Source organism: Gastrolobium bilobum, unplaced genomic scaffold, assembly GCF_033153095.1.
Source record: "Gastrolobium bilobum isolate Gb01-03AN ecotype WA unplaced genomic scaffold, APGP_CSIRO_Gbil_v1 utg434, whole genome shotgun sequence".
Taxonomy (NCBI): Eukaryota; Viridiplantae; Streptophyta; class Magnoliopsida; order Fabales; family Fabaceae; genus Gastrolobium; species Gastrolobium bilobum.
The window spans coordinates 1-64,526 of NW_026898888.1; the positions used below are offsets into that span (position 1 = coordinate 1).

General features: G+C 35.7%; 3 protein-coding genes and 1 long non-coding RNA gene across 18 annotated transcripts; 2 read left to right on the plus strand and 2 right to left on the minus strand.

The window, feature by feature from the left end:
- The first annotated feature begins 10,797 nt into the window (after window positions 1–10,797).
- LOC133285092 (uncharacterized) lies at window positions 10,798–24,521 on the plus strand. 2 transcript variants are annotated; one of them, XM_061482264.1, is made up of 6 exons: window positions 10,798–11,351; window positions 12,380–12,478; window positions 15,606–15,783; window positions 22,499–22,596; window positions 23,027–23,088; window positions 24,064–24,521. In XM_061482264.1, the coding sequence occupies exons 1-6, from the start codon at window positions 10,887–10,889 to the stop codon at window positions 24,185–24,187; spliced, it is 1,026 nt and encodes a 341-aa protein (XP_061338248.1). In that variant the 5' UTR covers window positions 10,798–10,886; the 3' UTR covers window positions 24,188–24,521. The 2 variants fall into 2 exon arrangements, with proteins under 2 accessions (XP_061338248.1, XP_061338249.1); XM_061482265.1 differs by having other exon boundaries at window positions 15,702–15,783.
- A 5,587-nt stretch (window positions 24,522–30,108) lies between these two features.
- LOC133285091 (transcription elongation factor SPT4 homolog 1-like) lies at window positions 30,109–34,443 on the plus strand. Of its 11 annotated transcripts, none has more exons than XR_009747965.1 (7): window positions 30,109–30,234; window positions 31,380–31,484; window positions 31,567–31,658; window positions 31,760–31,819; window positions 33,568–33,629; window positions 33,989–34,091; window positions 34,183–34,443. XR_009747965.1 is itself a non-coding variant. In XM_061482262.1 (7 exons), the coding sequence occupies exons 1-6, from the start codon at window positions 30,199–30,201 to the stop codon at window positions 33,997–33,999; spliced, it is 366 nt and encodes a 121-aa protein (XP_061338246.1). In that variant the 5' UTR covers window positions 30,109–30,198; the 3' UTR covers window positions 34,000–34,044; window positions 34,183–34,443. The 11 variants fall into 11 exon arrangements, 7 of the variants coding, with proteins under 7 accessions (XP_061338246.1, XP_061338247.1, XP_061338240.1 ...); XR_009747966.1 differs by having other exon boundaries at window positions 33,989–34,083; XR_009747963.1 differs by having other exon boundaries at window positions 31,760–31,815; window positions 33,989–34,099.
- Window positions 34,444–37,875: 3,432 nt separating this feature from the next.
- LOC133285090 (uncharacterized) lies at window positions 37,876–54,346 on the minus strand. Of its 4 annotated transcripts, none has more exons than XM_061482251.1 (16): window positions 53,552–54,346; window positions 53,158–53,232; window positions 52,998–53,060; window positions 51,691–51,867; window positions 49,618–50,190; window positions 48,566–49,321; window positions 47,354–47,635; window positions 47,038–47,193; window positions 45,978–46,333; window positions 44,337–44,817; window positions 43,774–44,103; window positions 42,126–42,897; window positions 41,952–42,010; window positions 40,789–41,268; window positions 38,966–39,004; window positions 37,876–38,280 (listed from the first exon to the last, which is right to left on the minus strand). In XM_061482251.1, the coding sequence occupies exons 1-16, from the start codon at window positions 54,275–54,277 to the stop codon at window positions 38,095–38,097; spliced, it is 5,511 nt and encodes a 1,836-aa protein (XP_061338235.1). In that variant the 5' UTR covers window positions 54,278–54,346; the 3' UTR covers window positions 37,876–38,094. The 4 variants fall into 4 exon arrangements, with proteins under 4 accessions (XP_061338235.1, XP_061338236.1, XP_061338238.1 ...); XM_061482252.1 differs by having other exon boundaries at window positions 52,998–53,049; window positions 53,552–53,850; XM_061482253.1 differs by lacking the exons at window positions 37,876–38,280; window positions 38,966–39,004; window positions 41,952–42,010 and having other exon boundaries at window positions 41,119–41,268.
- Window positions 54,347–56,563: 2,217 nt separating this feature from the next.
- LOC133285093 (uncharacterized) lies at window positions 56,564–59,711 on the minus strand. The gene is made up of 4 exons (XR_009747967.1): window positions 59,159–59,711; window positions 59,000–59,073; window positions 57,300–57,384; window positions 56,564–56,816 (listed from the first exon to the last, which is right to left on the minus strand). It is a non-coding gene; the product is annotated as an uncharacterized LOC133285093 (long non-coding RNA).
- Between the last annotated feature and the right edge of the window lie 4,815 nt (window positions 59,712–64,526).

Below are 64,526 nucleotides of genomic sequence, written 5' to 3' on the forward strand. Positions count from 1 at the left end.
CTCATCCATACTTGATCTATGTCATTGAATATATTGGTGCGATGACCATGGAAGGTTTAGTTACGCTTGAAAGTGACAAAAGCCGCCATGATCTCATATTGATATAGGAGGTGGACCAGATTGTATCTAAGGAGGAATCTAAAGAAAAATAGCATACAGTTGCGCACTAAAGATATACGATATAATTATCTCAAGTTAATATGTGGCCCAAGTGGGAGATTGTTAGGAAATTATATTTTCTAATAATTATTGTGGGTCACATATTATATTAATAATTATATTGTGCTATTTATATATATTGGGTAAATTAAAGTGATCAGTTAAATATTCCCAAATAGATTCCTAAGTGAGTATGGGCTGAATGAGTGGATACCGGTGTTGGGCCAACTAGGTATAATGAGAGTTTATTGGCCCAACAATAAAGATAAAAACAATATATAAGGGTTATGGTCCCCAATACGTCAAATGAACAACCCTAGTTTCTCTTCCCCATCAAGAGAGAGACGACACACTAAGGAATAAGGTTTTAGGGTGATTTGACTGAGGAAGACTACAAACCTCAAGAAACAAGATCAAAGTTATTCCGCTGCAATGGAGACAGGTATGCCTCCAACTTTATGTTGTTCTTATTTTTCTTTATGATTTGGTATGATGGATCTTGGCTTGTAGGTGATAGTTATCACCATAAGGTTTAGAGGAATTAATTTTTTTTGATAATTGTCACATATTTATTACCACAGGTATGTTTGTTACTTGGCCAAATAATAACCTTCCTGTGGGCCGATCACTATTCGCATAAGCAATAAACACACACATGATCATACAACATATGTTATTTGGCCAAACAATAACCTTCCTGTGGGCCGATTAATATTTGTATAAATAAAATATATTTATATGACCAACCTATTTGAAATCAAACTAACCTTCTATAAATTTGGCCACTGTGGCGGCTAACAAATCTATCATATTTAATTTCAAATAGAAACCTTTAGGGATAATAAATTCATTTAAAACCAAAATAACGACAATAAAGAAAATTATTCTTTATCAATCATATACATACATACTTTATCATTATACCATTAACAATAAATACCTATTCATTATAAGGCTTAAAAATTGATGAACAAACAACGCACAAGTAAGCCTTTTCAAATGAAAGCTTGAAAATGATGCATAATATCCAAAAAAAAATAATTATATTTAGCTTTTAACAAAGAATATCAAATATAAGGAAAACCCCAAAACCAAAGACCTTAAACATTTGATTTCTTTCAAATCGTAAGTCCAAAATTTTCTAAGAGAAATCATTGTTTATTCAAAAAATTCAAACAACAAAACCTCATCGATTATAAAGCCAAATTTCTTCCAAACAATCCATCTATTCACAGATTCAAAATTTAAATAATAAACCCTTATTAAACTGTGAATCCTAGTTTTTTTCTAAAAAATGTAGCTTTTGTTCCAAAACCAAAAAATCACCGTCATAACACTACATAGCTAATACAAAATACATAAGATGGAACCCACGTTAAAAAAATAATAAACTTTATGCCAAAAGAAAATAAAGCAAAACTTTTCAGGATTAATCATATATAAAAATCACAAAACTTAATTCCCTCATAATTCAATATGATGATGGCTCTGATACCAATTGTTGGAATTTTTAATTCCTCTAAACCTTATGGTGATAACTATCACCTACAAGCCAAGATCCATCATACCAAATCATAAAGAAAAATAAGAACAACATAAAGGTGGAGGCATACCTGTCTCCATTGCAGCGGAATAACTTTGATCTTGTCTCTTGGGGTTTGTAGTCTTCCTCAGTCAAATCACCCTAAAACTGAATTCCTTAGTGTGTCGTCTCTCTCTTGATGGGGAAGAGAAACTAGGGTTTGTTCATTTGACGTATTGGGGACCATAACCCTTATATAGTGTTTTTATCTTTATTGTTGGGCCAATAAGCTCCCATTATACCTAGTTGGCCCAACACCGGTATCCACTCATTCAGCCCATACTCACTTAGGAGTCTATTTGGGAATATTTAACTGATCACTTTAATTTACCCAATATATATAAATAGCACAATATAATTATTAATATAATATGTGACCCACAATAATTATTAGAAAATATAATTTCCTAACAATCTCCCACTTGAGCCACATATTAACTTGAGATAATTATATCGTATATCTTTAGTGCGCAACTGTATGCTATTTTTCTTTAGATTCCTCCTTAGATACAATCTGGTCCACCTCCTATATCAATATGAGATCATGGCGGCTTTTGTCACTTTCAAGCGTAACTAAACCTTCCATGGTCATCACACCAATATATTCAATGACATAGATCAAGTATGGATGAGTGGCATGGAAATTACATGCAATGTGATCTTACCATACCTATTTTCAACTGGTCCTACTTTAATCTTTATGAGATCAATCCTAAATTTTCTGCATACACAAAGCAGAAACACAAGCACAAAATATAATACATTCAGAGGGAAAATATCATTGAATTCTTTATTCTGCAGAAAACAAACATAAGAATATTTCATTTATTTATTTACATAGAACACCAACATAAAGAACTCCCACTAAACCGTAGTGTCATCGAACAAAACAACACCCATATGAGCAGTATGCTCGTGAAAGACCTTAGGCACTAAGCCTTTAGTAAGCGGATCCGCAAGCATGAAGTTCGTCCCTATGTGTTCTATGGAAATCTGACCACTCTGAACTCTTTCTTTAACAACCAGAAACTTTATATCGATGTGCTTCGATTTTAAGAGCTTCTGTTGTTGTTGGAGTACAACACTGCTGACCTGTTGTCACAATAAATCTTTAGTGGCCTTTCAACACCACTTACTATATGCAGCCCTGTGACAAAGTTTCGCAGCCATACCCCATGGTTGGATGCCTCAAAACAAGCTACAAATTTTGCGGCCATAGTAGAGGAAGCTACGAATGTCTGTTTAACACTCTTCCAAGAAATAGCTCCTCCAGCCAACATGTAGACATAACCTGACGTGGATCTTTTACTATCTTGGCATCCAGCAAAATCAGAGTCAGTATATCCGACGATCTCTAATTCATCTGACCTCCGATATGTAAGCATATAATCTTTAGTTCTCTTTAAAAACCACATAACCCTCTTGGCTGCTTTCCAATGATCCATTCCTGGATTGCTCAAGTATCTTCCTAACACTCCTACTATAAATGCTATATCAGGGCGAGTACAAACCTGGGCATACATAAGGCTTCCTACTGCCGAAGCATAAGGTACCTTTGTCATTTCTATCATCTCAAGCTTACCTTTAGGGCATTGGGCGAGACTAAACTTGTCTCCCCTAGATATGGGCGTATCTCCTGACGTACAATCCTTCATGCCAAATCTATCCAAAATCTTTTCAATGTAGGCCTTTTGTGATAACCGTAGGATACCTTGAGCGCGATCTCGAAGTATCTGTATTCCTAAGACAAAAGATGCATCACCAAGGTCCTTCATCTCAAAATCTTTAGTGAGAAGTTTCTTGGTTTCATGCAATAAGCCTATATCGCTACTGGCAAGTAAGATATCATCAACATATAGTATCAGGAATATGAATTTACTCCCACTGAACTTGTGATACACACAATCTTCCACTAAGTTCACCTCAAAGCCATAGGAGATAATAACCTGATGGAATTTGTGGTACCATTGACGAGAAGCTTGCTTAAGGCCATAGATGGACTTTTTCAATTTGGAAACCATAGACTTTGAATCTCCCAATACAAAGTTTTCTGGTTGCACCATATAAATTGTCTCATCAATGTTGCCATTGAGAAACGTTGTCTTTACGTCCATCTAATGTAGCTCCAAATCCAAATGAGCCACAAGCGCCATTATTGTCCTAAAGGAGTCCTTCGTAGAAACCGGAGAGAAAGTCTCTTTATAGTCTATGCCTTCTTTCTGAGTGAAACCTCTAGCAACTAGACGTTCCTTATATCTTTCGATGTTGCCATTTGAATCCCTTTTGGTTTTAAATTTCCATTTACAACCAATGGGTTTCGCACCTTTAGGCAACTCAATAAGATCTCAAACGTCGTTGTCTTTCATAGATTGCATCTCATCTTTCATGGCATCAATCCATTTATGAGCATTAGAGCTTTCTAAGACTTGTTGGAAGTTGATTGGATCATCTTCCTTCAAGCTTAAAATATTTTCATGCTCTTGAAGAAACACAATATAATCATCCGGAATTGCATTTCTCCTTTCCCTAGTGGATCTCCTTAATGGCACTTCTTGAGTTTGTTGAGTTTGTTCTATAGGTGGCATAGGGGGTGATTCATTATTGTCTTGACCCAAAACAATGTCAGGGACCAAAGCCTGTTCCATAACAATGTCATGAACATGGACCTGATCATTAATTGCTTGTTCCGTAATTGCATCTTGACTGATGACAATAGTAGGAAGAGAAATATTATTTTCTTCCTCATCAAAGACAACATTCCTTATTTTATCTTCCCCCCAAACTCAACATCCTCAAGGAATCTGGCATTTCCCGTCTCCAAAAAGGATCTTGTAGTGGGATTATAAAACTTAAAGCCCCGAGAGCGTTCAACATATCCAACAAAATAGCAGCTGATTGTTCTTGAGTCCAACTTTCTTTCATTTGGCCTATAAGGCCTTGCTTCTGCTGGACAACCCCAAATTTGTAAATGCCTTATGCTAGGTTTCTTTCCATTCCATAGCTCATAAGGGGTTTTTGTCACTGCTTTGCTGGGAACCCTATTAAGGATATAAACTGCAGTCTTTAGTGCTTCTCCCCAAAGTGATTCTGGCAATGAAGAATGACTAAGCATACTCCTCACCATGTCTTTAAGAGTCCGGTTTCGCCTTTCCGCAACACCATTCATGCTAGGTTTTCCTGGCATTGTGTATTGCGAGACGATTCCACACTCCTTTAGGAAGATCGCAAAGGGCCCTGGACGTTGTTCACCTGATCCATCAGATCTACCATAGTATTCACCACCACGATCAGATCTAATGGCCTTAATTTTCTTGCCTAACTGAAGTTCAACTTCAGCTTTAAATTCTTTGAACACATCCAATGATTTTGACTTCTCTCTAATCAAATATAGGTATCCAAATCTTGAATAGTCGTCTATGAATGTGATAAAGTATTGTTGACCATTCCAAGAGGCTATAGGAAATGGTCCACAAATATCCGTATGAATCAATTCTAAGACGTCTGAAGCTCTGTTGGAACCTATTTTCCTTATGTTTGTCTGTTTCCCCTTTATGCATTCAATGCACACCTCAAAATCATCCAGATCAAGGGGTTCAAGAATTCCATCAGTCACAAGCCTCTGAATTCTTTGTTTAGAGATATGACCTAAACGCTTGTGCCACAGAACCAGTACCAACAAACTAAAGTGAGAGTCATACCCTTCTTTTCGCGCTATGCCTAGTATTTGGAACACTCTTTCTTCATGTGTCCAGATTTCTTACAAAAGAAGCAGGTGAATTCCTGGTCCTGCTTCTTTTGCTTCTTTGGCAAAACATCTGCATTATCCTTAGCTCTCTTTCTTTTCTTGTCTTGAGAGGTTGATGCCAAGTGAGCACTATCAGTCTTCTCTCGCTGTAACCTCTCTTCCTCTTGCACGCAGTGAAAAATGAGCTCATTAAGAGTCCATTTTTCCTTTTGAGTGTTATAACTCACCACAAATTGACCGTATTGTCAGGGAAGAGAGATAATAACTAAGTACATGAGCAACTCAGAGGGCAGCTCTAACTTTAATGCCTTTAGTTTTCCAGCAAGATTAGACATTTCCATAATGCACTCCCTTATGTTTCCCTTTCCTTTATACCTTATGTTTATGAGTTTGGACAAGGTTTGACCAATTTCAGCCTTTTTATTTCGAGCAAAGTATTGCTCGAGTTCCTTCATAAACAACTTGGCATCAGTAGTCTCAACAATCGAGCCCCTAAACGCCTCCGGAACGCAACGCCTCCGGAACGCAACGTTTCATGATCATCAGACACATGCGATTTGAGCTTTCCCACTTCTCAATTTTATCCGTGTTTGGATTTTCCTGAGTGGAAGTGGATTTCTCAGTCCTTAGCGCATTGTCGAGATCCATGCAGCCAAGAACAATTTCCACATTCTCTTTCCACAGCTTGAAATTTGCCCCATTAAGCATAGGAAGCATATTCATTTGAGCAACATAATTGGCAGCGGTAGCAGAAACTATACAGAGAACCAAAAAAGATAACATACTAATAACATGTCATATCATATATATTCATACACGATATAGACAAATAATCCGAAGTAAAATGAGTTTATTATAAGATACCTAGCACAACATTAATATTTAGTTTGTGGACAAAAATATCAACTTGTAAGTGGTACTCTTAATGTAGTAATCAAACATTGACAATAAGTCCTGTCAAATCATAGTCTTCCTGTGGGCCGACTATGAATTACATGGAGAATTCTTGATAATTGTCACATATTTATTACCACATGTATATTTGTTACTTGGCCAAATAATAACCTTCTTGTGGGCCGATCACTATCCGCATAAGCAATAAACACACACATGATCATACAACATATGTTATTTGGCCAAACAATAACCTTCCTGTGGGCCGATTATTATTTGCATAAATAAAATATATTTATATGACCAACCTATTTGAAATCAAATTAACCTTTATAAATTTGGCCACTTTGGCAGCTAACAAATCTATCATATTCAATTTCAAATAGAAACCTTTAGGGATAATAAACACATTTAAAAATAAAATAACAACAATAAAGAAAATTATTCTTTATCACTTTAGTTTTCATTTGATTGCAATAATTCATCACAACCAGTAACAATAATAACAACAATGAAAAATTATATAAGTGGAACGTACATATATAACGTTTAAACAATTTGAACGCCAATATGTTGTGCAACCAATTGAACCCGATCAACATATTCATTGCAACAATTTTAAGGCCAATAGAGACGGTGATTTGCAGCAATTCATTTTGTCTCCATTAACAATAAATACCTTTTCATTATAAGGCTTAAAAAATAATGCACAATCGACGCACATGCAAGCCTTTTCAAATGAAAGCTTGAAAATGATGCACAATACCCAAAATAATAATAATTATATTTAGCTTTTAACAAAGAATATCAAATATAAGGAAAACCCCAAAACAAAAGACCTTAAACATTTGATTTCTTTCAAACCGTAAGTCCAAAATTTTCTAAGAGAATTCATTGTTTATTTAAATTTGCAATTCAAACAACAAACCTTAATTATAAAGCCAAAATTTTTCCAAACATTCCATCTTTAAGAAGATTCAAAAGTTTAAATAATAAACCCTTATTAAACTGCGAATTCTAGATTTTCAAAAGATTGTAACTTTTGTTCCAAAACCAAAAATTACCGTCAGGGAACAAAAATAACACTATATAGCTAATACAAAATACATGAGATGAAACCCACATTCAAAAAACAGTAAACTTTATGCCAAAAGACAATAAAACAAAACTTTTCACGATTCATCATATATAAAAATCACAAAACTTAATTCCCTCATGATTCAATATGACGATGGCTCTGATACCAATTGTTGGAATTTTTAATTCCTCTAAACTTTATGGTGATAGCTATCACCTACAAGCCAAGATCCATCATACCAAATCATAAAGAAAAATAAGAACAACATAAAGGTGGAGGAATACCTGTCTCCATTGCAGCGGAATAACTTTGATCTTGTCTCTTGGGGTTTGTAGTCTTCCTCAGTCAAATCACCCTAAAACCGAATTCCTTAGTGTGTCGTCTCTCTCTTGATGGGGAAGAGAAACTAGGGATGGTATTTTTGACGTATTGGGGACCATAACCTTTTATAGTGTCTTTATCTTTATTGCTGGGCCAATAAGCTCCCATTATACCTAGTTGGCCCAACACCGGTATCCACTCATTCAGCCCATACTCACTTAGGAATCTATTTGGGAATATTTACCTGATCACTTTAATTTACTCAATATATATAAATAGCACAATATAATTATTAATATAATATGTGACCCACAATAATTATTAGAAAATATAATTTTCTAACAGAAGGCATTCGCCCAAAACCAATTTCAAAACCAGAAACACAATATATACATTTCGTAATGCAAAACAAATCATATGGATGTCATAATTTCATAAATTACTTCACTAATGTCGCAACGCTTCTCAAGTATTCAATCACAAAAATATATATACTTCATAAAATCCATAATATCCTTCCACAACATTTCTTAATACAATCTAAATCAAGATATTTATCACATATCATCATAACTAGTGTAATTGTCATGAAAACCATTAAACAAAGCAAGCCATATAACTTGGCTTTTTGACCCTTATGACCCTTAATTAATAATTAATTACCAAATTGCCCTTCATTTAAAACTATTTCGAAAATTTACCCTCCCCAACAAACATAACACCAATCTGCCCATGTTTGACCGTTGACCATGAAGCCTACCCGGGTACACCCTTACCTACCCGGGTATTTTTTGAAAATTTTTATCTACCCGGGTATGGAGTGGTGTACCCGGGTAGAGTTCTTGAATCTGGGAAAATGGTTGAATTATTTACCCGGGTATGGAGGAGTGTACCCGGGTAAACATCGACGGTAAGGTTTTTAAATACCCCAGCAGCCCCATTTCGAAAACCCACAAAAGGGGTACCCGAGTAGAGCTGCTGGAGGTGTGTCTTCTTGAGCGATTTCAGGCATAATCTTGCACCAATTCGTCTTGTTTCTGATCATCATTTGCGGACCTTGCAACCTCTCTGCCTTCTACCGATTGAAATCGATCAAAGGTGCATTTTTTTTTTCAGTTTTTTCAATTATGTTCTGATTTCTGTTCTGATTCATTGTATTTTCGTTTATATCATTTGATTCTGTCCGAATTATTTTATCAATTTGTATGTCATACGCTTACCCTAACCCTAACCCTAACATGTATCTAATTTCTGATTTTGGTTATTTTTTCAGTTTAATAGTGTGACGCAATGACCTCTAGACGCGTTTCAAAGCTGCCAGTGACCCATTCCGAGAGAAGAACCAAGAGTCGTCACGATGGGTCGTCATCCTCTCAGCCCCAGGCTGCTTCGAGACAGGCTCCGGACTTGACGTTCGGATATTTGTTTGAGGATGACATACTTGCACACGAGAAGTTCGTGAAGTTTTTCATGACCCGGAAGATCTGCGAACCGAAATCACTGGATTCGGCATTCTTCAACCTAGAGCGTTTCGACATTGTGCTGCTTCTTGAGGAGACACATTTACTTCACCTGGTGGAGATGCGGTGCCCATACTCGAAGGTTATGGTAAGAGCCTTATTTACCTGGGTACACTCCTCCATACCCGGGTAAATAATTCAACCATTTTCCCAGACTCAAGAACTCTACCCGGGTACACCCCTCCATACCCGGGTAGATAAAATTTTTCAAAATATACCCGGGTAGGTAAGGGTGTACCCGGGTAGGCTTCGTAGTCAACGGTCAAACAGGGGCAGATTGGTGTTATGTTTGTTGGGGAGGGTAAGTTTTCGAAATAGTTTTAAATAAAGGGTAATTTGGTAATTAATTATTAATTAAGGGTCATAAGGGTCAAAAAGCCCATATAACTTTGTTTTATGTTATCTTGTCCTTTAAAAACGGTTATGTTATGGACTTGATATAAAAGTCCACATTTTAGAGGGCCCAAGAAGAACTAATAGCTAAGAGAAAAATTAAGGAAAAATTTCTTAATTATACTAATCCTAATGAGATAGTAATGAATCAAGAATTTGACCTCCAATATTCATAAGAGGCCCATAAGTCCACTCTTGTCAGATAACTCATCTATAAATCAAGGGTTAAGTCAATCAGGTACAAACACTTGAATCTTTTTTTTAGTTGTCATATGTACACACCCCTCTCTTTGGCTATGTTGTCACTATTATAGTACATAGTGATATGCTATTTTTCAAGGTACCTATCTTATAGGTACCTAAGAGAGAGCATTTAGATCATATATAAAGATACCAATTTATTATTGGACATCTCTATCCTTCTAGGATCGAACATGTTAAGTAAATAATGATGCATTATTTCATTCAACTTGAATTAAGGCCCATTTATTTCAACTTATTTATTAGAATGTATATATTTTTTTCAAAAGCACTCACAAGAAGTTGAAAAAAAAAACCAATTATGTTCTCAAAATAATCTGTAGTCTATTTACATGGAAATTAAATAGAATACTTGTAGTCTATTTTATAAAATGTTTTAGAATTTTATTTTAAAAAGTTGAAGATTAAAAATCACCTCTCCCTTCTCATCAAGTAAAATAAATAAACACATTGAATAATGCAAATATGAAAGAAATTTCACAAACCAATAAAAATTTTTAATTGTGAGATTAAATAAAAGAATCAAACCTAACTTAGCTACCATTCACCATAAAAGAGTGATCATACTAGAAAAAGGATTTATTATTTTTGTTTTTTTTTATAAATTTTTTTTTCCGCCACACTTATATACAATGAATAGATTTCATCATAATAAGAAGAGAGAAAAAATTAGTGAGATGTGATGTCCATTCACTTCTATATAAATATGACAGAAAGACATAGTAAAAATAAAAATATATTTTTATATAATAATTATAACTAAATTGAAAGGAACCAAACAAAACAAAATAAATAAAATTTATTCTCCTAAGGAAATAAACCCAACCGGCGAGGAGCAGCAAATGCAACCTAAAAATCCAAAGTGAAAGAGAGGATTGAGCTCATAGAGGCAAAAGGGCATTCATTCATTGTTCTTTTCAATTCCCATTTCTAATGGCTTTTACTTCTTGTTCTCTTGCTTCCCAGTTTCTCCCTCTCAGAAAGGTTTCTCTAATAAACCCTTTTCACTCAACAAATTTCTCTACTGTGCCATTCCCTGCGGTTCCTACTCGAATTACACAGCCACTGTTTTCTCCTTCAATCTCAACCTGCTTATCAGTATCAGCATCCAAAAATAACGAACAACCAGCTTCTTCTTCTTCTTCTTCAAAAGAGAAGGAAGAAATTGAGGTTGAGGTTGAAGTGGAAGAGGAGCTTCCATGGATTCAGGAAAAGGCTTTGGACTTGGTCGAGTACACTGGCTCCGTCACCCAAGCTATTCCCGGACCTAGAGTGGGTCCCACCTCCTTGCCTTGGATTCTCGCCATTCCTCTCGCTTACGCTGGAATCACTTTCGTTATTGCATTTGTTAGGACCGTTACCAAATTCACTTCTCCCAAAGCTAAACGCCGCAGACTGGTTTGTCTCTCCACCTTTTTTATTTTATTTAATTTTTTCATTTTCTTGGTCACTAAACTATGTCTTAGGAACATTTTTCGTATTCGCTCGAAAATTGATCTATCATGGGGTTATTAGAGATGATATAGACAAATCAATGATTATGGATAGTGCATTAGAATAAAGAATGAATAAATGATAACTATGAGATCATCTCAGATGAGAGGGTAGAAGTTACCTACCTACCCATGTTCTGTCATATTATCATGTATAGGAAAAAATCTAAAATACTACTATTGCATTGATTGCTCAGTGCCAAGGTGATATTATAACTATATAGTCGGGAGAGTGTATAGTTATAATTAGAGCCGGCAAAATGGGCTCGGCTCGGTGGGCCAACTCGCCCCACCCGCCAAACGGGGTGAGATGGGCTGAGTTTTTCAACCCATCTCAAAAGCAGGGCGGACTCATTTTTTGGCGGGCTAAAATAGGCTCAGGCTGGTGGGCCAACCTGCCCAACCCATCAAATGGGGCGGGGCGGGCCGAGTTTTTCATCCCATTTTCAAAATAGGGGTTGGACGGGCTGACTCATTTTTTAGCGGATTGATGACAGGGTGGGGCGGGCTGCCCATTTTGCCACCTCTACTTATAATATTAAACTTTTCATAACGTTGAGTACCCAGTACGATGGATGTACTAAAAATTTGTTCCATGTATAGGTGGTGAGACATCTGACTTAATATATTTAAAATAGGTTCATGTCTTAGGTCTACTTTTGCAAATAATATTATTTTAGTTATTTTTTCTTAATACTGATATGCTGAAAGAGGTTAATAAACCCGGGCTAAGCCTTTTAATATTTAAATATAGGATAGACCAAGCTTATAATCTAACCTATACCAGCTTCTGGCTCAGGCTTAGGCTCAATATATTTTACGTAGATCTTATTTATTTAAATCAAAGTCTAGCCTAGCTTAGCTCATTTATATTCCTTACCAGAATTAAAATTTGTTGAGTTAGCTTGAGACAATTATATAATTTGTTTCCAGGTTGGTAAAAATGCTACTCTATGCAAGTCCCTGGATGATTTGTTTCAAAAAGGAAGAAATGAAGTCACGCTTGATGCTCTCAAGGAAATTGAGAATAAGGTGAGGTGCATAATGCTGTGCACATTTCCATTAAACATTGTCTATGGTCACTCTTTTTTGTTGAATAGCATGTGGCTACATTTTCTATCTTGGAATTTGAGAATCAATTTTCAAATTTGCCTTCAATAACTGTAGAGAATCATCATTGTTGCTGAAGTATGTTGGCAGCTTCCCTGGAAGAAATTATGCTAAGAAACTGGTAGCAGTAGTAATCTTAGCCAAGTAGCCAACACAATAAAATCTTTATCTCTTGTGAGAATCAATCAGGAACCAGCTAATTATAACAAACATCAGTAAAAATTGTTAATCACCAAGAGACAAGAGGTATTCATTGTAATCCTTGTTATATTAAACTACACAACATTGGTGCTATTATATAGCAAACCAATTGAAGAATACAAAGAGACACACTCAATGTGGGACTTCTACACTATTAACATTATCACTCTTAACACTCCCCCTCAAGCTGGAGCATATAGATCGTATGCACCAAGCTTGTTACATATCTGGTCTATCCTAGGTCCTCTCAAAGACTTAGTAAATACATCAGCTAATTGATCATTTGAGTTGACAAAACGAGTGACTATATCTCCTGAGAGAACCTTTTCCCTAAGGAAATGACAATCTATCTCAATGTGCTTAGTCCTTTCATGAAACACTGGATTTGAAGCAATATGCAAAGCAGCTTGATTATCACAAATGAGAGATGTTGGGCCAGTGTCTCCAAACTTGAGTTCCTTCAGTAGCTGTTTTAACCAGATGAGTTCACAGGTAGCTGTGGCCATGGAGCGATATTCTGCTTCAGCACTTGATCTAGCAACTACACTTTGCTTCTTACTTCTCCAGGAAATCAAGTTATCTCCAACGAATACACAATACCCAGAAGTGGATCTTCTATCAATAGGAGAACCTGCCCAATCAGCATCTGGGTATCCTACAACTCTGGTATGACCTTTGTTTTCATAGAGAAGACCTTTGCCAGGAGCAGTCTTGATGTACTTGAGGATACAGATTACTGCATTCCAATGATCTTCACAGGGAGAATTCAAGAACTGACTTACTACACTGACTGCAAAGGAAATGTCTGGTCGAGTAACTGTGAGATAGTTCAGTTTCCCAACCAATCTTCTATACCTTTCTGGATCAGAAAATAGCTCCCCCTGATTTGGTAAAAGCTTGACATTTGGATCCATAGGAGTATCAACGGGCTTAGCATTTAACAATGTTGTTTCCTCAAGAATATCCATAGCATATTTTCTCTGTGATAGTACAATGCCATCTTTGGATTGGGCCACTTCTATCCCTAAGAAATATCGGAGTCTTCCAAGGTCCTTTGTTTGAAAATGATGGCACAAATGTTGTTTTATCTGAGTTATGCCATGAGTATCATTACCTGTAATGACGATATCATCAACATATACTACCAAATAAATAGAACCTGAATCAGAGTGTCTGTAAAAGACTGAGTGATCAGCCTCACTTCGAGTCATGCCAAACTGCTGCACAACAGTGTTAAACCTTCCAAACCAAGCCCGGGGAGACTGCTTTAGACCATACAAGGATCTTCGAAGACGACAAACTAGGTTAGACTCCCCCTGAGCAACAAACCCAGGAGGTTGCTCCATATAAACCTCTTCCCGCAGATCACCATGGAGGAAAGCATTCTTTATGTCCAGCTGATACATAGGCCAGTGATGAATGGCTGCCATAGTAATAAAGAGGCGAACAGAAGTCATTTTTGCCACGGGAGAAAATGTGTCACCATAGTCAAGGCCAAATATCTGAGTATAACCTTTAGCCACCAAGCGGGCCTTAAGACGGTCCACCTGACCATCCGGACCAACTTTAACCGTGTATATCCATCGACAGCCAACAACAGATTTCCCAGAGGAAAGGGGAACCAGATCCCAGGTACCACTACTATGAAGTGCACTCATCTCATCAATCATGGCCTGTCGCCAACCAGAATGTGATAACGCCTCACCTATAGTCTTAGGAACAGATACAGAAGAAAGAGAAGAGAGGCAAGCAAAATGGGATGGTGAAAGACGATGATAACTCAAATTTACTAAATACCTGGGAGGGGGACGAGAATCACGAGTACCTTTCCGGAGTGCAATGGGCACATCAATGTCAGACGGAAGGATCGAAGCTGCCAGAGGAGATGATGACGGAAGTGAGTCCACAGGAGCCTCAGTAACAATAGGGGCAGACTCGGTGGGGGCAGGGTCCTGGGGAACAGGGGGACGTTGCCGACGATGATAGACCTGGAGGGGGGGAACAGGGGCGGGAACATCGAAAGAAGGAGATGGTGAAGGTATAAGGTTGAGAAAGACACAGAACACCATTGTTAGAAAGACAAAAAAACCATGATACTCTGAAATACTACACTATCACGATAATTATGGCACTGCTTAATATTGTGAATCTCATTTTGTTAAACCAAGGACTAACTGCTACTAATTGCAAATGCAGATCAGATGTGATTAACTCGACATAGTCAATTGCTTATGAATGCAATATAAACATTGTATTTTCTCTCACATATTAATGTCTAAGGTTGAGATAACTCTGTAATGAAAGTCTTTGCTCCTATTTAATTCTAGGTTTTGGTTTGTTTCTATCCCAGTGTCATGTTTTATCATCTTCCTTGAGTCCGGGTTTCATTACAGTTGATATTATGTTGTAGTTTTACAAAATTAATAAGAACAACAATCCATCTGAAAGACCATAATTACTAAGGTAATGTAAAAATTTACCAGTATCCTGATAATATTCTTTATTGTACATAGATTTAACATAATTTTTTTGCCTGTATAACCTTAGGGGAATTATTATTATTTTTTGTTAATGTCTTGATGTTTCATTTCCTAAGCATGATAAGTTTTAAGATTCAACTGTTTCTTCGTGCAATTAAGTGAATAATTAAACAGTTAGGTTTGCAGTTTTTCCAAGTAAAGGATCTTATCATCTGTCTAGATCAAGAAAATATTTCTTAGCTTTCCTGTTTGTTGGCTGGGGAAAATCTCGTGGAAAACCAATTTCTGTTTGCTGCCTTCCCATACTTTTGTGTGCTTGTACATACGTGCCATCTGATTTTAAGTAACAACTGAAAATTCATATCCAGACAGGTTTTGATTTGGAAGGAATTTTGCGGAAGTATATCCGTTATGCTCTGAATGAGAAACCATTCAACCCTGACATGGTAGCTGATTTAATTCAGATTAGGAAAGCTTCTATGTTAGATGACTCACAAGTTGCCGAGGTTCTGAATGAAATTTCACGACGAATTATGCGAGACAAAGGTAATGAATTCTTAACATTGGATGGGATATTTATTTGAGTAGTCCTGATGCAACGTAGTATCTTTTAGCCAATGCTGTCTGGAAAAGTAATCTGATGATGAGCTGTGAAACAAATTAATTTTCTCTAGCTTGTTTGTATATTTAGAAAGGGTTTGTATCTAGATCCATGATGTCAAATTCAAATGGATTTGTTTTTTGATACAGTGGTCAGACATAAGTTTGAAACTATGACCTCCTACAAACTACCCAATCCACTCACCACTAACCAAATGACTTAATTGAAATGGTTTTTAAATGCACGAAGTGCAGCACAGAATACTATTCTTAATTTTCTTAATTTCCTTCCATGCTTCCTGCCATAATTGATGTTACAGTCTAATGTGTAGGTGACTTGGCCATAAAATAACTGAGGCAATTTTTATTTGATGTTATTTGAAATTTTCTTTTGACTTTTTTATCATTGAATTTAAGTATAAATTTGTTGTTGAAGAGAATTCTTATATTGTGTAGGTGTAATAGCTTTTAATGGGAAATAACTGAGTGATTATGGAGTGAGAAAATGTATAATATGCAATAAATAGGAGCTAAATGAGCTATCCTCTTATTCAGAAGGGACTTTAATCAACCTACCAATGCCATGTTACCTTTTCCTTCCAAAATTACTATCTAATGTGTTTTCTATCTTCCTCGATACTTGCTATTCTACCTAAATGTTATTACAGAAAAGAATATATGGTTAGACATTGATGTATTTCATGGTTTCTTTCTTTTGTCAAACTGTCTTTTAAAAGATTAATCCCTCACCTTATAAAGATTTGTCAAAACAGTCTCAATCTCAAGGACAATCAACTATACTCTGGCCATGTGGCTCCTGTCGTGATTGCTCTTTCATACTGTCCTGACTATGACAATCTAACAATATGAGGAATTAGTATGGGGCAATGTTTATAAACATATTTTAAATGCATTTTCTTGTGTTACATTTTTTGTTTTTGTTTTGACAAATGCAGTATCTTGCCATCCCTAACTAGTTTGGGATAAAGGTGATGCTGATAATTGCAGTCTCCATTCCAACTCATCCCAAACTGTAATTTGTTGATGCGCTATCACTAACAAGATAAACTAATCTTTTACTTTTTTAAGTGTCAAACTCTAAGGCTATGTTTGGATTGATGGAAAGGGATGGAATGGAATGACATTGGTTTCCATTATTTGGATTGTTTGAAAAAGGTAACTCCCCCCCCCCCCCCCCCCAAAACAACAACCACAACCAAAATCAGTTTGTGTGGGTAAGGTATGGAACCAATTTATTGTTTATTAATCTCCTTACCATTCCGATCACTTTCCAAATGATAGAATGGAACCTTTCCATTCCATCATAAAATATTCAAACAATGGTATGGTAATTGATGAAATATAAGACTGAAATGTATTTTTCATATATTGATTGACACCCAAAGGGATCTTTATATACAGATTACAAGGTAGTTAAGGAGTTGAAGTAATAATTAAAATACACAGTAACCGAAGAGGCATCACACTACTCAAAGGAACAAGTAGCTAGAAACAAGTAGAAAACTCTAGAATATTCTACACTCTCCCTCAAGTTGGGAGATATATATTGATCATCCCCAACTTGCTAATTAAATCCTCAAAGATGGGTTTGTGTAATCCTTTGGTGAGAATGTCGGCTGTTTGCTCCTTGGTAGGTATATATGACAAACATACACTACCCTCCTCCAATTTTTCTTTGATAAAATGACGATCAACCTCCACATGTTTGGTTCTGTCATGATGTACAGGATTTTGAGCAATACTGACTGCAGCCTTATTATCACAATAGAGTCTCACAGGTAGAGAATAAGATATCTTTAATTCTCCAAGGAGCCTTCTTAACCAGATTCCTTCACAAATGCCATGGGCTAGCGCCCGAAATTCTGCTTCTGCACTGCTTCTGGCAACAACAGTTTGTTTCTTACTTCTCCAGGTCACAAGATTTCCCCAGACATAGGTACAATATCCTGAAGTGGATCTTCGGTCCATAGCAGAGCCAGCCCAATCAGCATCTGTATAGATTTCTATCATCCTCTTGTGTCCCCTTTTAAAGAGCATTCCTCGACCAGGGGTGTTTTTGAGGTACTTGAGGATTCTATAAACAACACTAAGGTGTTTTTCCTTAGGAGAATGCATGAATTGGCTAACCATGCTAACCGCAAATGCAATATCAGGCCGAGTGTGAGATAAGTAGATCAGCTTCCCTACCAACCTTTGGTATTGCTCCCTGTCAACATCTTTTCCATCTTCAATTCCCAATTTAATATTGGGTTCAACTGGAGTTTCTGCAGGCTTGCACCCAAGCATACCTGTTTCTTGTAGCAGGTCTAGAATATATTTCTTCTGAGATAAGGAAATTCCCGCCTTGCTACGAGCAACTTCCATTCCAAGGAAATATTTGAGAGATCCAAGATCCTTTAGTTCAAACTGACTAGCTAAACCCCCTTTTAAAGATTTTATTTCTTCGCAGTCATCACCTGTGACAATTATGTCGTCAACATAAACAATGAGGATAACAATTTTGCCACTATCGGAGTGTTTAAAAAATAAAGTGTGATCAGTCTGAGCTTGGATAAATCCTCTTTCTTTAACAACACGAGTAAACTTTTCAAACCACTCTCTAGGGGATTGTTTAAGTCCATAAAGAGATTTCTTCAACATGCATACAGAACCATCTCCCTGTTCAAAACCAGGTGGTGGATCCATGTAAACTTCCTCATGTAAGTCCCCATTTAAGAAAGCGTTCTTTACGTCCAATTGATGCAAGGGCCAATCAAGGTTGGCAGCAAGTGATAGTAAGACTCGGATAGAGTTAAGTTTGGCAACGGGAGCGAACGTCTCCTAATAGTCTATCCCATAAGTCTGAGTAAATCCTTTGGCAACCAATCTGGCCTTATATTTGTTGATGCTGTTATCTGCATTAAATTTTATTGTGAACACCCATTTGCAACCTACAGTTTTCTTTCCTCTGGGAAGTGCCACAGACTCCCAAGTTCCATTTTTTTTAAGAGCATCCATTTCTTCAAAGACTGCATCCCTCCATTTAGGGTCATTAAGTGCCTCTTGGATATTTTTTGGTATTTTTGTACCGTCTAATATAGTGTTGAAAGCACGAAAACCTGGAGATAACTTTTCATATGAAATGTGATGAGAAATAGGATGAGCAGTGCAAGATCTAGTACCTTTTCGAAGGGCAATGGGCACATCTAGGTCAGCTGTACCAGTGTTCTCAAGTGGATTGCTGGAACTAGGACTCGGGTCAGAATCCTGGCAGTCTAGAGGATCTTGAGGAGATTTTCGCCTGCTGTAGAATTTTCCCCATTTACCGGGAGGATCTCCAGTCTCTGGTACAATTGCTGTCCTTGTCTCCTGTACATTAACTCCCCCTGACTCCAAAGGTAAAGAAACAACATATGTTTCCAAGGGTAAAGGTAAGACAGTAGAATTATTTGGATTCCAAGACTTGTCTTCATTTATACCAATAGACTCCCCCTGAAGAGAAGTCGAGGGAAAAAATGATTGTGTTTCACAAAAAGTAACATCCATAGAAACAAAGACCTTTCGAAGAGAAGGTGAGTAGCACTTGTAACCTTTTTGATTAGGAGGATATCCTATGAAGACACATTTAACAGACTTATGATCAAGTTTGGACCTTTGATGTGGAGGAATATGAACAAAAACCACGCAGCCAAACAACTTTGGAGGAAGGGAAGAGAGAGCCCGAAAGGAGGGAAAAGAGCGGGTAAGGCAAGATATGGGAGAATGAAAATTCAGGACGCGAGAGGGCATCCGATTGATGAGATATGAGGCAGTCAAGACAGCCTCCCCCCACAGGTATTTAGGGACATGCATTGTAGACAAGAGGGCTCTAGCAACTTCAATGAGATGTCTATTTTTCCTTTCAGCCACCCCATTTTGTTGAGGGGTGTTAGGACAAGAACTTTGATGGATAATACCTTGCTTGGTTAGGTAATCACCAAGAACAGAATTAAAATATTCAGTACCGTTGTCAGTTCGCAGGATTTGGATAGAGGTCTGGAATTGAGTTTGTACCATAGCATGAAAATTTTTAAAAGTGGCTGCAGCTTCAGACTTATCTTTTAGAAGATATACCCAGCATACTCTAGAATTATCATCAATAAAGGTAATAAACCAACGAGTTCTAGATATATTTTTTTCACGAGCTGGGCCCCAAATATCACTATGAATCAATGTAAATGGAGACGAAACATGATAATCTCTAGGGAAATAAGAAACACGAGAGTGTTTTGCAAACTGACAATCATCACAAAAAAAGGAACTTGGTTTTTTGTTGATAAATAAGTTTGGAAGCAGCTTTTGAAGATAAAAGAAATTTGGGTGTCCTAAACGACGATGCCACAACAAAACATCATTACAATCGTCTGATAAACATAAAGAGTGATTTGCAAAAAATCTCTTTTCATGAGAATCTTCTTCAAAATAGTAAAGCCCTTCTTCCTCTCTAGCACTGCCAATCATCAGCCCCGAATCCTGTTCTTGAAAAACACAGGTTTTGGCAGAGAATTTAGCAACACAATGCAATTCAGAGGAAAGTTTACTAATAGAGATAAGGTTACAAGTAAGAGAAGGGACATGAAGGACAGAATTCAGAGTAATATGTTCAGAGAGCTTAATGGATCCCTTTCCCGCAATATTAGAGAAACTACCATCAGCCGTCCTTATTCGTGACTGGTGATAATAAGGGTATAAGAACAAAACAGGGATGCATTACCTGTCATATGATCAGAAGCTCCCGAATCAAGAATCCAACGACTACTATGATCAACATGGAATGCCATACCTTGTTGAGCAACATGACTAGTTGCCTTAGCAGATTGAGACATCACCTTCTGAAATTGCTCATAATTCTTACCGTTTAAACGGTGGTTAGTAATCTGTATAGCTGGGTTGTCTCCGGAAGACGAAGAACAGGGAAGAGGAAAGACACCGGAAACATTACCGGATGATTTTTCAGAATGCTTATTCTCAGCCTCAATATTTTCAATTTCCATTGTTCAAAATAAAAAAACAAAAAAAACAAAAAAGGAACACCAATCGTTCAGAACTGAAAAATCACGAAGAGGAACCAACTGGACCCAACAAGAAGAGTGCTCCAATCGTGATTTAAACCCCCAGAACAGGAAGAGGAAGGCCAGGCGAGCCGTTCTGTGAAAGCCGCGTGACAAACGGAGGCCGGCAGGGCGGCGCGTGGCTCACACGCGCCGGAGAGGCAGTTCTGCAGTGGCGGCGCGTGGATGACTTTCCGGCGACGGGGCTGACGTGGGTCGACTCGGAAATGGCTTCTGAGCCCAATGGTGGCCTTGGTTTCGTGATTGGAGGGGTCCAGATATGGTTTCTGAGTTATTTTAATAAACAGTGAAAAATGGAAAACGGAAGGAAACGTGAAGGTTTACAAGATGACCACAGGATAACCTGCTCTTGATACCATGATGAAATATAAGACTGAAATGTATTTTTCATATATTGATTGACACCCAAAGGGATCTTTATATACAGATTACAAGGTAGTTAAGGAGTTGAAGTAATAAATAAAATACACAGTAACCGAAGAGGCATCACACTACTCAAAGGAACAAGTAGCTAGAAACAAGTAGAAAACTCTAGAATATTCTACAGTAATTTCATTCTCTTACATCCTACTCACTCCCATTCCATTCCACCTGTCATTACATATCCAAACGAAGCCCAAATTCTCTGCCTATTGGTGAAAAGTGTCTTGTAGGCATATATATATATATATATATATATATATATATATATATATATAGGAATCATGTTTTATAAGAAAACAGGTTGGTTATTTTGGTACATGATTTGAGCCTGTTGTGCTTAAAAGGCCCAATTGGCAAATAATTCTAGCCTCAAGTAGTTCGTTAGCCTTGGACTGAGTCAAGCTTGATTCGAGAAAAGAGGATCACTTTCTTTTGGAGCCAAACTGAGCTAGGCCACTTTGGCTCATTGGCATCCCTAGCTGTAGAGTAGACCATCTTATGTTTTAATGTCAAACTGTCTATTATTCTTTTCTCTATTCTTTGTTTGTGCACCTGGTTTATAACACACGTCTTGTGCACATCTAGCAAAATATCACTACTTGGTTTCATGCAACGGTTCTCTCTTGTCAATAAGCTTGCTTCAATGTAATTATGTTTTTGTTAATATGTTTTAGTGGCTTTAACATCTTGTTTTACACCAGTTGAAACTTAGAATTCGGAATCTGAACATTTTTGCTTCTATGTTCATGTACAAATGTTCTAGGAAGCATAAACCAAACTTCAAATTTGAAGTAGTTGTTATTGTGAAGTTGCAATTCCTTATTGAGAATGTTGTTTCTCAGACAGCAGCATACTTGAGGTGTCATACAGACCCTTGTTTTCTTCTGAATTTGGTTTCTCGTTACTTTTAAAGCTGTTTGGAAGCTAATAGCAACTTGAAAGTCAGAAAAAGGATGGCTACTGGTGATGAGGGAGAACTGATCTGTCCCCCTTCGCCTAATTTCTTATTATCATTCAGCGCATGAAATCAATTTTTTTCTGCCCAGATATAATCTAATGAAGCTGTTTTAAGTTGGGACATTATTATCTCTATTCTCTGACTTCAATTACATTTTAATGATTTTTAGGCCCTATTGTGATGGATAAGTCAGGTTATACTGAAAAGGGTTTTAAAAGAAAACTAGCTGTTCAGGCCCTTTTTGGGAAGATCTTCTATCTGTCCGAGGTAAGTGGCCGCAAACAGTCAATTTGATACAAATTCTGTTCGACTCTTTCTGTATGTAAAATACAATAAGTGCCGTTAAGTGCCTTTGGTACCATTGGATTCGGTAGCCTTTATTTTGGTTATTTGTTCAACAATTATTAGGGACCAATAATACTGAAATTAAATAACAGTGGTGCAAAGCAATATTACAGGAGAAATTAATGTTTTTCTTAGGGAAGTACGTAGTTAATTTTGTAAGGAATAGTTTTATTTTAACTTTCAACATAGGGGAATTTATTGCTTGCTGCACTGAATTTTTCTGATACTTCCTTTCTTCTTCTTCATCATTTTTTTTCTTTGGTAAAATGCTAATGATCATACTTGTAATTGTGTGTGTTATGTGTTTAATGTATTACTTCATTAAATTTTTCTTCTGTTTTTCTGATTCCAGCTGCCTGAGTTCTGTTCCAGAGATAGCTCCTTAGTTGTCAAGGAAATCTTCGGAGTTACAGAGTATGCTCTATATATATGCTTGGTTCTTATGGTTGTTTTGGTTCCTATTAGCAATAGTGGACTCAGAATTTTTTTTTTTATGTCTGCACACTTAGAAGTCGGGGTTCAGGGGTGGCGCCGCAGAATTTTCTTTTTAAAAATCATGATCGTAATCCAATTTTTTCTTCCACTTCAAAAGTAAAGCTTTGGTGAATTAACCAAAGTTTTAAAGAAATAATCGATAATGATAATTAAAAAAAAATAAACACCACAAAAAGACATTTGTAAAATATAGTATAATTGTAGGGTTTAATCGATCAAAAACCCACCTCTGTCGATGTCTATTTGATCCAAAGTTGGCCACTTTTGCTTCACGAAAAAACATAAAAAATCCCGTGAGATTCTCCTCCACTTGATGAAGATTGAATTTCAGGAATCGTTGATGTCTATTAAGGTTTGGAGCTAGTAAGGTTTATGTTTAAAAAACAAAAAGAGACAAAGTAATGGGCTAGGGTTTAAGCTTAAAGCTTTTAATTGTAGGGGGTTGGTTGGGTTGGGCCTATCTTTACCTTTTTCCTTTCAATCTTCGTATTTCCTTTTCTTTTCTTCTTTTACTTGACCTGAATCACCTACTATGTGAAAAAAAAAAAATTCCCAACTTTGTGTCTGCAAGTGCAGACAATTGCAACAAAGTGGGTCCACCGTTGCCTACTAGTAAAAATAATTCAAATAAAAAGTGAAAAGAATCAATGCTTAGCATTTTACTTCTAATTATTATATATTTTCTTTGAAGTTTTTTATAGAACTTGATATCTCTATCAGCATTCTCACATATAGATCTCATCAAAGATGCAAGATGCTACTGATGCTAGAAGTCCATTCGAGCATTTCCTTTTTTATGAACAAAACTGTCTCTGTTGTCAGAATACTAAAATTGGATTAAAATCTGTGATAAACATGCTCAGATAGAATGTGTTTTGGTTTTCTTTTTCTCAGTGAAGATGCTGACAAACTCAGATTACACACGGTCTCTGAAGCTGGCAATCTAGATGCACTTGAGAAGATGGTTGATGGTTCAGATTCGGAAGATTCTGGCGAGGTTTCATCTGATACCTCTTGATGCATATCGTATTTCAGTGTTCAGCTTTGGAAAAGGTTAAAGAATGACTTGATGGTGCAAATTCTACAAACCCATCATCTTATCCCATCCAAAAACTAAAATCAAGAAAGTTCAGAGGGCAGGGCAGGGATTAAATTTTGTTATTTTGGTACAGCTTCTTACGTACTTAAAACTCTCAAGATCCCTTGGATTAAATTTTGTGCTTTTGTTACACTTAGTACCATTAACGTTTCGTGCGGAGAAATTGAATTAGCAAAACTATTATAGAGAAATTTCGGATATAATATAGAATGATGTTGTGTATGTTCATTTGGGATTGCACTTTGACATAGAAGGCGCCAATTTCTGGATCCGATTTCCATTTCGAATGGTGTGGTTGGGCTGTGTTTTCACTGCTTTATATATATGTATGGGATTGAGTTTCTCATCTTGCTAGAGAACTCACCTAGTCACCTCCTTCTTGTAGAGAGAGACTCGGCAGATATTTTTTTTTTTTTTTTTAAACTACAAATGGGTCCCACATCAAAAATTGTGTCTGCTACAAGAAAAGTGCTGTTGTAGGAGATCTATAATACCTCTCTCCCTCTCTCTTTATATATATATATATATATGGGAAAAATATTTTCGCAGTTAATGCAGAGAATTATCTATATTTATTTCCAAAACGATGTCGTTTTGGTATTAAAATCTTAAAAAATTATAAATATAAAGACTATTATAACCTTAAAATAAATTAAAATTACAAAAACACCATGATTTTCGTCTTAAAACGACGTCGTATTGGCTTGCTGCAGATAACTTATCTGCAGTAACTGCAAGAAAAACGAACCCTATATATATATATATTAGTGCAAATTATTAAAGCCTCTTGCCACTTAAGAACTACATTGCTTAAAGAAACTTTAGATTGTTTGGTTCAAGTTTTTTGTTGAGATCCCCGTGCATCTGAGTTTGGCAATCGATGATGTTTTTGTTTGGTAAAGGAGATATAAAAACTTATCCACCAAAGTCATTTGTCTAGCAATTCAGAATCAAATGCAAAAATAGAAAAAACGTACTATTGAAGTTGTCCAATCTCAATGTGGTATTTGCATATAACCAGGCAAGTGAGAAAAAGTTGACAGATTCACAAAATTTAACTCAATTTTCTTGATAAATTTTTTGCCAACCAAACAATTTTTTTTTTAATTTTCTTACCAAACTCATTTTTCTACCATATTCATAATAATTGCATTTACCTGATAAAAAAATATCTCCTCAATCAAACGCTCCCTAGGTGATTAAGCGGAATCCATCCATATGGACAAGGTTATCATCCCTCACTTACATCCAAATCTTGTGGAGTTGTGAGGATTGAATCCGAAAATATAAATTGAGAACATTAAAGGAAAATCACCTAGCACATGAATCAATTGGTAAGAAATTATTTTAGCTTAATAAATAATTTTGAATTTGAGTTTATGGGAATGTTGCTGTATTAAATTTTGGTAAGGTGAGTTTTGTATCATACTCGCCTCGAATCGAATTAGTAGAATAATTGATGAACCGATCGATGATACAAACACAATCCTTGGATAACATTCTTGGATTAAAGGAATATCAAACGGTTGAAAAACTAAGGAATATCGTACCGTTGAAAAACTATAGTCCGAAACGTGAGTTTATCAGTCCAGGAGGAGTAAACTCAATATTCTGAGTCCGAACCATTTTCTTTAACTAGTCAATTAAGTAGTAACTTCAATTTATGTGTAAGTGTAACGCATGTGTCTTGTTAGAATTAAAGTATTTGGTTGTTGTAGTTGAAGCATTGTCATTTCTAAATGCTTTATTAAATCTTTATATTTTAGTTTAAGCATGAATTTGTTAGAGGTTGGTTGTATCATGTATGTCATTTTGTGAATTAATTTACCTACTACGCATTTACTTTTACCCCCTTAAAATTTTATTTCAAGTTACCACTGGATGCATTCAACTGGTTTAAGAGATTCTACTATATTTGTACTCAAACGTGTGAGTATATGGGTGTATAATAGGTGGTGATGTCCCAAGAGCACTACCAACACTCTAGTCATGCTACTAACTTCACACAGTTACTTCTAGACAATTTACATAAAAGTGAGGTTAAATCTAATTTTCTAACTCTATCTAGCTTTTTTGAACAATATTAGTCAATATTCAAAAATTAACAACTACTTGTATTTGCCAATATATATAATATGTGGATACGATATGCCACACTTGAAATTTTGAGATTAAGGGTGTGTTTGAGAGTTTGGAAGGGGACAAAAAAAAAATGAGGGGTATTTTCTTCCTCTTGTTTGAGTTAAGAATTCCTTTCATATACCTCCCAAATTGGGGGACTCTGATTTTAAAGGTGAAAAGTATTTTGGAGGGTTTTAGAAAAATACTCAATTCTCTTCCTCCATTTTTTTAAACTCACAAACAAGAAAAATGTATAAGTAAAATCTTCTTTTTCCTTTTCCTCTTAATAATAACTCCCCAACATAGCCTAAATATTTTTGGATCCCTTCTTCCCCTCAAGTAAAACCCAAAATACTCTACCCGTCTCCTAGCCAAACACCTGACTAACCCGAGCCCAACCCGGCTCTGATACCAACCATACCAAGTGGGTCTGACACCATATCACAATCCAAAACCTTAGGCATTAGGTTTATGGGTTCTCTCACTTATATGAACTTCACTTAGTCTATTACCAACCAATGTGGGACTCATCACTCTTGAATATCTCGACAATCTCTCCCTCAAATGTGAAATCTACCATTGATATGTTCCCCCTCAACATAGTACCCCAGGGTCAAAGTAGGGCAAAGTACTCAACTCGCCTCCTAGCCAATGCTAGCTCGAGCCCAACCCGTCTCTGATACCATTGTCAGGCGGGTTCAGGGGAAGCCCGTGACGGGGGACTACCACCAATGGACTAAGCCTACACCAACCGTAACAAATGGATTTGACACCACATCTCAACCCAAAATCTTAAGGCACTAGATTTATGAGTCCCTTCACTTATATGCATTTTACTTAACTCATTACCAACTAATATGAGACTTATTAAAACTTGTATACTCAACACCTATGATGCGTCTATAGGATGACGTGGGAAATAACACTGAGAATATTGAAGATGACAGTAATGATTAGCACCGTCCACCACTACCAAAGACTAAGAACAAATACGAAGCATTCATCCACCATGCACAAGGAAACAACCTCTTCGTGCTATATCATCACTGCACAAAAATGATGAACACTAAATTTGTTTCCTTTTCTTGTATAATATTACTGGATGTGGATCCTCTCATATTGTGAAAAAAAAAATGATATAGTCATGTAGGAAATCATAATCATAGGTGGATCAATGATTATAAAGGAAAAAAGAAAAAAATATCGAAGTAAGTAGCTACAAAATCATTATAGTTCATCTTTGTATAATTGTGATATTCTTACATGACCATGTCATGTTTTTTTTAACATGAGAGGATTTATTTTCAATATTACTTTTCAACTTGTAATATTTCCTATTTAAAACAACCTCGATTTTAATGCTGTCTATGTTGCACACACACCAACACGGGAAACGAAACACGACACGATATTTCGATACATTAATTTTAAAAAATGTTAGATTTAGGACATGTTTTGATATTAAATAATATTTTAATTATGTAGTGTATATTATATTTAATATTCAATATTTTATGAAGCATGAGGAGTGTATATTTAATATTTAATGTTCAAACTATAAGGCATTAAGCTAATGAGTCATACTATGAAGCTGTGGGAGAGGGTTATTGAACATCGCTTGAGGAGAGATACCAAGGTTTCTGTAAATCAATTTGGATTTATGCCAGGAAGATGTACCATGGAAGCCATTTTCTTGATGCGACAACTAATGGAAAGATACCGAGAAAAGAAGAAGGACTTGCATATGGTGTTCATAGACCTTGAGAAAGCATACGATAGGGTTCCAAGGAAAGTTTTATGGTGGGTCCTGGAGAAGAAAAAGGTTCCATTCAAGTATGTAAAGGCAATCAAGGATATGTATGATGGGGCTACTACATGTGTAAAAGCTTGTAACGGATCATCAAGTTATTTTCCTATCACGGTAGGTGTACACCAAGGGTCGGCTCTAAGTCCTTACCTATTTGCCTTAGTTATGGATGAACTAACAAAAGATATTCAAGAGGAAGTGCCATGGTGTATGCTTTTTGCAGACGATATTGTGCTTATTGATGAGAGCAAGGAGGGTGTTAATAGAAAACTTGAATTGTGGAGAAGCACATTGGAATCCAGAGGATTCACATTAAGTCGAAGCAAGACTGAGTATCTGAAGTGTGAGTTTTCTCTGGGACAAGATGAGGACCAAGAACCGTGCATCTAAATGGTCAAGAGGTACCCAAAAAAAATGCTTTTAAATACTTGGGCTCCATTTTACAAAATGGTGGAGAGATTGATGAGGATGTAAATCACAGAATCAGAGCAGGGTGGATGAAATGGCGTAGTGCATCTGCATTTTTGTGTGACCGCAAAATTCCCCTGAAGTTAAAAGGAAAATTCTATAAAACGGCAGTACGACCGGCAATGCTATATGGAGCGGAATGCTGGCCAGCACATAGGCAACATGAGCATAAGATGGGAGTAGCAGAGATGAGGATGTTAAGGTGGATGTGTGGGTACACAAGGATGGATAAGATAAGAAATGAAGATATTCGACGAAAGGTCGGAGTAGTACCGGTAGCCGAGAAGATGAGAGAACATAGATTGAGGTGGTTTGGGCACGTGATGAGAAGACCCATGGATGCTCCTGTTAGAACAGAAGTTTGTTACCAAGAGCTAAACACAAAAAGAGGCAGAGGTAGGCCGAAGCTTACTTGGGGAAAAGTAGTAAAACAAGATTTAATGGAGTGGGATATAGGTTGGCGGACAGTATGTCTTAGAAAGGAATGGAGAAAAGCTATAAGTATGGTGGAGGGTTAGACCCGCTGTTATTCCTATGTTCCAGATGGTCATTTTTTAGTCTTTTTCCCCTTCATTTCCCCCACTTCTTCTTGTCCCTTTCTTTTTTACTTTTATTTATTTATATATACATATATTTTCATTTCATTTTAATTTATTTTATTATTTTATTTGTGTATTTTTATTTTTATTTTTTTTTACTTTTTTTCAACCGTTTTGTATCTTTCATGTGGGTTCATCTACCACCGACCCCAATTAATTTGAGATAAAGGTGTTGTTGATGTTGTTGTTGATTCAATAGTTTAACTAAAAAATAAACCGAAACTTATAATACTCATTAATTTTGCTAAAAAAATAAGATGTAAATATTTACTATTATATTTTTAAATTAAAAAACTCTTATACACTCCAGTGAAAATTATTTGGTATCTATTTTTAATTTTTATTGTATTAGATTGGTAAAATAGCAATCAATTTTTTTACGATATATAATGAAATTTCAAATATTATAAATGTTGAAATGTGTCAGAGTGTCGAAAAATATTGGAGTGTTTGAAAATATTAAATATAACACGTCAGATTTTTTAAAGTGTCGATATAATATATAATGTTGTAACATCCCAAAATATAAACTATAAGTCTATAAGCACGTGAAAGCTCAAAACCAATTTTTAAACATGATTTTTTTTTCGCATTTTGATTTTTTGTATGAAAAAATATTTTCTTATATTGTGACCCTTTGATTTGTGTACAATTTTTTTATTTATTTTTTTAATAAATATGGAACTCATCATTAGTTGTCTCACAACATGAGACCTCAATTGTCATGTAATATAAGAAAATCAAACCCCTTTTTGTATATAATAAAATTTTGAATAAAGTGAATTTATTGCTAATATGCGAAATGCATTTAATCATTTATTGTAATTAAATTAGAGTGCATGTCAATCTTAATTTACTCAAATTCAAAAACATTCTTTTCACGAGAGAGAGAGAGAGAGAGAGAGTGACAGAGCACGAACCCGCCAAGGAGGAATATGAAGTTCGTTTCAAGCTCTGGGCCAACGATTGAGGTAGGAAATCTCAGCTTGAAACCCTAACTATGTCGTGATATACTCTCTATTTTTGTTCTCTGAAGTTTCACGTAGTAGAGTTGAGAAATTCTCATGATTTTTTTATTTTTTTAAATATCATCTGCATTTTATTAATTAATGTTGAAAATGCATTATGCTTCTCGCTTGGATATACTTGTAAGGAAGAAATTTGGTATTGGAGGGTTTTTGTTTTTTGTTTTTTGTTTTCCTGCTGTTGGAACAAGCCTCTGTTTGTGAAGTAACAATTGGGTTTTCTTCACATTTTTATTAGACCCAAGAGTCTCTCAAGTATACTACACATGATTTTTTGGTAATACAAGCAACTCAAAGTTTTGCACCTCACCTGCTCGATGAAATGCATGCGTGCTGAGGGAATGCATTGAGTTTATTATTAGCTACAATGCCTAGTTTGATTCTTTATGGTTCTACAAATTTCTTTGTGAGTGTGTTCTGGCAAGACTATAAGAATGAGCTTGCATTTTGAAATAAAGGCTGCAATACCTAAATTTCTTGGCTAGAAAATATCCTTTTATGGATGAATTCTGGTGCTCAAGGATTCTGGGTAGGGCCTATACATTGTCCTTTTCTGGAAATATCTTGGTTTAATAGACAAATTCATGAAATCATATATATGATTAGACTTATTCATGATTCTTGCGTGTTTAGGTTATCATTTGTTTTAAGTCAAGAGATTGACATAATAGATATGAATTGATAACACTTGCTATTAGAAAAGTGCTCTGCTTTGGTAAAGTGTTAGGCATGAAGATTTTAATCGACTGCTGAATCATACATAGCAACATAGTGTTGAAGGAAGGGTTAAAATTAGGACATAGGAATTTTTTGGTGATATAGAAGTTCTTCTAAAATAACACTTGTCAAATTGAAGTCTATGGCTAATTAGTTGGAAAAAGGAAAAAGCAATATAAGATCATTCCTGACTGAACTCAGCCTAATGTTTTGAGTCATGTAAGTCCACAGCTTATTGAGTTTTAGTTACATGACTTCCTTTATAATTCATGTTATTTAATTTACTCATATATTACATATATTATAATTACAATGTCATTGGGTTTGACCATTAGTTCAACCAGTTGAACCTATCTAACCATCAGTTCAAACAGTGTGAGCTGACGAAAATGGCAAGTATGACCGCACAAATTCCTACAAGCTTTGGCCATGAGTTGAGGGCTTGTCTTCGTTGTCGCCTTGTCAAAACCTACGATCAGGTGTTACTGCCTGTCCATATTTCTCATCATTCTTTGCTGGTTTTCTTATTTTATTTTACAACTCTTGTTTTTTGTTACACAGTTCAGAGAGTCAGGCTGTGAGAACTGCCCATTCTTTAAGATAGAAGAAGATCAGGAGCGTGTTGTTGATTGCACTACCCCCAATTTTAATGGGTTTGTTTATGTCAATTCTTTTTCATCAAAACTCTCTTCTTCACCTTTGAATTTCTCCATGCTCATTTTTGTTTTTCTTCTTCCTTTCGATTTTGTCGCAGGATTATTTCAGTTATGGATTCAACCCGGAGTTGGGCTGCCCGTTGGCTGCGTATTGGTATGTTCATTTATCTCCTTCCAAAGTCTCGTTATAATCAACTCAAGGGGTTGTTTCAGTTTAACCAATAGATTCGAGTTCGAGTCCTTGTAAATGCAATTGTGCTAAAACTTGATAGGGTTTTGCCGCTCATGTAGTCTGATCGGACTAGTCGAGTAATCGATGAACCGATCGATAATATCTAAAAAAAATCTCAGTATAATTTTCCCTTTGCCTTTTGCTTTCAGTTTTCTTCTCCTTCACAATATTTGGATGACTGTATAATTTTGGAATATACAATATATTTATGACTTTTTTTTTCAAGTTTATATTTTTTCTTCATTTTTCCCCTTTCTACTGTTCTGTTTTTATATTAAACTTCTATTTATGATAATTACATTTAGGAAGATACGGTCTAAGATTCTAAGGATTTAAGCAACACTGCCGAAAAGTTGCGGTCTAAGATTCTAAAGTTACGGTCTTAAAATTTCTAGTCAAGACTTTGTAGCTAAAAAAGTTGTATTGAAAATATTTTTATATAAAATTAAAAAAAAAAAAAACTAATTGACGGCTGTAATCAATATGATTTTATCCTTAAGTATTTGCAATTTGTGAAAAATTAGATGTCTAAATTTTAAAAAGATAAAATTTAAATCTAATGTGTTACATTTATGAAATAATTCATGGCATTCAAATTAATTTTATTAATCCCTTGGATATATTTATGTGATACAAGTGATGTTTCTATGTATTTTTGCGTGGTTTCTTTTCATTCTTCTTTCTTATTTTATTGGGGTGTTACACTAATATTAATTTCAAATTTCTTTATGACGTTGACAAAAAGCAATCTAAAAGATAAGAACAAAAGGACATTTTGACTGTCCTTGAGTATATCTTCTGGCTTTTTAGATTTCTAAACTATCATGTAGATGGTCTTTATTACTTGTAGCAGTCCAACAAGATCTGGAAAGATAATTGGAAAACTAGTGAACATGGTTAGTAAATTTGAATAAAAGGAAGAGCGAGATCTTTTGACTCTAGTGTAAGATTAACAAGTCTTATTTGCCATCTCAGCCATTGATTTTCTGTCAATCTGACGGTTATAATTTATTTGAAAATAATAATTAATTAATAGATATTAAATAAACTATGATTGTAAGATGGATGGAAACAACGACTGAGATGAGAAGTAAGACTTAATAATCTTATACTGGAGTCCAAAGATCCTCCCTCGAAAAAGAAATATAATGATGGAAATCAATGAATGGTGTCCTCCACATTGTTGTTTGCTTGCCACTACCTTTGTCGCTTATTTATATAAGAAGCACTGGATCAAGATAACAAGCAAAAGCAATTTGGCTCTTGCTAATAAGGAATTGAAAGAAAAGGGATCAGAGGGCTTTATTGTTTGAATATGTTGTGATTTGCTTGTGTGGATTTCTCTTTTGCTATGCTTTTTTCCCTTCTGTTCAGAAGGATATCATATCGCAATGTTCTTAAATTTCTTTTTTCTTTCTAGAATAGAATTTCCTCTGTTCCGGAAAATGGAAAAAAAAAAGAAAAAAAGGAAAAGCCATAGAGATTACTTGATGCACTTATTTTATCATTTTTGATCAATTTCACTCCAAAGAATCAGCCAAATTACTTGCCAAGAGAATTGTCAACTATTTGGAAAGAGAAAAAGAAATTTGTGTAGGTTGAATTTCTATCTAGATTGAAATCCTGTACTGCAGTTGAGCTGCAGAATTTAGGTTCTCCTTGAATATATTGCAGGAAAATTTGTTCCTGGTGTTTACACTCTTGCTGTCTCAGATGCTCTTTCGGAAGAGATGCAGGTATGTATTTTTCTTTTAGTGTGATATAGATTTTAGGGAGGAAAATCTTAGAGCAGTGGTAAGGTTGCTCCTTTTGTGATCGGAAGGTCACGGATTTGGGTTCAGGAAACAGCCTCTTTGCAAAAATATAAAAATAAGGTTGCGTACAATCAACCTTTACCTTACTCTCACAAAGTTGGGGAGCCTTTGTGCACTGAGGTTTGCCCTTTTGTAACATCGATTTTAGAATATATTACTTTTGTTGTAAAGAGTGATTTTGTTTTTGTTAATAGATAGTTATCTCTTTTAGAATATATTTTGCACTGAATTAATGTTGTATGGTGAAGTTTATTTTGTTGATTTGTTATGCCCAATTGCAGGCTATATGTGAAGACGAGCGTGTTCAATATATCCCTCCCAAACGTTTGTGAAACTCGTAAACATTGGCTGTGACATCTTTAACTTCATCGAAATTGTTAGCCTGTATTAATGTGAATTTTAATGCTAGTTGTGTTCTTATGCATTCTCTAAATGCCTTGATAAAATTCTGAGTTCTATGACTTGTTTTTCTTAGGATGAAGAAGATATACACAGATGACGTATTAGTGTGTACTGAGGGAGAGATTATGAATCAAACAATATTTTCTGTGTGGATAGCTTGAACTAGATAGGTGTTATCCACCTAGAATTGCCAAAGCTGGTAGCGTTTTTTAGGTCAGTGTCAACAGTGTGTAAGTGTTGTAGATAATATCAGAGACTATGGTGTGTTGCTGTCTTTTGAAAGGGAAACTACTGCAACTTTGGTGTTTCATGTTGCATGTAACTGTTTTTTTTATCCAACCATGCTTCTCTTCTTTTTTTCGTTTTTTTTTTTTTTTTGCCATGAGATTACATGAGTCAACGTTATAATATTATTTATGGTTTGGGTCACTAGACAAATTTACCATACACTAAATGAGTTTTATCAATAATTTAATTCTAGCTTGTAGCTAACTTAATAAGTAGAAAAATAAAAGATAATACTAACATGATAAATGACATCATATCAATTGAAAAAATATAGCGAAGGTTAATAATATGGTCATAAAAAATAGAAGTAATATAACGAAAAGCACCAACAATAATATCCTCAAAAACTTATATAACTTAAAATTTTAATGTCAATAAGAAGGGCCAATGTCAAAATGTGGTGGGTAACGGAAAGGAGATGGTGGGTAACCCATATGTGGTGGGTAATATGGTTGATATCCAAGTATCATTAGTAGTGACTGGGGCAGTGTCGTTCGATGGTTCCAAAAATTAGAGGTCTCTGAAAAACAAATTTGTGTTTGAGTGTTTGCTTACTCGATTCTTCTATAGCATGCCCTTTGTTTGCTATTAATTATCTTTGTGTGGATCCTCCAATGTATATGCAAGAGGAGCTTGTTGAAGCTGCACCCTTGCAATGAAGATAAGATCTGCTTATACTATATTTATACGTGATTTAATCCAAGTACCAATTTAAGACGAAGCCTAAATCAATGGCCATGCAAGACTTGTAGATATAATGTTTGTCTTATTAGCTATTCAATTCACCCACATAATAATTAGATAAAAATTGAACTTAGATTATCCTTGTTCAAGGTCATACACCTGTATCCTTATGTCTAGATTAAAGAGATTTCCTAAAATCAGACAATTGTTGGCCAAACAACTGAAAGCAGTAAGAGTGGGAGTGAATAAATAAACCATATCATTCAGTAGCCACGTTATAATTAGGTAGGGCTTGGGCCTAGTTACATTTCAACAAATTTTATTTATTATATATAATTATATAAGTAATTATAATTGAGTCCAGCTAAGATTGTAAATTGACCTAGAAAAAATTGTAACAACGGTAAATTTGGAGCTGCTTTGCATGTGATCAGATAACAGATTATTTTCTTCTTAATTTCTTCTTCTTCTACTTTCATCTTTTTCCAATTTGGGTTTTCTTCTAATCTTTTTTTTTTCTTATTCGCACTCATCACCCGGAACCCAGTCATTCTGCGACAATGTATGATGTTTTGTTCCTTTCTCAAGATTTTATGGATACATGTTCTTGGAATTTGCATTGGTAATTATATTGTCCGTTGGGAGAAAATTGATTTATATTTTTGAACCTTGTAAAAGAGAAATTCTTTGTCTTTGCTGACGATAATTGTTTATTGGGTGTTTCAAACATAAGTGAAATTCATGCCTTTTTTTTATTTACAACTTTTTTTTTGTGTGGTTGTGTTTATTGATTTTATTTCTTTTGAAAAATGGAGTGTTGGCGATTCATCAGTGCAAACTGTTAAAGAGAAAAATCAATGAAGACATATGTATATATATAGAGTATGAAAATTTCTTGTACATATCTATTAACAACTTTTTTTTTTGTATTTTAAAAAAATTTAAAGTATCTAACCACTTATTAAATGATTTAAGTGGATCCAATGTCATTTAAATGATTTTAGACATTTGTCGTTGATTGTTCAATGTTCCTTTTTAATTGTGAAGTTTGCTATGTCCTTCTACGTTGATGTTCTTCACAAGTCACGGCTAGGGTGTAAATGGGCCAGGTTATGCCAGACTTTGGCTTTGATAACCTAAGCCTATGTAAAATATTTAGAGCCTATACTGACCTCTTAGCCTATTAAAGATTTGATTTATAAGTCCGGTCTGACCTATTATAAAAAACTTAATACGACCTATGAGGCCTACCAAGTTGCAAACTAAAGTTTATAGGTCCAAACCAAATTAAAATATAAAAGATAAATTTTCTTATTCACAAAGATTACATAAAATAAATTTTCATTAACATCACATGAAATAATGTTCATAAAAATCATATTAAAATGTTCATAAAGATCACATGAAAATTTCATATATGTATATATACATAGAGAAAAATATTTCTAAATTCATTTGAGATATATTTTTATCTCTGGTCACCCTAAAATTATTATTTATTTTCTTATATTAATTAATTTACCTTTGAATGGTTATTATTCTTTTTTTTCTCTCTCTTTCTTTATCACCATTGATCCATCTTTAATGGTCGGAGATAAAATTATCTCAAGTGACTTGAAAAACGATAAGCCCATATACATATAATTTGTACTTTCTTTACTAATTTAATTTTATATTATATTTTAATTTTAAATAAATATTTATTATTTGTTAAAATAACATCAATCCTATTATTTGTTAAAAAGTTTTCTTTAAAAAAATAACATTAATCCTATTATTTGTTAAAAAGTTTTTTTTAATTTTTTTGTAAAAAATAAACATGGAGTGGACCCCACATTTTTTCTCTCTTGCAGTAAGCAAAAGTTGCAAACCCTAGGAAGTTTTAATCTAGAAAAGTAAAATAAAAGCGCACATGTTAATTAGGCTAAGATGTGCCAGCATGCCCCGTCCTTCTGCATCTCCATCTTCTTGTTCTGTTTCAAACCCAAAACCCAAATCCTCGAACTCTTGATCCTTGTGTTGGTCATCTTCTCCGGTGCTTTCCTTCTCTCCTCGTATTTCTGGTACATTTTCAACTCTCTCCTCCTCGCCCAATCCGAATTCCAATTCCATTTCTCAATCTGTTCTTGCCTCTTAAGGCTCTTCCTCTTCGCCTCCTCTCTTATTGTGTGCTGCGGTGGCCGATCCCGCAAATGCCACGTCCCTAGTTGTAAGGGTCTCAATAAAGCCATGGAGTTCGATTTGCAATTGCAGATTGAAGAGATTTTGAGGTTAGTTGTGATTCCGATGAGATTGATAAACTTGTGTGTAAATTTTTTTTTTTTAGGATTATTTTAATTTTGTAAAGATTTTAAAAAATTTACATTTCTCCCATACAGTCAAATTGTTTTTTTAAATCACTTGTCGATGCTTCATTGAAAACCACTCAGAATAAAAAATTATTAAACCAGTTATATACACATTAAAAAGAAAGGCAGCAAATATAGATACACGACCGAATAAAGAAAAGAAAACACAATTTATTTGGAACATATCAAAAATAAATACGTAAAAATTATTGATAATTTACATAACTATTCCTATTAACTTGCTAACAATCCAAAACCAAATTTCTCAAGATTGCACAACTACCGTTGGCTAAGTATACTACTAGGATGCTATCACATCACTATAAGATAGTGGCATCCTGTAAACACTTTGTAGTCTTCACCAAGCGAGACAATGATGTGCTACTTTTCCTTACCAACTTTTGGAAGCAATAAACAATAATTTTCTAAAAATTTTGTATGACACGATATGTTTCTTACCAAACCTGGTTTTACTAAAATAGGATTACAGCAACCACGCTTACAAACTCCAAAATGCTAATCTTAAATATATTGACTATGATTACCTAAGTTTTAATTTTACCAATATAAACACAAGACCAGTATCCCAAATTGCCCATACTTGTATTTGTACATATATATACATAATATCTATTGACTTTACATGTCCCCAGCCACAGATTTCCCTACAACAAGGAAGTACTCATGGGATTGGCAAAGTAATGCTCTCGGTAAACCAATTTTGATTGATTTGATTTGCTTCCGATAAGATCCTGTAGCAAGGAGGAGCCCCCATCAACTCTACTTTGATGCATCTTCCTCACAATTAGGTGTTTATCAAGAACCATCAATTCCAAAAGAGTTCTACAGCTCTGTCAGAAACTCCAAATCAGCATTTACACTTGAGCGTACAAACACAAAAAGAAGAACGCAGGCAGCAATAATGGCAAAAACAAAATAATATCAAAGTCGAGATTCATAATCAGCATCATGAAACAGATAATAGAGTACAGCCTCCAATGATGACATTGACCTTTCCCATTATACTTCTTATCTGATAAATGACATTGTAATTAATTTCAGTTATTTGTTGAGAAGCTTAACCTGAGGTTTGTAAATCCTAGGCGCGAATCTCCTCTAGTTTTATACTATAGAAAGTTCCTCCCTTCCCAGCTCCTTTTCCCCTTGTACTACTATGGACACACAAGGAGTGTTGAAATAGATTTTATAAACCCTTGGGAGGTTTTTAGCATAATTTGAAATTAGAGGAGTGTGGTGACAGGTTTCAGTAATATCACATGGGAAAAGGGTTATTGATGCAAACTTATCTAGAAAAGATTTTTAAAAAGTCACGGAAATCCACTGAATAGAACTACCCGGGAACAAAATTACATACAGGCAAAACATGTATCCGTACTGCCCTGAATCAGGTCATCATCCTTAGAACAGATTATAGGTTGTTATCACTATTTCTGAGCAAAGAATTAAAGATAACATGAAACTAGTGACTAACAATTTTAGAATAAAAGTCTAGAAATTTAAGAAATTCGGTAATACCTGTGGATTCATCACATGCATCTGATTTAGAATATCAACCTAACACAGATGCAAAAAGAAATCGTCAGTAGATTTTTCCCCTCGCTTGTTTAAGTATTGAAAAAATATATATAACAGGGTTGCACCCCAAGTTTTATTATGTAATCACTCTTATTTTTAAGTACAGCTGTCAACCTGCATTACAACTTCTCATTTAATATTTTTTACTTAAAGATAAAAAATTTGATACTTTGCCAACCTTTTGTTTGCTTTGCTTCATTATTACATAATTACTTTGTCGTTTTCTCTTTCTATTTTGCACCAGATAATGATGCAGGAGCAGTAGTAAAAAATATTTAAGTGGAAAATATTGTAGTAAACAAGACTTAATGAAGTGGAAAATAGATTGGTGTGCAGTGTCTTAGGATATAGTGGAGGAAAGCTATTAGCATTGTGGTAGGGTAAAATTTTTCTGTTTTTATTTATTTGTTATATATACTATTCTTTCTTATTCATTATTTTTTTCCTTAATTTATTTTTACTTTTACATGGGTTGACCAAATACCGACTCCAATTAGTTTGGGATAAAAGTGATGTTGATATTAATGTTTATTAAATTTTGCAACTTCTGGTTATAAGTAGTATTTTAGGTCAATTTTGTGTTATTTAAGAGTCCTGGTGTCTAATCTGTAAGGCCAAAGATTCCTAATGGGTTTCTGTTAGTAGTGAGTGCCAAGGATTACATTTTGGAAGTTGTTTCTTCTAAGTTTCTTTCTAGTAAGTTGTGCCTCAGAAGTAGTTGTTTAATAATATCAATTTGGAACGTCAATGAGATTTAAGCGGGAATGCCATGTGTTTTGAAAGGTCTTAGCTAGCTCTATAAAAGCTAAGCCTCAACCTTCTCATAGAACCCTTTTTGTCTAATCCAATCCAGAATTATTAATAACAACTTTGTTCTTTCCTGGTTTGTATTTGTTACACCAGAAGAAACTGCCCATTATCAATTTTTGGCTCTTCTCAGCTCAAACCTTCAATATTTCTCGGTAGAATCCTATCTAGACTCCCTATTACAACAGATAACTACATATAAATTCCAAGTCAGCTCACTTTGAACACATTCTCTTCTAGTTTGTACCATATGGATGTGATCACGGATCAAACTAAAAGGTGGCTAAGTATCAATATTTTATACTCTAGGAAGAAAGTGAGTTCAAGTCAAACTGCAAGGAGGGAATCTTTAATTAAAATTGAGCTCATGTGCCACTCACAAGCAGCTTCGAGATACAAAATGGATGGAGAGAACTTCAGGGTGGTTATGTGATAAAAGAGCAAACAAAGGGATAAAGTGGATTGGGTTCATAGATGGGAAAATATAATTCATTATTAATAAAATTAGAAGATTAAGTAGTATCCTTTTTTTCCTATATAATATACAATTTAGCATGCACCAAATTATCAAAACTTGAAATGTTTGCTCCTAAATACTTCCCTTCAAAAAAGGGAAATCTATTAACTATAGTTAGAAAGCAATGAAATCAATTTTGAACTAAAAAAGGGCAACGTCAATGTAATGACATACCATATATTTTCTGAACAAGTTAACCCAATTCATTTCTAAATTATAAAACCGCTATAAGGTTATAAAACAAGGATAGCACACAACCAATCATTTTTCATTAGTCCTTTTGTGGTTCTTTTAGCCCTTACCATAAAGCAGTGGGGAAATCTGACTTGAACCAGTGCAAAACACTAGTATGCCACAACATTCACCAGAAATCCCATCTCAAAGTTCTATGAAAATTTAAAAATATTAAATCAAGGAACAGTATAATGATTGCATATACCTCCAATATCCCTGGGTTTTGCATCACTATTCCAAGAACATGATGTCTGAGTCCGTTGTAGACAATGTTGTTAATGGTGCCATCCCCATTGATCCATGGCAATATTGGCACACATAATTCAGCAGAAGAAAATTTGAGCATTTCTTTCTCATGATCGGCTCTGGACAAAACAAGTCTGCCTTGCATACAGCCTTCGTTCCTGTCACATGCTTGATTTTCAGGATCCACATCCCCATGTGGAAGATTAAGAATTGTCACTTTGTGCACGTTATTAACCCCAGTGTTTCTTTCCCTCATAATATCAGCACAAGCTGTATTACTTTCTTCTGATTTGTTATGCTTACATGTATCCTCATTTTTTTCAAAGGTCTTTGTTAAGGAAGGTTGTACAACACCTTGATGAAAACCAGACATAGGTGTCAAAAAGTACTTGTGACGGTATAAAGCATCAACAACACGAACAGAATCATAAGCATTGACCTGTTCAGTAAAGAGAATAATATTACAAAAAAAGAGGGGGAAAAATTAATTTAAAACTGAATATGCAGGAACTACTAAAACCAGCCTGAGTATATTATAATACCCAGAAAAAGTCTTTCAATTTCTTGGAAGGTAAAGGCTCAAATTACTACTGCTGTTGTAAACAACTTCAGCAAAATTGGAACAAGCAGTTCAAGCTTCCAAAAATGGCAAAAGGAGTATATATTTGCACTCATATCAGAAATTCAAGAAAACAATGGGGGGAAAAAAGAGAAAAAAAAAAACAATTAAAAGGAATCACTAAAGACACAAGATATCAGTATCAGAGATTTCACTGGGGGCAAGGGTAGATGCAAATTAACCTATGAATGCACATAGCAGCACATTTCTGCATAACAGCAGCAGTTTTTAAAATTCAGAAATATTCCCAGACTATAAAGTGCATGCTTGGGTTATAGTTTGCACACCACAAATCCTAATTTATGGCGTGTAATTGAGTTTCATCCACAAATAACATGTTTGGCAAAACCATGGTTGGGTTGTGTCTGAACAAGAATTTGGGTCCCAATAGATGGTTTGAGTGGAAGCAGAAAAAAGTGGCTTTTTCATTGGGCCAAACCATAATTTGCAAACTATAATTCAAACATGCTATAAACCATTGGAACAAAGAAAGGGGGAGGAACCTTTAAGGCTTGTCCAAATGTTTGAAGAGCATCAATAATCAGTCCATCTACCTCTGCTCCTAAAAGGCATAAAGCCAAAAAACAATAGACAATCCCAAAGAAGTTTTTATAAGCAATTTTTTTAATTGATTTTAAGTCAATCAGATACTTGGTTAAATCTCAGAGCATCTATACCTGGCAAGTTTATAACTTGAGAAACTTCTTCCATGCTTAATCCTTGGTCACCAGCCTTCTGGATGGCAGCATATACAACCCTGAAGACCTCAGCACAGATGGCACGCATTTGTTCTTGATTGGAAGGCACTGACATCAAACGTCGTGCATAGCCTGCCATAGCTTCCCAAGGTGATTCAATATGACTTTCTTCCACAGGTACAGGATCAGAAGAGTTCAAGATTTCTGGCATATCATCAGGAAGCAAATAATCACTGCTTTGGCCTACATTTGATTGAAAATTCCCCTCAAAAGGCTGGCCGTTGTTATCATTATCCTTGAACAAATCTAAAATATCAGCTCTTGAAATCGTAGCACGGCACGCAGAAATGACGATACCAGGAAAACCTTTTTCCCGGCGAGAAATAATTTCACCTTCTCCTCCAAACAAGGATTTCAATTTCTTAGCTTTATCACTAAAGGATGACTCACTAGTATCAGATTTACGCTTTGCATTTCTCAAGTCTTCAGCCTCTCCAACACCATTATCTGGTAAGCATGGCGAAATTGAAAGTTCACCTGACGAGAGTAAAGCAAACAAATGAAAAATGTCCCCACACTGTAGGTCTTCAGCAAGATTAGTACCCACTTCTGTGAGGTCTTTGTCCCTTTCCTGCAGCCATGCAGAAAATTTAACAGCTCGCTTTCCAGTATTCAATGGAAATGGTGACTTCGAAACACTATGCAAGAACTGTTGTGATAATTCAAAACGTTCATTGCCGCAGCCCCCAACCTGTCAAACGCCAATGTGATTAGAACTTGTACTCACACACACAGGTCAAATGCCAATGTAATTAGAACTTGTACACACACACACAAACGCCAATGTAATTAGAACTTGCACATGCACGCACACCCATGCACGTTCAGGTCGTCTATATAAAACAGAAAGAGAAGGGGGAGGGGGAAGGAGAAGAAAGAGAAGGGGGAGAGGGAAGGAGAAGAAAAAGAAATCATGTCACCAAAAATCTCAGAATGCATGTCAACCTGAAAAAAATAGCAACAATGCTGGAAAAATATAAGAAACTTTTAGGCTGCTCAGGGTTCAAGGAATTCCCTAGGGGGACGCTTATCGTAATTTTGAGTTTAACCTCTTCAGAAGCCTAAAGCCACATCCATGAAGTCTTTTAGTTGAAAGGAAAATATCCACTACAGTTAATAACAACTCATTAGTTGAATAAATATTAGTTAAATTGAGTCTTAGTATACCTAAGATTTAATAACAAGACTGTAACGCCATGATTACTTTTATTCTATGTGGGATTCAGTCGTGTGTGCACCAATGATTTCTAAACAAATGTCTTAGCTTGAATAAGTATTACTTCAAATACATAGGTACCTGCATCCTAGCTTGAGGTGGTGTGTTAGTAAATGTTATGAGAGTATAGAGAGAATCACTAAACATGAACAAGCAAACATGATATGTAAACATAATCCTTAGTTTATGCGTTATAAAAAAAATATAAGTGTATTATTAATTTACATGATGACCAATATCAAATATCAACTTGACTAGAGCAATAATCAGTATAGGGTTACTTGCACATAACCAATCTACATCTCATCTCATGCAATAAATACAAACTATAAGAGATTCAGAACCATTTACCATGATTTTTTTCTCTTTAAGGTAGTTGAATGCAGCAAACAGATCATGCTCAGAATAACGCCGAAGAATGTCAGCTAGTAAATTTGGTGCCTGTGGACCTGTGGAGGTGCTTAAGAAAACAAGCTTAAATAGCTCCACAGCATTTGAAACAGCCAACGATTCGTATACCTGTCCATAAACATTAGCCCTATTATTCATAAACCTAGTAAATTTTTTATCAAGCCGTCGACGACTAGATCTTTGGGCAGAAAATGTATGGGGCTTCCCATGATGGCTTTGAACAATCTCACTAGGAATAGCTGATGTAATTTCTTTGTTTTCTCGAGTTTCCTGCCACAAAAATGATTCCTTTAGTCAGACAGCTTCCATAATAACTGAAAACTGTACAAAGTAAATGCAAAAAGATTCGTCCAAGAGGAATAACACACCACAATGAGAGGAGAGAGAAGGAAAAAAATTTAAATTAATAATAAAATATTAGAGCAAGACAGAAGTTAAGTCTCATCAAGGAACTTAGAAGCAATAATTTGACATTAGTATTGTTTTAAGTCTTGGAGAATTACATATCCATCAGCATTCGGATTTGTATCTGACCACCCTTTAAATTGCGATTGAACTTTCTGGGTGGAGGCATCCAGCTTAGCCATCCTCTTGCAGCGAAGAATCTCATCAAGGGCTGTCTTGATGCTTTTGTTGTCAAAGTCATCCCAAGCTTCTCCATTTAGACTTGTCGTTTGAATTTCAACATCAGGATTGAAATTATTCTGAACACCTTTACTAGACTGGGATCGCACTAACTCTCTGCGATCATTTTTGCTTAATGACAAGTTTTGGGACTTCTCCAGCTGCTTTGCATATCGTTCACTGAGCATGTTACAGAGTCTATTCACAGCTTTCCTAACTCTTAAGTTACCATTCAGTGAATTCATTCTTCTCATACAGACGCTTGGAGGAGCTGGAAGATCAGAAAGTGAGCCCCAATCTATGCGATGATATTTAGCACCAAGAGCAGCACGGTGTCTAACATATTGGATCACCAATTGCCTGAAATAAGATACAATCATAGATAATCAAACAAGGTAGATAATACCTTATTTGTAGCCTTACAGGAGAGGAAAAATGTGCTCTTCACTCAAGGGTAACAAAAAGAGGGGAAGAGAGGCGGGGGAGATAGCCAATTTATAATCCAAGATTATAGCAAATATGCCTGCAAATTTATAAAGCAACAGAATGGATACTGACGGGAAAACTAGTTATTATCTTTCTGTACTACTATAAAGGATCCTGTGTGTGTGTGTGAACTAGTTATTATCTTTCTGTACTACTATAAAGTATCCTGTGTGCGTGTGTGCGTGCGTGCGTGCATGTGTGTGTGCGTGTGTGCGTGTGATTGCAATTTCTAAGTTAGTTTTCATTTAATTTCGCAATGTTTTAGAGGATTTTATTTTTATGTGTGTGTGTGTGTGATTGCAATTTCTAAGTTAGTTTTCATTTAATTTTGCAATGTTTTAGAGGATTTTATTTTTATGATTCAAAAATAGAAATCCATTCAATCAAGTGTTTAAAAAGAGTTATTATTTGAGACCCTAAAAGTAGAATGTGGAACATCCGTTCAAATCAAACAAGCGGCTTGAATATCATGTTTTTTATCAATAAATACTAATTATCAATACTTTTAAGCTATTTATACATTACAGTTCAAGCAAATGTTTTAAATTAATTTAATTTTTTTTAATAAAATCATATTATAAAATCAGAAATCATGATTAATTAATAGTTATTCCATTAGTTTGAGTAGTTTTTATCCCTTTTGTTGTAATTACGAACTACTTAATATCAATTATATAGTCACACACTGATAGTTTGTGAAAAACAATTATTAGAAAAATACATATGACAAGCAACTTGCGATACATATTAAGCCCAGTTCCATTGTATAAAAAGTAAAGCCTAAAAAAAATTCTTGTTGATTTATACTTGCATTCCAGGGGCCACTAACAATGATAACAGTATAACACTACACAGTTATTATATTCATTATTTCCCAACAAACTAAAAGTACATGCAACGGTAAGCTATATTACTTTTTCAAAGTTGGCTTGAATACATACATGATCCATCTTCAAAGACCTATTATCTCCATACCCTCTATAATCTACAATAGAACAATTATAAATTTAACAGGCTTCAAAAATTTCTCGTACCTATCAGTTTCGTCTGACCATATGAATCTCCTTTGACGTGTTGGCTTCATTTTGGATAAGACGCACTGGCTTATAAGGGGACAATGGTCCTGAGAACCCTCAATTTCATAATCATCCTCCTCAAATTCTTGCATATGGGTGGCATCATCTCCTGAATGGACACCCAAATTATATTCTTCTTCACGCACACCCACAACCTCAGTAGCTGCATCCATTTTTGCACGCTTTGCTGCCCTCAACTCAGTAGAATTTTTTTTACTGTGTTTACCCTTGCGTCCAAGTGAATTATTCTCGTTCTCTTCATCTTTGAACAGATTAAGGCAATGGCGTCGCTTACTAGAATACACACTAAGCACCTGCAAGTGGCATTGAAATATAAAAAATAATAATTAATAATAATAATATACATATTGGAAAGAATATCAACAGTCACTCATGTTGAAACAGTGGCAAGAATACTCAATGAGGAAACTTATTTTCTTTTTTTTTCATTTTACTCAAGTAAAAAATATTTATACTTTTCTTCATTTAAAGTTCTAAATTCAAACGAGTTCACTTCCCAATTCCCATTGACAGTTAACAGTATAATCTACCAACCTTGTGTTACTGACACTATAAGAAACAACAGGTTTAAGAAGCAAAATGGTTCACACTTCACAGTGTTCATATGCATAACTGATTAATCCAAGACTAAAGACATTAAATTCCTCACCATAATTGATCAAAGAAGGTTTATTGTCAACTACCACAATCACTTTCTCATACAAATGCAAAATAATATAAAAGAAGATTTTTTTTAAGAAACATATAAAAGTGATAAACATGTAACATTTTGTTTAAGCTAGATAATCAGTATTCTGTAACAGTGTCTACTTAATTGAGACAACACAGGAAACCATGAAATCTATGCTCCCTCCTTGAAGGATATATACTCATATATTAATATCGACTTTTTTTTTTTTTTTTTTTGGGGGGGGGGGGGAGCTGTTAAGATACTGATATTGAATTTTGCAAAAGGGATAAACAACAAAATCACTCCAACAGCTTGAAACAAACTAACCTGCTCCAAGGTAAGATTCAGATCATTTGCAATCTTCTCACAGTCCTTGTATGAAATTTTTTCTCTATCATTATCCATCGTTACACGCTTTAAAAGCTCAGCACGTTGTTCTGCTGTCATGAGACAAGTATGTGCCCATGAACGGAAGCGGAAAACCTAACCATGTAAATAAAAAATAATAATAATAATAGTAATACTATCTTTGGAGTTTGGACTGGAAATGTGGCATCAAAATATAATATTAGGCTGGAATCTGACATAAGAGATCAAAACGGAGAAGTTTTGAAATTGTCCACTGGACAGACTTGGAGATTACCTCATGAACCACAGATCCAGGAAATGCATATGAAGCAGCTTTTTTATCAGCAGCGGCATAGCAATACTCCAACGTTTGCCAATATTCATCAACTGCATCTCTATTAGACAGAATAAAATCATGTCTGATTCTTGGTCGAAGATCAAGGGATATAAAATTTAAAGATGCTGCATCCTTTGAAAGGGGTTCCTCAATGTAAGGCCTAAGCTCCATCATGTGAGTTAAAGTATGAGGGGTTTTAACTCCATCTCTAGATTGCGAATCAGTTACCATCCGAATCAACTACACAAATAAACGTCAAGCATGCATCATTAAGTTTTTCTAATGTAATAATAATCTTATTTCTATTAACCTTCTGTTTTTGTGTTTCCTTATTTTGGGGGACTTTTATCCCTCATATTTGCAGCTTTCTTTTCTTTCCCTTTCAAAAAATTATTTTTACAATGAGAGGATAAAAAAAGTGTAATCATATACTAGATACAATACATTATGAAGTAACAAACAAGATCAACAAAATCAGGTAACAACTTTAGCTTTATCAGTAGTCAACCTGGACTCAAACAACTTTTGCAGGTTTGATAAGCTTTAAGTCGAGGGGCAGTGTTAAAATTAGGGTTACTAATCTTATTGTTACTAGGCTTGGGCTTATACTAGGAATACTGGTACTTGATCAAATTATTAGTATAAATACTTCTATTAGGTTAGGGTATTGTGACACTACATCTGTCAACCATACTTGTACTAGCATAGTTATCTTTCTCTCCTTTTCTTCTTCCCTAATCCTAAACCTATAATTCTAACATATTTATATCAGTCAAAGCACTCTTTCGGAATTAACCTTCAAGTCAGAACCAATCCGAAAGAAATATTCCTCCAAAAAAGAATAGTCATTTGCGAACTGAAGACAAGAAACCATGATTCCCTGTGAACCAAGAATTACTTGATAAGGTTTCTCTAAAAGAGATCAAGAAGTAGCTTTCTCCAACAATGATGACTGCAGCATGTCAAGGGATTGGTATATTTATTTTTTGTTAAGATGACTTGAAGATGTTAAGCAGTTGATTACTTGACCACTAAGCACAATGACACCACTCACAGACCTTAATAAGATGGAACCAGTTTCAAAAACAAAAGTAATTGCAGAAGATAAATGTTAGATCGTTCCAATAAAAAACAAGACCTCGAATTTAACTGAACAATCAACAGCAATACCTTTAACCGCCGTAAAATGTCAATAACTAATGACAGCCTTCCAGTTGCATGAGTATCCATTAAGCACTTGTACTCCTCAGGTGGAAGATCAGAGAGACGTAAACCCATCTTGCACTTTTCAATCATTTCTTCATATTTTTTACTGGACCCAACAACTTGTAAGAATAGTTCAACTGGAATTGCTTTAATAGCTGCTTCCAGAGAAAATAGTTTGCTGCTACTATGAGGATTATTATTTAGCTCATAGACACTTTTTTCGGATGATAATGCATCATTATGGCTTGCTGACGTATGCAGATAATCCCAAAGAAAACTGTGCAGCAGCTTTGCACGAATCATTTTTGCTAATACAAATCCATTAGCACGCATGGCTTCTGCTTTACCAGCCCGCCCATCTGGAACTATAACGCTTTGAGTTTTCTGAATATCCTCGATTACAGGTATCAATTCATCTTTATTCTGATGAGAAGTACTTTTGCTGCGAATATAATTATTAAATGATCTCACTCTATCTTGAATTTCATCAAATAATTCAGGAGATAGACTTATCAATGGATGCACAACCACCACACAATCTTTTGTCCTGGAATATTCTGAAATAACTGGGGAATGTACTGTTATGCATTTGCATTGCCCTTGCTCCTGAAGTTTAGACAATATTCGGTCTAAAGTCTTGCGATCCAATTTTGTAGATTTATCCTTCTCAAAGCTAATAAGCCACCTATTTATCTCAGGTCTCAAAATGAACCTCTCATCCTGCACAAGTAAAAACTTGCTTAGGAACACTTGTCATAGAAGCAGAATAAAATTCTAAGGCAATAAAAACTTGCTTCACGAAACTGGAGCAGTGGTAATTTCATGACTAAAAGGTCATGGGTTCGAACCCAGGAAATAGTCTCTTTGCAATTATGCAAAGGTAAGACTGCGTACAAGGATTGCCTCCACCCCACACTCGCTAGTCAGGTTTAACAGGGAGTGGTTTTTTTTTAAAAAAAAAAAAAAAAACTTGCTTCACAAGTAATAGGATTAGGAAGGCAAAACATTACAGAGACCTTTAGTCTTTCAAGTATCCTATTTGCCCTTCTAGTGTTATCCACAGAGAAAGATAAATTTGCATATCTTTGAGATGATCCAGTAGAGAATGGTTTCAATACATCAGATGGAGAAGCTCCTGATGGTGCAATGTCTGTCTCAACTGATAAACTGACCAAATCATGTTCGCTGTTAGAAACAATACCCCTTGGATCAAGTGGCAACTCTTGCAAGTTTGTAGGCATTTCTACATAGTTAGACTCTATATTTCTTGGAGATTCAGAAAATAGTTCTGCACCAGTTTCAATATCTTCCAATTTTGAAGGGTCAGCAAGTTCTCCACTGAAAGTTGAAGCCTCAAATTCAGAAATTTTTGAAAAACCATCAGGCACATGTTGATCTGGACTTTTATTTTCACCAATATTGCAAATAAGTGCAACTTCTGGTCCAGGGTTGAAATTTCTGGATGTCCAAACTCGAACTGTTTTGGTCTTCAAGCATTGTTCTTCCTGCACTTTCATTCCAAGTCTATAGCACAAATTTACAAGTCGAATGTGGCTCTTTTTCAGTTCAATCCCAAGCCTTTGGCAGATCTGTTTACAAGAAACATCCAAAAAAATTAAAAGTGGAAAGGCAACACTATGCACATTTAGGGATGCATCATTGAGAACCAGCCCTAAAAAAAGACTCCATTTGAAGAGAGCAAAGATGAAAAAAATGAAGCTCATTGCAGTTGATCAGCTAAAGTTCACAAACACATACTGGAGACAAAAAATAGCACAGTCCCAAATGAAAAGAAAAGATAGGCCTAAATACACCTTTCTCTACAGAGAAAAAAAAATTATTAGAAAGAAAGGGGGGGAATACAACTAGTAAGACATCCTCCATGGTCCAGACTAAAATACAAAACAACAAGAAGTAGAAATCAAACTAGTCAACAATGCAGCCAAGCCCCCTTCCCCTAGTCTCGCTGCATATCGGATTCAGACATAGCAACTCCATAGAAACAACACTAAGCGGAACACTGAATAGAACCCATAAAATATTTTAATCCCCTAGATGATTTAAATGAGCAGAACCCTATTAGTTCCCATGTTCGGGAAGCAAAAGCAATTATTCTTGATTTGTTTCTAGAGTGTTCCTAAGCCTAGGGAGAACTGTTTGGAAGCAACCAAAGTATTAAAATAAAGACACAATACAATAAAGGCATCACATGCTTTTTTAGGCTTTCAGCACAGTATTGGAAGCTGACCAAGCCATCTAATAATCATTACACCTATACTGACAGCAAGGACTACATTGCATAGATAGTATTAAGAACATACTGACTAAAATATTAAAAATAAATAAATAAAACAGGTATCAATTTTGCAAGGACCAAATGTTCATTTTTTCCTGAAAAAAAAAAAATTCATGCCGTCCAAATAATTACAGGTCTAATAAAAACCAGTCCTATTATGTCTAGCTTTAGCATTTGAGATACAGCCACCTTATAGAAATTCTTTACAAGTATATCTCACTTTATAGAAATTCACTACCAGTCCTAGTACTGTCAGTGCCACATTAAAAACTACAAATTACACACATAATGTAAAATATTTCCTTTCAAATCTTCTCTAAACAACAAGGACATTGACATAAGTTTAAACATAAAATTCATCAGCAAGCTTATCAAAGTGTAAAAGAATCAGAAACAGAGAAAGAGGAAGCACCGAAGAATATTATTGATTGTACTCAGATCTGAATCTCAGACTGAATATACAGGCAATGATTACAAGACTTCTACAACTGATTCAGTTACACTAATCTGTAACTGCACTAACAAACGAAACTGACTTAACTGATGGGACACCTGGCACCATCAGCTGACAAGATACAATTAAGCTTATATACACCACAACAACTATCATACTCCAATAAAGTGCATTTAGAAAGAAATAACCCACCTATGCTCTGTATCATAATTCATTAATGCCCCGAACAATATAAATCATTGACTAATTTTCTTTCAGTTTTTTAATTCTTTTTCTTTTCCTGGCATTGGCATTTTTCATGTCTTACTAAAGAAGATAATATAAGAATCAAATGCGTACCTCCTTTATTGTAATGCCACCTGATCCTGCAGCATCAATCATATCCAAAATTTGATGCTCAATCGGAAGCTCCACAAACTGATCAATGACTTTACATATTTTCCCAGGATTCAAGTTTTTATCTTTATTTTCAGATCCAGCAGTTATTGGGTCAAGAAGCCGCAGGCAAGCCTCAATCTGCAAACAAGTAAAAAATTACAGCTATATTATAACCACAACTAAGTTATACCAACTGATGGCAAAAAGAAAAAGATTTCATTAATGGTACAAAGTATGAAAGGATTCCATTGATAGAAAGAGTACCACTTGACTCTGTAAACATGAGATATAGTAAACAGCAGAACCAAGAGAACTGAAAAAAAGTTTGCTTATTAAGACATTCAGGGTGTGTTTGCATAAGCTTTAAAAAAAAGTGTTTTTTTGGATATAACTTGTTTTTAGAGATTTTTCCAGAAGCCAATATTCTAGCTTCTAGGAAAGCATTAGGCCCATTTGGATGGGCTTGTAAAAAAAGGACTTTTTATGCCTTGCTTATTTTAGAAGTGTTTTTTACAAAAGCTTTAGCTATTTAGATTTTTTTTTAAATATTTGGTTTTTGAAAAAAAATATTTGGCTTTTGACTTCTGCTTTTTTTAAAAACTAAAATTTTTAGCTTCCAAAAAAATCAGGTTTTTGGGTTTTTTGTGACTTCTGCATTTTTTTTAAAGGACATCCAAACGGACTTTGTAGTAGAAGTGCTTTTTTCCTTTAAAAATGCAGTTTTTGGCTAAAAAAGCCCATCCAAACGGGTCCTAAAGACAACTTTTTTTTAGAATCATATTTTATTTTGAAAAACTTAATTTTCAAACAAACAAACAGGCCCTCAATATTAATCTCATCATATGTGTAGTAGAGAATTTATCATCACTCCCATGCTATTTAGAAGGATCGTGTTAAACTATAGAACCATTAAAAAAACACATTTTATATTTTTGGGCAATTCCAAGGTGGATCTGGTTCATTCTTGGAACAGAAAAAAGAGGCTATTGCTTAGAAATTCAGAGATGCAAAGGACACTGACAAACCAAAATAAACTGATTTTACCCTTGTAACTGCTTATTTATCTGTTTATTTTTTATAGAATAATGTGACTGCTAATTCAATTTTGTTTCCCACTAGGAAAAGAATATTTTTAATGCTTGCCAAGAGAGACATCATTGATACAATTCCATTCCGGAAAGACTAGAATCAACATTCATCAATCAAACAGAATTTGAAGCATAAAAGCAATGAAGACAGTTGTTATAAACTGGTATAAACTAACTAACCTTGCCATTCACCTTAGCATCGAACTGCTCTACAATATGATCCGCTTTCAACCTGCCAGAAATCTGGTCACACATCAAAAAGAGCAATAAGGTAATCTAGAGCTACACAACCGAAGATAGAATTACAATTTTGGAAAGTTTGAAGTCTGAGAGAACATACTTGTCTCCAAGCCCTTTGTCTTGGACGCGATCCACAATAACCAAGATCCTTCTTAATATCAGACACAAGAAGAACCTTGAAGAAAATAAAACAAGATGAGCATAAATGATTAGTTTAGTTGGTTTGATTGGTAAAGAATGGATCCCCTCATGTCTTGTTTTAACATGATCATATCATGTTAAAAATCTCAGTCATTCATTCATATATAGCCTTTTAAGCAATTAAAAAAACCATTTACACTTCTTAGTTTTACCAACTTTGCTATTAAAATTGTGACCCTTGAAGAACTGTTAATGAATGAATAAAGTTTTTCACATAACGTAATTATATTACAAGACATAAGATGAACAATTCCTGGCTGCAAACTATAATAAGAATTGAATGAAAATGAAACCTTGCCATTGGCGTTTGCAAGTTTATCACAAATAGCTTTGATTTGAGGCGCATAATCCTTAAGAAGGACATCTCTTTGCAGCGTGGCTCCATCAGCATCCTCATCAACATCCTCAGAGGTGTTACATTTAGTGATTTCAAATTCAAACCTCTGATGAGAAGAAAGTTGCTGTTTCGCATAGCGATGCAAGTACACTAAATGCGTAGCTACACACGGATAATTCTTCGATTCACCATGAGTGGAGATTTGTTTCTTCTTCTCAATAGCAGAGTGTTTAACGATCAAGCCTTGACACTCAAGGTTCCTCAAAACGTAATGGAAGTTATTTCCATCCATGTGCAATTGCTTAGCAAGCTGACTCTGAGTAATGCCGTTGGATCTAGCATTAGCGAGAAGGCGAAGCACGCGCTTCTGTGCGCTTTGGAGAGACTGTGACTCGTAAAGACCGACGAAGTTATCGGCGAGGCTCTGTTGAGCGAAGATCTTGAAATCGAGATTCTCGTCGGCGTCTTCGAGTTCCGACGAAGAGGGTTTGGGTTCGAATCGGAGAGTGGGAATGGTGAGGAGGTTTTTCCATATGATTCTTTTGACGGTGTGAGAGAGATTGATGTTTGAAGATGAAAGAGAAGGTGAGGCTTCGAGTTTCAACCATAGGGTTTTAAGAGTGAGTCCTTCTTCAACGTGCGCGCATATCTCTTCAACCGCAGCGTTGATTATCGAATCCATTCTCTTTCTTCTTCTTCTTCTTCTAATGGTTACGAGTTTGATTGAACCACCACCAACATCGTTTGCTGAACCGGTAACCCGGTTCGCGACGGTTCGTAAGTCGGAACCGGAAAACCTTACCCCGGTTGGGTTTCTGCTTTCCAATGAGAAACCCAAGGATTGAATTTCACATAGAAGCACTTCAGAACCAGACTGAGGGAGATGATTTTATTTTAATTAGAATTAGCGAGATGATTTATACGTTCTTGGAGAATAGAATGAAGACCCTGTTTTCAACCTTATATTGGTTAAGTCTAATCTATTTTTAAAAAAAAATAAAATCTTTATCATGAAATCTACTTTAGTAACAAAAAAAAAAGGAGGGGGGGGGGGGGGGGGGGGGGGTGTTGGGCCTGTTTGATAGCTGATTTGGAAAAACAGTTTTTAAATTTTGAAAGAAAAAAAAAAGCAAAAAATCTGGTTTGAGAACGGGTGTTTTCGGAAAATAATTCTAATAAGGAGAGGTTATAATTAGTATCTCTTACTATTAAATTTTAATAGTTGATTTTGTCAATTTATTGGGTCATATTTATTAATGAGGAAGGTTTACTTACAACCTATTTTTGTTTACTTACAATCGTATTTTAACCGTTGATTTCAAATTGTCATTTATTGAGAATTAATAATTAATTAATAAGTTTGATTTGTAAAAATACTAACCGTTGATTGACGAAAATCAACAGCTACGATATGATTGTAAGATGTTGTAAACGAAAATAGGTTGTAAGTATATCTTCCTTCTTATTAATTAATTATTAATTTCCAATACATTATAATTGTTAGATTGACGAAAATCAACGGTTAATATTTGATAGTAAGAAGTAGTAAAAAAAAAGGCAATTACTATAACTTCTCCCTCCTAATAATACTATCTGGTTTTTTTAATTTCTAGAATTGAAATTGGAGAACACCTGTAATTTTTTTTCTAGTTTTCAATTTTATATTTTTAAAAGAAGGGGAAAATATTTATCATTTTAAATGACATAAAATTATATTATTTTAAGAGAAAGATAGAGACAAAATAATATTTTTTATTTAAAATTTACATTAAAAAGACCATCCACTTTCTCCGCATGATTTTTATTTTTGTGTCTATCTCTTTCCTGAAATGACATAACTTATGTCATTTAAAATGACAAACATCAAAACCTTAAAAAATAATCATAATTAAGATTTTAATAAATTTAAATTACAAAAATATCATTAATAAATATTTATAATTACAAACTATCAACAGAAAAATAATAAAATCAAAAAATAATTTTAGAAAATATCTCTAGTATGTTTTCCAATTTTAGTTGTGTGATTTTTTTTTCTAAAAATTAAAAAACTGTTTTTAGAAATAAAAATTAAAGGCCCTCTTTGAATATTGTTTTTAAAGGGAGATATTATATTTATTATCTTTTTTTCTTACTACCTCTTATTATTAAATCTTAATAGTTAATTTTCGATAATCTAACAGTTATAAATTATTGGGTCACACACATTAACTAATTACTTATTAATTTCCAATAAATTATGTTGGATATTTGTTATACCTCAATTATTTAATTGATTTAAAATGTTTTGATGATTACAATCAGTTTAATATTAATTTAATTAAAAATAATTTATGGTCTTGAAATTATTAATGAGTTGTGTTCGGGAATGAACATTAATCTCTAGCAAAATAGTTGGTATTTGTATCTACGGAGCTTATGGTAAAGTTTATGAGAAGTCTTACACCTTAGACCAAAGTCCGATGGTATGAACAATGGTGTGTGTGTGTGAGTCACCTGCTTAGTAGATAGGATGTGCTCTGAGCACAAGTGTGAAGGTTATTGTAACGCCACGTAGTACTCCGGTTGTTAACATACATGATATTTAACATTCACAGCGGAAGACTTTATTTGAAAAGGAATAAAGCATCTTATAAAAATACGAGTAAACTTTTTCCAAAACATTTCATAAAAACATTTCTAAAAACGTTCACGTCAGATACTGCAAAAGCGTAAATCTGAATATACATCTACTAATTAATCCCATGAGCCAGTATTAGTGGCCATTGACCATCAAGATATGACATCAAGTGTCATTCCTGACGGAGTCTCACGGACAGCATAACGGCTGTATTTCGGATAACTAGAAACATGATTCCACACATACAGATAACCTAATTAATACAACAATTTAAACAGATAGCTTGCAAGTCCCACACGGACTGCAATCCCCTTAATGGGTCAATACAACTAATAAGGCTCCATGCCCAAATTAACTGAATACATGCATCAAGTCTATATTAATTCGAAGTATAAAAGTATCAGTAAATAATCCATGGCTCTAAGAATACTATCATGAGCCTAAATAAATACATACAATAATCTCCATAAAATAATTAAGCATGTTAACAAGTCTACATGCCAACATCAAATCTAAACATAATATAAAATCATCAGCTGCATCATCAACTACTCCAATGCGGGGGCCTTGCCCCTAGAAGCATCACCACTACTCTGGGTACCTGAAATGATGTCCCCAAACGGGGTAAGATAACAACATCTCAGTAAGCTCAAGGTTCATAGAGGATCCTCTAACCCCTGAGCCCACTTCCTGCATAACAAGTCAGATATAAAGCATATAATACAGACATACAGCATAAACATAGCATCATCATATCATCTTTGTGTAACCCCAGGGTCAAAGCCATAGACGGTTACACATGTGTGACTTCCAGGGTCAAGCCATAGACAGTCAACACAACCTCAGTATGAAATAGCTCCCAGAGTCAAGTCATAGGCAGCCTACATACCATGATCACTGGCCAGGATCCTCATAACATATATCATCAGTGCATCATCATAACATCAAGATCATATAACATCTATATGAATGTGAATGAATGCACATATACATCATACCATATACTTTCATACAATATAACAATAATGTCCACCATCATGGTGGGGCCACAAGAGAGAGGAGTCAACTAGAACTAGGAGCTTACCTTAGGGAGCTTAGCACAAGCCCACACTCCAATATAATACGTATGCTCCAACAAAATCCTCAAGTGCACGGTTCTCTAGGCACACCTAGAGTAGGAACCATTCACATCATTAATTACATATTAATTAATCAAGTCATATCCACGACTTAATCATTTAATGATTCCACTTTTCATACTCATATGCCAATAATATGCCCATTACAAGCCTAGACCAATTATTACTTATTACATATTTTAGTGCATTATTACAAGCCACTTTAATCTTCAATTACTTACATAGCTTAGAATCACATGCAAGGCTCACTTAGATTATTTTCAACTCATCCAAGTCATATTTATGATTATTATAAGTTACTAAGGGTTCCCCTAAGCCCACTTAGCTTAAATATCACTTTTACGGTTTTTCCATAACTGTACATGCTTCTGTTTTCTAGTTACTGGGCGTGACTCACTTGTTATAAAATTCTCATCTTTTAGTATGTTAATCTAGACTCAATTACCTTTCCAAAAAGGTATCATATGCCTCATTTGAAGTTTCCTAGCTCCGGTTATCACCATTTGAAGTTGGACAAACAAAGCTGTTTGCCAACTCCGAACAGGGCCCTAAACATCCTTTACCATTTCTGCGATTATGGAAATTCTACTAAATCAATTGCTCTAAAATTTTTATGTAGACAACTAGACACCTTAGACACCTTTATCTTTAATTAGACATATTATGAGCCTAATTTGAGTAATAATTGAGGGAGAAAAAATTCATGGAAGTGTCAGCCATGTACAGCGCCCCTGCACATGCCTCCCTGTGCAGTCCTCACTCAAACGAACATACAGAATGGAATATATCTTCAATTGATACCAAATTTTGACACCACGTAGATAACATCTCAATCTTCAATTTGATATAAGGCACATCCCTATATGACCTCTGTGGAGGAAGATATGCTCTCCCCAATTTTGCCTAAAAACTGGTTACTTAGCCTTAAATGTGTTTACTTAACAAACCTTAATTACTTTTGATTATAAATCCTAATTCACATTAATTCTTGGATTTTTCTATTATTAAGTCACATTATGAAATATCCTTAGTCCCATTATGTCATGATACTTAAATTTTACTAATTATTTAATTAGTGTACCTAAACCTTACTTTAGTCCAATTTTAGAGTTAAATCCTTGATTACTTTTGTTAATTAATCTCTACGGCTCTACCCTTAATTAATCACCTAATTCATCATCTCCTTAATTTTAACACAACTAAACCCTTATGTACTTTATGGGGCAGATTTGATTAGCTATATTAATTAGGATTTTTAGCCATTATTAATCATGATTAGTGAGTTTTACTTAGAGTTAACCCACCTAGTTAATCTTTCTAATCATTTTTCCACACTTAACAACTTAATCACATTTTTTTGTCATCAAACCCTATCCTTACATGATATGGCTGAAATGTTCATGGTCCATTTTTGAGTTCATAGTCATCTTTTTACATGAACATCACTCAAAGGTCCAAAGGTGGCACCTTTAGTCATCCAATCCATCATTCCATGGTTCCAAACACACACACACTTAAGAATCATCATCAAACCATGACATTACGAAATTTTAAACAACATTCTCCTCATGAACATATCAAAACCAAGGCACTCAACAAGAAAAAGGGAGGCTTTTTGGTTCATATTTCCCAAGTGGGAGCTTACATCTTCAAGGTTTCTCCTTTAGCTCAAGTCTCCACCTTTTTCCACCAAGAACACACCTTTAGGCAAGCACACACCTTCATGAACATGCTCATGAGTTAGGCTCAAGAACATAAGAAGAAAAGATGATATTTTTCATGAAAAAAATTTAAGAACACTTACCCAAAAATCAAAGGAAACAAGCAAGCAAGTGTGATTCTTCAAGAGAGCTCAAGAACACAACTCCATAGCCTTTGCTCTCCACAAAACCATGGCTGTTTGGGATGATAAGGGACACGAAATTTTTGATTCACACCATGAAAATGGTATGGTTGTGAAGAGGAGAGTGAGGGGAACAATCTTTGTGAAGGAAGTTTGGTGGTTTAGAGAGATTTAGGTGAAGAAATCTTAGAGAGAAGTGAGAGAGTTTTCAAAATTTGAAACTTAGAGAGAGAAGGAGGTGAAGGGGCTGCTGATCAGAAATGGAAGGGAAGGAGAGGAGGGTGCCCTAATGAGGGGTGCCATGTCACTTAAGTGATATTCGTCCTTTAGTGAGACCCGGTGTAATTTTTAACTGATCCGTCGTCAAATTTTTACCCGAAAACTCTCAAGACTCTAACTTTAAGTACTTAACATTAATTTTGTCTAATTATCATGTTCATAACTTAAAAATTTGATTAGTAGATCACAGATCCACTAACAGTTGTTTAATTGCACTGTAGTCTTTACCGGTGTTCTTAACTGTACCCGGATTTCATAATCTTCTTAACTTTAACATTTTTGGTCTAATTATGACTTGTTAGGCATATATTGGTCTTTATTTCTATTTTCTTATCTTTTTCCTGTTCCGGGATTCTACCGGATGCTGCTACAGCAGTACAAAATACCCGGCAGAAGTGACTTTTCAAAAATACCCCAATATGGGTATCAATCTTCACCAAATCATATCCTAACCTCATTCATGATGTTTATATCATTAGATTAGCTCTCTAACTATAATTTGCTAACTTGGAGCTATTCTACTAACTGTTATTACGTCAGCAGTCAAATTTAACAGATAAAAATTCATCTGTGCATAATACCTCAATATGGGTATCAAAATTCTTATAATTTTATGCTCATTCCATTTATGACTATAAGGTCCTCATTATAACCCTCTAATTTAAAAGTCATATAATTAGGGTTATTATATTCACCACACCTTTTAAAAGATTTTGTCCTCAAAATCAGATCATACCTGATATCAAAATCGGGATATTGCCGGAGAATATCATCCTCCCGCTCCCATGTGGCATCCTCTTGTGTCAATCCTTCCCATTGGATCTTGATCATGGGAATAACTCTATTTCGAAGCTGTTTCTCATCTCGAGCAAGAACCTTAGAAGGTCCAACAACGAACTTCAGGTCCTTCTTAACCTCTATGTCATCATACTGTACAATGTGTGAATCATCAGATATATATCTGCGGAGTTGACTCACATGGAAAACGTCATGTAAATTCGCCAAGTTGGGAGGTAGAGCAAGTTGATACGCCACCGGTCCGACCCTCTTTATTATCTGGTAGGGCCCAATGAACCGTGGACTCAACTTCCTCACTCCCAAGGCACGCCCAACACCTGTAGTAGGTGATAGTCGGATGAATACATGATCCCCTTCAGAAAACTCAAGGGGTCTGTGCTTGGCATCATAGTAACTCTTCTGACGGCTCTGGGCTTTCTTCAGCCTATCTCTGATCATCTCAATCTGCTTCGTAGTCTCTTGGACCAAGTCTGGCCCCAATAACTGTCTTTCTCCGATCTCCGTCCAACAAGTAGGTGCTCTACACCTACGGCCATACAAGGCCTCATAAGGAGCCATGCCCAGACTGGCATGATAACTGTTGTTGTAGGAGAACTCAACCAGTGGCAGGTACTTGTCCCAAGTATTACCCTGCTCAAGCACACACGCTCTCAGCATGTCCTCCAGTGTCTGAATGGTCCTCTCTGTCTGACCATCTGTCTGCGGGTGATAAGCAGTACTCAATCTCAATTGAGTACCAAAGGCCTCATGTAACGCTTCCCAAAAGCGTGAAGTAAACTTCGGATCCCGATCGCTAACTATGCTTTCGGGAATGCCATGAAGCTTCACAATCTCTCTAACATATAGTTTGGCTAGCTGCTCTGTGGAGAAGGTCGTCTTGACTGGAATGAAATGGGCGGATTTAGTCAACCTATCAACCACAACCCATATGGAATCAAATCCAGCCTGGCTTCTTGGTAATCCAACAACAAAGTCCATGGATATACTCATCCACTTCCACTCCGGAATATCTAATGGTTGTAGCAAACCAGAAGGCTTCTGATGCTCAATTTTTACCTTCTGACAAATAAGGCACTTATTCACAAACTGGGCTATGTCTTTCTTCATCCCAGACCACCAAAAATTCTGTTTCAAATCTTGGTACATCTTAGTTGCACCTGGGTGGATGGTGTACTTACCCATATAACCCTCTGTTAACACTTCTTCTACCATTGGTCCCTTCGGGACAATTAACCGATCTTTGTAGTATTTCACATGAGAAGCATCGGTGAACACAAAATCTTGCTCTTTCATCATTTGGATCCCTTCATCAAGCACTTGGGCCGCTTTAACTTTTTCCATTAACGAATTTCGGACTTCGACCGTAGTCATGAAATATGAAGTCTCAAATGGTGTCACAGAAATTCGCAAATCCCTGAACTCCTCAATCAAATCATACTCTGCAATCATCATGCTAGCCACACCCGTGGTCTTTCTGCTCAAGGCATCAGCCACTACATTCGCCTTTCCAGGGTGATACTGAAGGTCAAACTCATAATCCTTCAGGAATTCCATCCATCTCCTTTGTCTCATATTAAGCTCCTTTTGATCGAATAGATACTTCAAGCTTTTGTGATCACTAAAAACTGTGAAGGTAGCACCATACAAGAAGTGTCTCCATATTTTCAATGCAAAAACCACGGCCGCTAACTCAAGATCATGAGTAGGGTAATTCTCTTCATGTGGTCTCAACTGTCTAGAAGCATAGGCCACTACCTTTCGCTCCTGCATCAACACACACCCTAATCCATACTTGGATGCATCACAATAGATCTCAAATCTCTTCTCCGGATCAGGAAGAATCAGAACCGGTGCGGTAGTCAACTTATCTTTCAATTCTTGAAAACTCACATCACACCCAAGGGTCCATGCAAATGGCACCCCTTTTCGGGTCAACCTAGTCAATGGCAAGGCAATTCTGGAGAATCCATTAATAAACCGCCTGTAGTATCCTGCTAAACCCAGAAAACTTCGGATCTCAGTAACACTCTTGGGTCTCTCCCAATCCAGCACAGCTTCAATTTTACTCGGATCAACAGCCACTCCTGTAGATGATATGACGTGTCCAAGAAACTGGATCTCATGTAACCAAAACTCACACTTGGATGGTTTGGCATATAACTGATGCTCCCTTAAAATCTGTAGAACTATCTTCAAATGCTCTGCATGTTCTTCCTTAACTTTTGGAGTAGATCAGAATATCATCAATGAATACCACAACAAACTGATCTAAATGTGGTTTGAAAATTCGGTTCATATAACTCATGAACACGGCCGGGGCATTAGTAAGCCCAAATGGGATCACTAGATACTCATAGTGCCCATATCTAGATCGGAAAGCCGTCTTCGGAATATCCTCTGCTTTTACCCGAATCTGGTGATATCCGGAACGAAGATCAATCTTTGAGAACACTGAAGCACCCCTGAGCTGATCCAACAGATCATCAATGCGTGGTAGAGGATACTTGTTCTTTACTGTTACCTTGTTTAACTGTCGATAATCAGTGCACAACCTCATAGTCCCATCCTTCTTTTTCACGAAGATGACTGGTGCACCCCAAGGAGATACACTCGGTCTGATAAAGTTCTTGCGGGATAATTCTTCTAACTGCTTCTTCAGCTCAGCTAGCTCCACTGGTGACATCCGGTATGGAGCCAATGAGATAGGCCCCACACCAGGTACTAAGTCAATTGAGAATTCAATCTCCCTCTCAGGTGGAAAATGAGGAATTTCTTCCGGAAATACATCTTCAAACTCGCATACAACCGGAATATTAGCAGTAGGTTCTTTGGAGTCTCCTACGAGTCCTCCCAGGATAATGTATCCTGCATCTCCCTCATTTAGAGCCTTATTTAATTTTTGTGCCGTCAAGTACAAACTGTCCGGTTTTTCTCCTTTTGCAGCAAAGAAAACCCTTCTGCTACAACAATCTAGCATCACACCATATCGGACCAGCCAATCCATACCTAAGATAATGTGTAGATTCATGCCCTCAAGCACTATCAAATCCACCATATACTCTTCTTGCTCATATATGAATCTGACTTCTTTGCACTTCAAGGAAGTAGAAACAATGTCTCCGGTGGCAGTCTTCACTACCATGGGAGGCGTGAACTCACAAATGGGTAAATGTACCCCATTAGCAACAAATTCCGATATGAAGGAGTGGGTAGCTCCAGAATCAAACATGGCATCAAAAGCATATCCTCTGATAAGAATAGTACCTCTGATAAGGTTTGGAGACCTCTCTGCCTCCTGCTGTGTCACTGCATATACCCTGGCACTAGTGGGCGCCATAGGCTCCTCTATGGCTCTCTGAGTAGGCACAGACTGAATAGGGATCGCCTGAATGGCTGCAACTTGCCCCGTCTTCTTGGGGCACTCTCTGGAATAATGACCTGCCTGACCACAACTGAAGCAAACATTCTGCCCCAGTCGACAAACACCTGTATGCATCTTCCCACACTTGGCACAAGTGGGAATCTTCCCTGCACTAAACATTCCGCTTCCATTCTTCACAAAGGGAGTCTTCTTAAACTTGGTGTTCTGCTGTGCTTGCAAACCCTTGCCCTTACCCTTCCAGGGCGTAGTCCTCCCACTGAAGCTCTTTCCTGCTGCTTCCTTTCCCCTGGTACGATAGTGCTCCTGAATATTCTGGCACTGCTTGATCAACTCCACAAAATTTCTGGTGCAATGACCCGCCAGTTTGTCTGCTATCATATCATTCAGACCCTTCCTGAATCGAAAGGCCTTGTCTTCTGGAGTGAGGGGAGTTCTACCATAACAAGAATATTTTGCCAAGCGGTTGAACTTGCTGAGATATTCATCCACAGTCATGCCTCCCTGCCGGAGGTCTTCAAACTCACTCTTCTTCCTTTCCCTGGCTTCTTCAGGGAAGTACTTTTGCAGAAAATGCCTCTCAAATAATGGCCAAGTAATAGCATAACCTTGGCACTCAAGTGGGTTTCTAACATTACTCCACCAGTCAGCAGCATCCCCCTGTAACATGTACACCGCATATAGGAGCTTCATGTTGGCATCGCATTCCATAACCTGAAAAATACGCTCCATCTCTTGGAGCCACTCCAATGCTGCAATGGGATCCATTCAGCATACGCTCTCTAGTATCCCGGTCAAACCTGGGTGGTATAGCTGATCTATCAACCTCAATAATTGGCTGCCTCACTAGTCCTTCATGGACAGATGCCTCCG

Bases quoted from the DNA above. Each gene is read 5' to 3' on its own strand.
- LOC133285092 (XM_061482264.1), top strand. From the start codon at position 10,887: ATGGCTTTTACTTCTTGTTCTCTTGCTTCCCAGTTTCTCCCTCTCAGA. The intron at 12,479-15,605 runs GTGAGGTGCATA...ATTCATATCCAG, and splicing joins TCAAGGAAATTGAGAATAAG to ACAGGTTTTGATTTGGAAGG. The intron at 23,089-24,063 runs GTATGCTCTATA...TCTTTTTCTCAG, and splicing joins GAAATCTTCGGAGTTACAGA to TGAAGATGCTGACAAACTCA.
- LOC133285090 (XM_061482251.1), bottom strand. From the start codon at position 54,277: ATGGATTCGATAATCAACGCTGCGGTTGAAGAGATATGCGCGCACGTT. The intron at 44,818-45,977 runs GTACGAGAAATT...ATCTTATTTCAG, and splicing joins TGGTCAGACGAAACTGATAG to GCAATTGGTGATCCAATATG. The intron at 41,269-41,951 runs GTTCCTCCCCCT...TTTACTGAACAG, and splicing joins CATTTGGACAAGCCTTAAAG to GTCAATGCTTATGATTCTGT.
- LOC133285091 (XM_061482255.1), top strand. From the start codon at position 30,199: ATGAAGTTCGTTTCAAGCTCTGGGCCAACGATTGAG. The intron at 31,659-31,759 runs GTTTGTTTATGT...ATTTTGTCGCAG, and splicing joins ACTACCCCCAATTTTAATGG to GATTATTTCAGTTATGGATT. The intron at 31,816-33,567 runs GTATGTTCATTT...AATATATTGCAG, and splicing joins TGCCCGTTGGCTGCGTATTG to GAAAATTTGTTCCTGGTGTT.